A 72,089-nucleotide genomic window follows, 5' to 3' on the forward strand; every position below is an offset into this window, starting at 1 on the left:
AGTTGCACTCTGGTGGCTGGGAGGTGGTTAAACGAGACAAACCGAAATTAATTTCAGAAATGAGAGAATACCACTCCTGTGTGCACATATACTATACATACATACATACATATGCACACAAATATAAGAAATCAAGTGTAGAGAGTGTGAAGTATAGACATTTCATAGTCATTAGGCAAATGCGATGCTGCAAAATCCGACACAAGTAAAAGGCGTAGGATGTTGTTTTGCTTACTGTGGCTTAGATGTGAGTTTCACAAATATCTGCAGAACTTTCGTGTATTATGCCACACACCTTGTACATACATATGCAATATATACTAGCCCATGTACGAGCAGATGGAAACTGCATACGAACTTTTAACCCAAAATTATTTCTCATTAGTTGCTCTGCGTTTGCATGTAAGTGTGTATATACATATATACGTTACTGTATGTGTGTGTGAATTTACCATTTTTGGGTACTTTTCGAAACATTGTGTCAGTGGTAGTCCAGTTTTTTCTTGTTTTTAGCAATTTTTTAATTGCAAAATAGCACCCAAATGAACTCCACCCTACCAGTTCTAACTTGCAAAATAAATTAGGCGATGAGTTTTGAATGTAAATGGGTATTTAGACCCAGCAACGCATTTTAGTGTTCATTGAAATTCAAGCAAACACTGCATTTTTTCTACTAAAGGTTCCAAGGAAAGCTAGAAAATTTATTGACGCCCGATCGTCATTAACTCAGATCCCCTTTCATACAAAAAGTTGATATCACTTTATTTATTCCATGTTTTTTCTTCTTCTTCTTTTGCCTACCCTTATCCTATTTCATGTCGACTCTTCTTGTGCGATATTTCCAGGTCACACGGTCCTGAGCATGGCCGTTTTTTTAAGTATTTCGGTTTTTGTGGGCCTTATTCGTAGTCCGTTAGATATGAGTACGCACTGGTTCAGCTTTTCTTGGATAATGGCTTTATAGTATGCGGTAAGGGCTACATCGTCGGCGTACAGCATAGTCCAAAAGATATTGCCCTGGATTTAACGCGTAAGGAAGTCCATCACCAGATTAAATAGGAGATAGCTTAAAGCTGAACTTTAAAGTGTTACTAAATTCATATTGAAGCATCGAGTCAACCCGCACGCGCATTTTACCTGGGTGATAACTTGATAGTAGGTGCTGATGACATGTTTTTTGATGGTTTTCGGAATTAGATGGTTTCTTAATGCTAGCCAAACGAAATCTCTGGATACCCGATCGAACGCCTTTTCGAGGTCAATGAAAACTCTAAACAGATTCTCTTTGCTAAACCGGTGCTTTTCTATGACAGTACGGAGAATATGAACAGCAGGATAGTCGATTTGTAACTTACAAAGCTAAACTGGTTGTTGGAGATTTTTGCAATACTTCTAATCCGTGCGTCGAGAACTCGTTCCCAGATCTTCAAACAGTGTGCCATACGTTTTATTCCACGGTGATTTAAACACTTAACGTCTCTTTGGTTTTAGTAGAATGGAACTATATAGCCATTATGGCACACTTACAGAATAAATAACCGTCGGAGCAATCATGTTGAAAAGAGATGTGAGCCAGAGATGCAGGAAGTTTCCGAAGGTATTATACCTGGGCAGAGCGACTTATTTTTTCCCATTTTTGCAAGCGGAACACTCACTTCGTCGGTGGTTATTTCATTGAAGGGTCCTTCGGCTGGGTTGCAGTACTTTATTTCCACGTTCGCTGAGAGATTGTTTTTCACAGTCATGAAGGCTTCCAAGGGAAATTGAGTTTTGAAGAGTTTTACGAGAGCATTACAGTCCAAGTCTCTATGACTTACAGTTTTAAGCCGACTGTGAACGGTAAATATTTTTATGAGGAGTTTTTTATGGCAGAGATACACTCGGGGGTTTGCCATTGTCTATTGTTACGCTATTAGAAAAAAAAACTTTCTATCATTTTGATATTTCAAGCACGGAGTTTCGAACTCCCGAATGGTACTCACGCACCAACACATTCGACTACGGTAGTACTACGGACTACTGCGATCGTTTGATGGATATCAAATTAAGAAGAGTTCATAAAGCAGCATCCTAAGGGACACTACAAACTACAACAGAGTCTGACCTCGAGTATAGATGTTATGGAGAGTGAGATTGCAAAGCTGCAGAAAGGTTAAGGCATTCATAGTATACAACTAGAAATATAACTCTGCGGGCCTTTTGGATCCTCTTATCCATATCTGACTGGGATAAAGTATTTTGTATCGTAGCCTGGAATTTTCGCGAATAATTATCATCCAAGATGGGGTATGGGATTGAGGTAAATGAATTATCGGATTTCTAAGAAGTAAGAAGATTCTTCCACCTGAATGAAATTTTGATAGTCGGGTGGAAAGTTAAGAGTTTATTTATTTATTTTTCAAAAAGTTAAGAAAACATAATTTCAGACTGACTACTAAAACTAAGGACAAGGGTCGTGCCAGGGCAAGGATTGGAATAAGGGGAAAACCTTCACCAATGCTGCTACCTTTATCTTCACTGACGGCTCCAAGATAGAATCGGAAGTCGGAGCAGGGGTTTTCTCTAAATCAGCTAATTTATCTGTTTCATTAAAATGTCCGAATACTGCTAGTGTTTTTCAGGCAAAAGTTTTTGTGATCCTGCAGGCATGCAAAATGCTTAGGCAACGTGGGATCGTAAGAAATATTAAACTTTTTTCTGAAAGCCAAGCGACGATCAAGGCTCTTGTGATGCAGTGGTGCAGACCCAAACAAGTCAACTCCTATAAGGGGGAGATCAAATCTGTTGGGTGTAGGTAACATTTATCTGGTCTATCTAATTGAAGGATTTATTACTACAGTAGAAGAATTCTATTTACGCACTCGGCTTTGACTAACGCCAGACTAAAATTACACCTGCCGAAATACATTCATTCGTACACGTAAGTCACGTCTTAGTATTTACCTGAAGACAGGATTGCTGGGCGAAGAAGCAAAGTCACACATCACAAAGTCTACTCATTACAATTTAAAGTTTAGACAATCGCAATTTGTCTGAAAGTATATAAGTTTTGAATCAACTTTTTTCACTTTTCAAATAAAAAAATATGAATTTGAATAGAGCGAAAAGAAAGAGGGAAAGAGTCGATAAGGGTTGCACTCACAGGCAGTGCGTGATGCCTGAAGATGGTGGATGAAGCCCTGGTTGAGGTGAACAAATGGCAAAGCAGGGGGAAAAGCGTGCATGTGAAGAGGAGCTGCAGAAGCGCAGCAGAGTGCAAAAAAGTGATTTGTTTGCGAAGTTGGTATGACAAACCAGACGTACTGCCCCTACTACCGTCATCTCTATAGCACACACATCAATAGAATACTACAGGCATACATTCACATATGCATTCAAACACAGCGCAGGGCAATTAAGTATTTCATTCTAATGTTGCTGATTCTAGCGCTAGCGTTGCGGCTGACGCTGCCGCCGTCACCATCACCATCACCGTCACCGGTTTATCATCGGCAAGTGCAACTCGAATGGCTTCTTAGACACGTCATTGAATGGCTAACTGGTAGTAGTGGGGGAAAGAGTAGTGAAGCTACGCTGCTTAGAGGGTCTTGCAATGCGTTGCGCTATGGCAGTGCACTGAGGTGAAATGTTTAGTGTGCGGTGGGTAATCATATGCATACATGCATCTTGCACACACACACACACATGCATGTGTACACACACTGGTGGCAATTCCGGCAAAACCAGCCGTTTTTCCTTGTGTAACTTTGAATGACTCATTTGCAGTAAAGAGGTGGAATCAACCAAATTAATGTTACTAATATCAAAACATTAAAACATTCTGAAAGTTTATATATTAGTTTTTTTGTTTTGTTTATTAAAAACATAATTTACATAAACATAGTTATAAGACATTCAAATAGGCCTTTACTAAGAATATTTTTTCATCAAAACTACACACAAATATTTTTTAAATAAGGAAGTGCCTAAAGTGCCTACACTGAACATAACTTGATGCACATATTGAGCTATTGTTGAATCAAACGCAATTAAAGAAAGGCATTCAATAAGCGGCAGGCTAATCACCTACCCTGTCAGAAATCAAAATAGATTAACGAAACAAACGCAACACTGAGTCTTGTCGAAGCCCTATGCTCCCGAGTGGAGTGAACAAGAAAAAAAAATTCAATAAGCAACACCTTGGCACCAAGATGATTATCTCGACAAATAATACTCATTATGGAGGTTGAAGAAGTTGAGAGCAATACCAAAACAAACAAAGCTCACGGACATTACTAAAAAATGCTACACAGGCATTCCTAATATACAAGGCAAAGGTGTGTAATGTGATTATGGAAAAAGGAAAAATATAACACAATAATTTTTCCCATATTTAAGAAGGGTGATCCAAATTTGGCCAGTAACTACAGAGGAATCTCATTCACGAACTGTGCCTCTAAGGTGCTGATGGGAGTAATAAATAAAAGGGTAGCAAATTGCGTCGAAGAGCATAACATATTAACGGAGTTTCAAGCAAGTTTCAGAAAAAGACTTTTCAACTGTGGACAATATTTATAATTTGGCACCCATTGTACATGCAAAATTCAACGAAAACCGAATAGTAAATGCCTATTTTGTGATTTTAAAGTGATTTTTGACAGAGTCCCCACAAAACCGTTGCTGTATAAACTACGTCAAAGGGGTATATCCACCAAAGTCTTTAATTTTATTGAAAATATATACCAAAATATAGAAATAGCTATGGGGACACGAAAAGAAGTGTCTGATTATTTTGAAACTGGCGCAGGAGTGAAGCAGAGATGTTTGTTATCACAACTCTTATTTACGCTGTACCTGAATAACCTGCGTGATTATTTAGGAAATGGTCTAATGGTTGAAAACATTAATATCAGGCTACTGTTGTACGTAGACGATATTGTGCTACTAGCAGATAAGCCAAGGATCATGCAAGCTATGATTTACGAGTATAGACTAGAAGAATATTGCACCGAATGGAACATGAAACGTTTGATTTTCATTAAAATTATTTAAAATGAATAAGTCAATATATTTTTTCCAAAATTGGCATATAGTTCATTTATACATTGAAATAATATACAAATTTTTAGTTTTTTTATTTAATCATTTAAAATAGCGGATGTACACTCAATTCTTCAAGGAAGGTCGTTTCATCGGGGCTTCTCAATCGGCGCGCATTGTAGCATCGGCGTCAGTGACCTGAAGACAAATAATTTCTATACGAATTCAACAAAAATGAAAAAAAAAATTCGCGGAATAAAAACTTTAACAAAAAAAATAGTGTTGGGTCGAACTTTCCATATTTTTTTGCTTCGAAGAAAATATTTTTTCGAAAAATTTTCGAATTGTAAATTCACATGGGGAGATCGGTCACTAACCTTTCGAGTTATCGTGTACGCCAATTCGAAAAATATAGTTTTGAGAAAAACGTGTCTAAAGTTTAAATACAACGTAACTATACCTGTCCCAGCGTTCGATAGAAATACTACAAAAAAAAAAAATTCGAAATTTTACAGGTATCTGTCCCCTTAATCCAAGTAAACCCGAAATTATGATTTTTAGAAAGGCAGCCGGATGTCGCAGCTTGAAAAAAGGTGGTACAATGGCGAACATACAAGAGTTGTGGTGGAATATCGTGTTTGAATGTCATACTTACACGAAATATGACATTTGGAAGCCAGAAACAATACAGTCAAGGCAAGCATTAATTGCACCTGCAAGGACATTGTCACAGTATTTGGTATAAACATCTAAATGAAAAGGGCTCAAAATTCGTATTAACTTTCGACGAACTCATCAGTAGCTCGCAGTGGCGCAGTCTTTGCACATAACAGGTGGCGCTAAAGTAATCCTCCTATCAAAAAATGCTATAAATTTTGCGATTGGCCCCTAATGTCAGTTCTGTTTTGACATTTGTGTAGTAAACACATGCGAAATACACGTTAATAAACAATGCTACGCTACCCTGCTCCAGAACGCGGAATATTGCTGACTATTTGTTTGACCAATAATCGGTCGGTGACTTTGGCACAACGTGAGTTTCGTCGCAGTTCCTCGCCGTCCAACGCCTACTGGTGAAACACTGCGACGTTTAGCCGCTCGCCTCGAAGAGACTGGCACAACACGAGATGCTGCCAGGCGTGGCAGGCCCCCGGAGTAGCCGTTCTGCAGAGAATATTGCTGCTGTAGCCGAGGATGTCATGGAAGCGCCGTCGACATCGACCAGACGACGTGCCACGCAAATGGGTATCAGTCGACGGTCTTTACAGCGAATTTTGGTACACGATTTGAAGATGTTTCCGTACAAAGTCCAGACGGTGCATCAGCTGTTAGCTGCTGACCGCCAATATCGTCTAACATACGCTCAAGCCATCCTTAATCACCAAAAATAATCATGAGTGGTGAGGCCCATTTCCATCTTAGCGGGTACATAAATAAGCAAAATTTACGCTTCTGGGGCACTGAAAATCCGCGTGTAACCCACGAAGAGCCATTACACCCGCTCAAAGTCACTTAACGGTGTGCTGTTTTCGCTGGAGGAGTCATCGGACCTTTTTTCTTCGAAGACGTCGCGGGCCAAACGGTTACTGTGAATGGTGAGCGCTACAGAGCAATGATCAACGAGTTCTTTTTGCCGCAACTTGATGAATTGGGATTGGAAAACATGTGGTTCCAACAGGACGGTGCAACGGCACGCACTGCACGTGCCACAACCGATATGCTGAAGGATGCATTTCCCGGCGCCTAATCTCCCGTTTTGGCGATTCGCACTGGCCAGCAAGATGGCCTGACTTGACCGCTCCAGACTTCTTTTTGTGGGGCTTTTTGAAGTCGCGGGTTTATGTCAACAAGCCTCAGACTCTTGCAGCTCTTAAAGATAATATCCGTCAAGAATGTGAGGACCTATCGCCGGAAGTTTTGGCCAAAGTGATGGAAAAAGCCATAAAAAGGGCTCAAATGGCAATCAACTGTGGCCGATATATGCCATCTTTAAAACGAAAAATCATGGAAGACTTTTGTTAAGCTTTAACTCACAAGGTTTTGTTAGTAATCTTCCCATTTTTCTTTGCATCTCAAAACCATAGTAAATAATTTCGACATAGATAGTATTTTTTAAGGTTTTTAATAGTCTAGTAGAAAAATCCGCTTGATCGCAATTTTCGAATCATGGACTGAGATAAATTTTTGCCCATTAATATAAGAATGTTTAAGTCCGACCGACGATCAAACCAGTAGACAATTTTAATATTCCTTTGCTTAAAAAACTTTTGTAGTCCAGGAGCAATAAATTGCGTAATTATCCTGCTGGAAAATGAAGTCAAGTCAACACAACTCTTAACTTCAAAGGACTTACAGTTCAATTTTAGAGAATGTCCTGTAGATGGGAGTAGAATCCAGCGAGTATTAAGTGTATTAAAATAAATAAAAAACTACTTTTTCTTTTGGAAGATTATATTAAGTGACGTAGTTTTAAATCTAAGCAGAAGTGCTGCACGAGGCACTGATACATTAATTTCTATTGGTTTCTGTGCGTGAGCGTTGGTACAAAGCTCAGCCAGTGTGAGTGGTTGGTGCAATATTTTGGGTGGTGCTCATCACAGGTTCATACCTCACAATAAGATTTTGTTTCAGGTCCTTTTTTTTTGTTAATTCAACCGCCAATCCAATTTTTTCGTTTTCGTTTATTTTGCTGGTTGCTTCCTTAAACTAACCTCTTCCTAAAGCTGATAGTTGCTGTTAGCTCTTAGTTTTTTGTGCGTACGCTTGTCTCTTTCATAGCTCGTTGCAAGTTGGAGATGATACGGAAGGTTGTGAATACCTAAGTTGCTGAGCTGATGTAGTGGTAGAGCTTTGCATAATTTTTTTTAATTAAAAATAAATTTTTTCTGTCTTTTATCTACCTTGTTTACACTAATCCTAAGAAAGCTGACCTTCTTCTTGTATCTTTTTCAAACTGCGTAATATTACGTACTCTCATTCTCGGCTTCGTTGCGGTGTTCTTTAGTATATTTTACTCTCGATAGTAACAGTCTATGCTAACTTTTCCATTTAAAGAGTTATAAAATACAAGTGAAACGATCATTTAAAGTAATTCTATTGTCTCGCGGTGCATCGTGGCTTACCGTTGCAATTGAGTGACTCAAGCATGAACGATAAATTACAAGGCTTGGCCATTCGGCGCAAAATTGTGTGGGTAACTCAAGGCGAATTGAGTACTGAATGTGGCGTCTTGCCAAAACAGCTATTTTATTTTTGGATTTTGGTAAGTCTGACGTCAGGCTCCTTTTCAATACAAAACAAACAAAAGTAGAAGGCTTGACAATATTGTGATTTGTGAGATTGAAAATAAACAAACTAATGAAAACCAAGAGCCGTGTGTTAAATTTTGAAAACTGAAATTAATATAAAGCCCCGAAAGCCACGTCACCGCGTACTCGGCAGCAGAATTCTGTCCGCACATTTCGCACGTATTCATACATTCGTTGACGTTTCCTTGTATACCCAACACAAGCTTAGCTTTGAAGTAAATAAACTGCTGTCACATTCCCAGTTACGTCAGCAAATCAGCTGAATTCTTCAACCCCTTTTGCTGATGTTGGCAAGACCTTCCTCATTATTTTCACCGCAGGGACGAGTACATATCGTATGCGCTTTACACATAAGTCAACCAAGTTATGGCACAATTTCACTTTCTTTCAGTGATAAGTTTATAGAAATTGCTACTACTGTATGAATGTATGTATGCATGTTCTTATACAGATCGGTGGGTGTATATGGCGGCAAAAATTGGCTGAAATATGCGGATACACATGCCAAGGTGACAGAAGGTACTTGCCTTAGCATTCTCTATTGGAAAATGGGGTAACACAAAAAGTTTTTTTGGGAATAAATTCTATGTGTTTTTGTAAACCAAAACATACACCCTTTTTGGGTATTTAGCCGAGCTCCTCCATCTATTTGTAGTGTGCGCCTTGATGTTCAGGTCCACAAATGGAGGGACCTACAGCTTCAAGCCGGCTCCGAACAGCAGATATTTTTATGAGAAGCTTTTCATGGCAGAGGGGCGGCTGCTATTAGAAAAAACGTTTTCTTCATTTTGGTCTTTCACGGAGATTTGAGCCTCCGTTCTACCCGAATTCCGAATGGTAGTCACGCACCAACCCTACGCTAAGGCGGCCGCCATATAAACCAATAACTATGCACAAAGTTAATGTGTTTGTTGATACAACATTCGTATGCAACTAAAATAAAAAATTATAATTATTTTGATATTACGCGGTTTAGATACATTTTCTACTTATAGATAAGCGCATGCATTTTAATTTCGGGTCTGACAACCATTACCTGGGTTATACAAAATTTATTTCTTTTGTGTATTTATATATATCTATGAATATTGCCTTATTACAAGTACATGTTTATATTCATAGGTACATATTTACGTGCCCCTTGGGTAGCGAATATCTCACACACACATAGCACATATGAATATTTGTCCGTTCCTTTGCCGATTTGGTGTCACGTCAATTGCTCAACGCAACTTTTGTGCTATCTAAGCAGACTTAATTAGAAAGTGGAGCCCCCGGCAGGCAACTACACAAGCGCATACATACATACATAAGGCAGCTCAAATGCATACATTTAGAATTTATCTGCGAAAGGGTTAGCTTGTGGTCAGCGGCCTGCAAGTTTACCCCATTCATTCGTACGCACACACATACATACGCATATGGATATATGAAACCATTGTCTGTTCTACATATCCCTCAGCGCAGACCGTTGCCCATCGCTTGCAACAACTATGTACTTGTACACACATACATGAAAAGGCCTGAACAGGTTTATTTGGGGTTCGGCGGCGCTCATTTATAACCGTTGAGTTGGGTCAAATACTAGACCGCTGCCGCAGCTTCCGCAGCATTTACTGTCGCTATCCTTTCTAATGCCAAAGTCGCGGTACATTGTTGTTGGCGTTCATACACTTTTTGTCGAAAACCTTATCAAATCATGTTGCCCAGTAAGTTGTGAAATTTTTGCTCATTGTATTTTACGCTGTGCGTGGAGCTCACATAACTCGCCGCTGCGTAGCTGAATGTCAAATTAATCGCGCGCGTTTTTTGTACTTGCTTGTATTTATGTATGTATGTATGTATGTATGAAAGGGTATTTGCATACATATGCGTTTGTGGGCTTTGAGGCCCTTAATTATGCCATGGATCGATAGAGTAGCGTCCAGATCTGCGTTCACTGCCGCGACCGCTTCTAATGCAAACATAAACAGGTAATGAGTGTGTGTATACACGTACATACATACATACATAAATACATATATGCATATATACATTTGTGGAAGATTTGTGCTTAAATATATGTAAGTACGTACACATGACAGAATGTGCATAATTCAAATGGACGTGGCTAGTGGCGAGCGCTGTGATGTGAGTACTAAGGGGTGGGGTTGATGGTGGCACTGGAGGTAGCTGTTAGTGTTGATGGGTGAATTTATTTGAAGATTGGCGTCTATTGTTAGGAATTTAATGCGGAAGTTTAGCACCACGTGCGTTGATGACTGTGTATAGTCGCAACAGTGAATGAGAGGGTGCATGGGTGTTGATTAGTTGATGTTTACTTTTCAAGTCGTACAGTTAGCTTCATAAATGTCGAAATTTTAAATAAAAATTAGACCTTAATGAATATTTTCTACGTGCAACAAGAGCAAGATTCATCAGCATCATGCATAGCACTACAGCTGAGTGTGAGCCTTAGCTTCCTTCACAAAGAAACAATTTTAAAACCCACAAAAGTGGCACCGGGTACCCATTTGCTGCTTACTGTAAAATTTTTAAATATTTGTGAAGAGGAACTATAATTCTGCGTTAGACACTTCAAAAGGTGTGATGCTATCTCCTAAAATAAAGAGTAGATTGTAAGATATTTCAGCTGAAGAAACTTTAAACTAAAACCGTTTTGAATAGCGCAACTTTTTAAAGCAGCTCAAAAGATCTCCAAAATAAATGTCTGCATACTCGAATATTCTAAAGAGCTTCCTCGTGCCTCAATATTGCATTTGTATTTCGGTTCAGTAATCTGTTAAAGAGACTTCCTTCCTACCATTGGTAGACAACAACAAAGTTGTCAGTTTGCCATTCACAAAGTGTTATTTAGAAGTTTGACAGCCTTTGAAGTTGAAGTTGCAAATGCATTTTAATGCACTCCAATCGCTCTAAGCGGCTGGCAAGCGGCAAAGTAACAAATCTAAATATGTGTGTGTACACAGAGAAAAATTTATGTGAGCTCTATTGCAAGAAAAATGTATTTATTTCGAGAATTTTTAACTTTGTGGAATTAGCGATATCTGTTGGCAAAGCGTCCTGCAAAAGTGGTGCTTAGATGTCAGTAGTGGATAATTTCTAGACGGCACTTTTTTATGTCATCTTTGACATTTGTCACGTAGACAAAAGTACAATTTGACACGATCGAACAACAACGCGTTAAAATTATTGAAACTTATTCTGAAAATGGTCGATTTTCAAGAACAATATATCGCGAAATTTGTTAATTTTTTTAGCAGAAATAATAATAACAATTTAAAGGTTGATAGAAAATTTTCAAGAAACTGGTTCGGTAGAATATAGAAAAAACTGGCAGACCAAAAACTGAATGTTCTGTTGAGAATATTGCAACTGTAGTGAAAAGCGTTAATGAACGGCCTCCAACATCGATAACTCAACGCTCTCAACAATTAGGGATTCATAACATAAATGGACTGTTCAGCGGATTTGACCCGTAGACATGATGATGGTGGACATTTAATTCATGTTATTTTTCACCTATAATTGTTAAGAGCTTTATTTTGAATAAAAATAGTCAAACCGAAATAAATCTAAGTGCTCACTTGGTTTATGTAAGAACATGACAACCCAAAGTACGATACTCTTCTTAAATATTTTTTAAAGCAATTCAAGTATATTTTTTGTTTTACTAAAGATTACAGGAGGTCGCTCTTGCTTATCCAACAACACAACACCACACTTTGTTGGGTCCCCAGCCCCTCTGGAGTGGAGGGAAATTAAAGAGCGGATGAGTGTGCAAGGAAAGGTCCTAAACTGGGCATTCAGCGAGTGCTAGAGGACATAAGCATTCCGCTAAACGAACTGTACACTTCGATTGACTTGAGTGTAATCGCGAAAACCAATTGAAGGAGGTCTCTGACTACTAACTGCAAGGTCTCGAAAGCGCACTGGCCAAAACTAAATAATAAAAGCACAAAATGCCTAATTCTATTCCACAGATCAACTATCAGCGACCTCATAGGTGTTACAACGGGCGCTGCGTTAGAATAGGTGTACCTCACAATGACTTCTGCAGGAGCTGTGGAGATGAAAAAGAAATTGAATCGGTACAGTACCTCCTTTGTGAATATCTTCAAAGTAGCCATGCCAAATATATTGGCGATTATATCTGAATTATATTGGCGAAAACCTGAGAAATTTGGAAAGGGTCTCACTGGAGGGATTAGTTAGCTCCTTAAAAAGGTCTAAGTGATTTAAGGGACTTAGTTATTTAACAACATAGCAACCTGACTAACCGAACTTAATCTAGTTTTTTATTTATGTGCTGCAGGTGATTAGGACTCTGATGGTCAATATCGAATATTTGGCACTCTTACTGTATATAAAAGGACCCAAAGTCAAGTTGTCTTTTGATGCTCGTGAACAAAAAAAAATAAATTTCCAGCTTATCAAGTTCGTGAAAGTTCGTTTCCTTTGTTTAGAAACCAAGTAGAACTCCGATAATAGCATCAGCCGAAATTTTTTTTCTATTATATTTCATTCTATAACACAATTTTTAATTTTAATTTTCTTTTTGATAGAAATATAGCTTATTCAAGCAATAAATATTAAAATTTTGTACGAAAATAATAAAACTTCGACCAAATTTCGTAACTTTTAAGCTGCCAGCTGCTGGCCTTGAGCGAGTGCCGTTCTTTTTTTCTGCTAATTTCTGTACATATATTCATATGCTTAAAATGAAACATGATTTTGACTTAACCCGAACTTAAAATCTTAATCTGAAAAAACGCAAACTTAAAGTGGCTTTCCCGTGAAGGTATTGCACATTTTCTTCGTATAAAAAATGCACGACATTTTTTTATATGGAGAGAAAGCGAAATAGCCAAACATCCGACCATATAGAATGAACCATATTTTAGTAAAAAAAATAGTTAAAATTAAAAAATAAATAAGTAAGTAAACAAAAGTTTTTCCTGTAAGAACAAAAAAGGCGATCTGGTGAACGGCTTCCAGGGCATTCTTAAATTATGGAAAGAACACTTCTCGAACCTGTTAAACAGTGACAGCTGCGCATGTCACAGAGAATGTGAAGATCCCGATACCCCAATTGTTGACGAAGGAATTGTCGTTCCGCTACCTGATCATGACGAGGTGAGAATAGCGATAACGCGGCTAAAGAACAACAAAGCAGCGGGCGCCGACGGACTGCCGGCTGAGCTATTCAAACATGGCGGTGAGGAGCTGGTAAGGTGCATGCATCAGCTCCTATGCAAAATATGGCCGATTGGAATGTAAGTGTGCTCTGCCCAATCCATAAGAAGGGCGATCCTGCAAGTTGTGCCAATTACCGCGGGAATAGCCTTCTAAATATCGCCTATAAGGTTCTAGCGAGCGTATTGTGTGAAAGGCTGAAGTCCACCGTCAACCAACTGATTGGACCTTATCAGTGTGGTTTCAGACCTGGAAAGTCTACCATCGACCAAATAATCACAATTTTTTATAAGAGCGTACAATTGCTGGCGTATGTCGATGATATTGACATCATCGGCCTTAACAACCGTGATGTTAGTTCTGCCTTCTCCAAACTGGATAAAGAGGCAAAGCAAATGGGTCTGGTATTGAACGAAGACAAAATTAAGTACCTCCTGTTATCAAAGAAACAGTCGGGGCTCTCGCGTATCAGCACTCACGTCACTTTTGACAGTTATAATTTCGAGGTTGTAAAATACTTTGTTTATTTAGGAACCAGCATAAACACCGATAACAATGTCAGCCTGGAAATCCAATGTACAATCCCTCTTGCTAGCAACTGCTACTTTGGACTAAGTAGCCAACTGAGCCGCAAAGTCCTCTCTCGATGAACAAAACTAACACTCTACAAGGCTCTCATCATGTCCGTCCTAACGTATGGCGCAGAAGCGTGGACGCTGACAACGTCCGATGAAGCGACGCTTGGAGTGTTTGAGAGAAAGATTCTGAGTAAGACTTTTGGACCTTTGCACGTTGGCAATGGCGAATAACGCAGGCGATGGAACGATGAGCTGTATAAGTCTTACGACGACGTAGACATAGCGCAGCGAATAAAGATCCAACGGCTACGTTGGCTGGGTCATACCGTCCGAATTGATTCAAACGTTCCGGCTGTGAAAGTATTTGATGCGGTACCAGCTGGTGGTAGCAGAGGAAGAGGAAGGCCTCCTCTGCGTTTGAAAGATCAGGTGGAGAAGGACTTGGCTTCACTTGGTGTGTCCAACTGGCGCCGGTTAGCACGAGAAAAAAACGACAGGCACGTTTTGTTAAACTCAGCCAAAATCGCGTAAGCGGTTATCGCGCCAATTAAGAAGAAGAAGAAATTACCCATTCTTTTTAATGAAGAAAGTTTAATATTTCTTACAGTTTACAGATAAAAATATAAGATAATACTTAAAATCTGGTGAAACAATTCATTTAGTAACATTTTAAAGTTGTACTTCGTGAAGAAAAAATCTAAAGCAGTATATTTTTATTGTATTCATTAATAAACAAACAGGGAGCTTACATACAATGAGATAGACCTGTCAAGAGTCTTAAAAGTAAATTCTTAAAAGTATACTTGCAGTAAGAAAAATCGAAGTGTAAATAAGAAATAAGCACTAAATTAAGTTCGCGTCCTTCTAAAAGGAGCATTCATTCCATTTCAACAGTTTTAGCAATACCCACAAAAAAAAAATGATTACAACAGAAAATGCGTAAGGAAAGCTAGATGAATTCTATTGAGGGAATATAGACAATCTATTGAGACCGCAGAAATATCAAGTACAAAACACATTGACAGCAGAACACGCCAGGACTCTAAGTACATGAGATTTATAGTAAGCAACGATAGCGATAGGCCAGAGTGGGATCAATGACTTTCATCGAACGCAAAGCAAAGCGGCCAAAAGCTCTCTGAGCAGACACCTATCAATTAATAAAGACTGCTTGAAATGGTCTCCAGAAGAATACTCATTTTATTAATATGAGTACATAACTTCTTTCTGTGTAACAAAGAAACAACACACATACACATATAAATGCATAAGCGATAACAAACGATTGGAAGCAAGTCCTGGAAGTAACTTTAAAATTTCAGGCAGATGCAGATTTTCGTCAGTAATATTAAGCACAATGCATAAAAAAGAAATTATGGCAAATACAACCACAATTACGAGTAAAAGTGAAATAAAATAAGAGAAGAGAAGAAATCATTTTAATACTAAACTGAACCCGTCTTTGTGCAACTTGAATTTCAATTGTCAGTACTTATTTCGGTTTAATTTCTGTGCTTAGTGCTGTTGTTGTTATTGTCGTATTTCATGCACTGCTATGCGCTGGTGATCGCTCAGGGCTTGCAGCTGCAATTGCAGGCGGCTACATCCCCACCACTGCATGCAATGCAGCACTTTGCCACAACTCAAAGCGTTCTAACATGATTTTAATTATAACAAATGCGGTGTGGAAGCAACGAACGCCACAAAAGATGGCAGCGGACTTACTTTAGTGACAAATTTTTATTTTTCACTTGATTATGTGTGTGTGTGTGGGTGTGCGGAAGTGTGATCATACGAACGCCTCCAACTACGTTTCGCGCTGTTTTAGCTTTAGCCTCTGCTTTTAGAAACATAAATATTTCCTTTTTTCTTTTAATTTTTCCCTCACCACTGCAAGAAATGTACTTGCAGCCGCGCGAGCGTCCCTTGACACCAACACACAAGCATATCTTCAAATAAGAATTCACTTCACACTCGGGCATTCAGACGACATTTTTTGATGCGCGTCGACGAGTAGCGCTTTGTGTTGTATGTATTTGAAATGCATAAATATTTTACAAAATGCGACAGTTGATGCCTTGTAAAGTTGATTGCGCTCGTGCAAATAACTTTAGTGGAAACGGCAATTTTTTGTTATTAATTTTGCCTGGCCCCTTCAAACTGTCATTGCGGGAATTTGCGAAATTAACGGCATTGTGTGCATGATTGCGCTAATTTTTTTACCGCTTTGAGGTATTCCAGTCCCAATGGATTGCGGAAAATACTCGCAGCCTAGCCGCCTTTAGAATTTTAGTTGTCAGTTGAAAGTCCCACTTGCAAGTTTCATGTCAATTTTGCTGCAGCGCTAGATCGCTGACCTGTGACTAACCAAAAACGGCAAATAAGCCTAGCGAATAGCGAAATAAATGAGCAGGATTATTTGTTTAATGCACCTTTTGCCAAAAACTTAATGCGACGCTAAAAAAAACGAGCGAAAAAAGAGATTTCGTAATAAATTGACATAGCATGAATGTTAATGTGGCCAGCAATAGGCAATAACAGGCCCAGCTACACGGCTACCAACACTACAGTGAATACTAATACGAGTGCCTGCCTCGCCACCCCACACCGATTCACGCACACACACATGCATGTGAATGGTATGCTCGCAAGTGTCCGGTTGCATACGGCCGGCAGCCATAGATATACACACGAATACAACTGCAGCTGTACTTGATGTCAAAGTACCGTTGTGGAATGAATTATAAAATAACACGGCTATCAAAGCCGCCTTCAGAGCCCCTCCACCGCTTGGCCTGCCGTTCAGTGCGGTTGCTCATACGCCCAGGCGGCTTACGCGTACTCCTTTTTGGCAGTGAAGCTGTTGGTAGTGGAGGCTGTGAGACCATCGGCAATGTTGTAGTAGCAACATGAAATTTTTATTTTATTTAAATGTAATTATCTGCCTGTGTGCAAAAAGCGAAAAAATAAACCCTCGTCATGGTGAACGCAACTAAAAAAACGTGAAAGCCAAAAAAACAGAGTAGGAAATATAAAAAAAAACTGACGTTGGCGAACAGCATGCAACGGAGATGGCATTCCACAACAAAAATAACAAATACACAAGTGCAGTGCTATCCCGGGGGAATTAGCGCTCGCGCTGGTCCAGATAGCGCACGCCGGCAATGGTAGGGAGCGAGAAGGCATAAAAATAGCCAAAAAATTTCCAAAAAAACTCCGAAAACCTTACAAAAAGAACTGCGTTGCAGGCGTGGCTTTTTTGTACACATTATCAACGCATTGCGCTGACACAACCCAATGCAACATGCAGCTCACACATACGTATACATATGCACGGCGCAGTGCAGCGCTGCAGTTGCATGCAACAAAATTGGGCCCTCCAGAAGGCGAAATGCAATTTTGCTCGCACATTTCCCGGTATGTGGAGCGAGAGACGCACGTGCGGGTGGCTGGGAAGTGGGTGCTGTGTGAGCTAGGGGTGGCCGTCAGCGCCGGATAGGCCTGCATGTACATGAGGACGCCACCAATGATGAGTCGTTTTTGTTTGGCATCGTGCAATTTTTCGGCAGTTTTTTATCGTTTTATGGCGGTGCCACAAAGCAAAAAAAAAGCAAACAAAAAAATATATAACAAAATACAAAAGTGCAACGAGAAAGGAAAAAATAGCCGAAAACAATGCAGAGGCTGACGAAAAATGGTTAGAGGGAAGGGAGCTCAACTTGCATGCGCTCGCGTGTATTTATTTACACACGCATACACACGCACACACATACATATATGAGCATGTGTTTACTGAAAGCAAATGGACTCCATTTGAGCCTTATTTTTTCTTTGTGTATGCGTATTGAATTTCGTTTTTTTCGAAAGTTTTTTCTTGTCGTTTTTTCTGATACGATTGGGAAAGTGTGCGTTGTAATAACATCCTCACTTTTCTGGCGAGTGGACGGGTGGACGGGTTAACGAGGAGGAAGGAGAGATGCACCAAAGCTCATGAGTGGGAGCAAGTGAATTTTGTGGGTTAAAATATGTGTATGAATTGGTTAAATGTAACACGCTGCATTTGTATAATTTGGTGGCCATAATGACGCGAATGAGTATCGACTAAAACAAACACAACACCAATCTATTCGCCGACTATTGCAGCCATTATCGGGACATGAATCGAGCGTGGGCAGGAAAATTAAGTACGATGCCCTTTTTTTTTTGCCAACCTTAATGAGTGCACTTAATATTTAATCCTTCTACTATACCTATAAATATATTTAGTGAACAAACACATCTATTTAGGAGTCCCAGCTTCTTAAAAACTTCCTCAGATGAATTTACCTCACATATAAAGTAATCGCAATTTTCAATAAATATTTTTTAGGAAAACATTTAGTCTCGAAATCCTGATGCATCTCTTTGCGGTGGCGTAATTTTATGGCTACATCAACTATAACTACTTGAAGGTCAAATTATTATGAAAGAAAAACATACCGGAAAATATAGAAACGCTAATATAGAACTTAAGTATAGAGATGGCGTCAATGGCATAAAATCAGATCCAATACCTTTCACAACAGGCATTCGACAAGGCGACAGCCTAAGTCCGCTACAGTTCAACGATATTATGGATGCGATTATAGATAGGGCAATAAAAATATTAAAATAATATGGCCCGCTGATGATGCCGTGATATTATCCGAAACCGAAGTTCATGCGTTTTTTAAAGATGGTTTTAAAATTAATAAAAAAGATGTTGAAATTACTTATTAATCAATAATATATTTTCCTTCATTATTTACAATGTCTTCCCCACGTTTAGGCAAATTTTTAACCTCCTGCTCAAAAAATTTGTTGTCCTTGGATCCAAATTCGCTTCGATATCCCTTTTTATAGCTTATTTTGAGGAGTAGTTTTTGTTACTCATATGGGATTGAAGTCCAGGGAAACGGTGATAATCACAAGGTGCAATATCCGGAGAGTACGGTGGATACGGCATTAGCTTCCATCCGAGCTCGTTCAGCTTGCCTAATGTTTGCCTTGCGGTATGAGGTCTTGCGTTGTCGGGGTGAAACAAAACTTTGCGTCTATTCACTGAAGACGGTCGATTTTTGTTAAGTGCCTCATTCAGGTTTGATAGCTGATGGGAATAATAATCAGCAGTTATCGTGTGGTTTGGTTCCAGAAGTTCATAATAAACAATACCGGCCATGTCCCACAAATAGACAGGATAATATTCTTGGGGTGAAGGCCATCTCTAGGGGTCGGTTCTGGTGTTTCATCTTTATCTAACCATTGGCGTTCGTGAACAGGATTATTATAAAGGACCCATTTTTCATCATCAGTAACGATACGGTTCAAAAAACTTTCATTTTCAAGCCGTTGCAGTAGCTGAGAACACACATTCACTCTCTGCTGAAGGTTGGCGACGGAAAGTCTATGCGGAACCCTTTTTCCCAGCTTTGAAACCTTTCCCAACTGAACCAGGTGCCTGTGAACTATTCCATTTGACGAATTTAACCTCTGAGCTATCATATCGACTGTCAAATAATTTGTTGTATGCAAAAATCGTACAAAAGTGAAATTATGGGTAAAATACCCACGAACTTATGGACCTGACCTGATATAGGTGGAAAGAATCAAATCTATGCTAATATCCAGTGAACATATCCGATGTAAACTCGCAGTTTATAAGAAACCCAGCAAACCCTACAGCGCTGCATTCAAGGAGAAGGTGCATTGGAGTCTCCTGGTCTCTGGTCGCAGAAACGACAAAAATATGCCCGTGAGCATTCTCTGTTTATCCTTGGGGAGAGTTATGAGTTTTTAAACCTCTTTTGATTGTATTCCCGCGTAAGGATTTCGCCTGGCGTAGCTCCATAGTCTGGTGCCAGCTAACCTTCCTTAGCCTTAGCTCTTAACTCCTAAGCTTCTCCTCGATGCTGTGTTGTCCCATAGAGAGGGCTCGGGTCCTATTAATGACCAGCCCACAGCCTCTCTTTCCAATGCGTCCGCTATTTTGTTTCGAGTGATACACCTGTGTTCATGGGCCCCAATTAGCCGGATGTAATTGTGCATTTCTAACAGATTCAGTTTCTTGATACATTCAAAGACAATTGAGGACTTAATCTCACAGGAGGGAGGAGGACTTAATCTCTGAGGAGGACACTCGCTCAGAATAGCAATTCGCTCATTCCGGAAGTTCCAGTCTAAGTAAATCTGCTCATTGCTTGGTTCGGGAGCCACATATTCCAGCGCCTATGCCTTCTGGTGCCTTCGAGTCATCTATGTACCAGTGCAGGCTAGAGTGGTGATTCGTCGAGAATTCAACTAGCGCTTCCGCACCATTTTGTTACGCACTTGAAGTTTCCTTTTAATTGCTGGTGTACTCCAATTTACCTTATCGTCCAATTCAATTCTGAGCTTCTTTTCGAATAAGATGACTTTATTAATATCATTTCTGGAACCCAGTGGGAGCTGCATACAGCAAAAACTTAAAAAAGTAATCGAAAATCCAAGTAACTACAGCAACTACAATGTCTGGAGGCTTAAAAGTGTAATTTAGCGTAATAAGTAGAAGCGTATAAAAAGTAAAACACGTAACGATCAACTCTAACGCACCCTTCAGAAGCGAGGGAGACTCAACAGCAACACAACAACTGTTGAAATGCATACATTTAGAGCTTTCGCAGAGTTCCGTAGGGTTTGCGAAATCGAGGATATCACAAAGTTCACCATTAAACGAGGAAAGGAATGGCGAAATCACGTGAAAATGTTGCACTCTGACAGAATAGCCAAGATGGTGATGAAAGCTAAGCCAAACGCTGTATGACCTCAAGCACGGCCGCCTAGGGGATGGAACGAATGAGGGCATCGAGATCGCAAGATGATTTCACATACACACAGAAAAACTTCTTTTATAGGTACGTATGGTTGTTTACCCATTTTACTCAATTTCACAGTTTAAATATTAGCACAAACTCATATTTCGTATTAAAAATTCATGCATTTTGTGTTTTGTAAATAACAGGAAGAAAAACTCGTGATAAAAGAAGAAGAAATTTACTAAGCTCTATCCAGCGCGCCAAAAATGGTATACAGTGTACTCTCTCTTAACCGCATATCTCCCATAAGCGGACCCTTTTTTCAATACATACCGCAAATCCTTATGCATTTTGATTTTTGGTGATTTTTTTCTCTTGAGCGAACAACCCTCCCATAAAATATTATTTATTTATTTTAATACTTTTCTCATAAAAGAACATATTTTTCAGTCTCTTATGTCCGCTTAAGAGAAAGTATACTGTATTGGTTATTTTGTAAGAATTCGTTGCTTTTGAGTTTGGAAATTTCGTTAAGTTCGAGGTTAAGTTAGGTTAGTTTCAAGTGGCAGCCGTTGTAAAACCGCAGTTTGACTAAATACTCCACCTTGAACTATGAATCGCACTAGTCTCATCAAATCAATACTCTTCACCTGCCTCGAATGCACTTTGGTTAGGACATTGAATGAGTTCAACAAGATTTCAAGTTCTTTGGCTTTTGATTTTTCATCTTCCAAGCAAACTTTCAAATTGTCACTCAATAATTTTTTTAGATAGTGGCGAAATATGTACATATAATTGTTACAAGTACCGTTAGTTTTCTGTAGTCTGCAAGAAACGTTCTACTTATATATTTACTAAATAAGTTAACAAATAAATAAAAGCAGCGTCCTTATACACCAAAGCCTATTTCCGCGAAGAATTGGGCAGTTGAAGAGCAAATGATAAATTATTTCTTCCTCCTCCTTTCACTGCTTTTGCATTATCTTCGAGATGTTCCGCTAAGCTCTTTTTCACTCTTGCCTATTAAGGCCCTTTGGAATTGCAGTGATCCCTCGAGGAACCATAGGAATTTATATGAATGTATTATCCGTTCTGCTTAGCTGTTTTCTGCAAAGATCAGAGTAACGCGAGCGTAAGTTTCGAATGGAAAGGGGCAGAAACTTCAGCCTAAATGCCGCGTGACTGTCATTAAATTTGAAGATAACTCTTCCAAAAGGTTCTCTTATGATTTAATCCATTTTCTACTATGTAGTTTCCGAAATATCGCCCAGTAATTATTTTGGATAAAATAGAAAAGATAGACCATAATAATTCCTTATATCTCGAGGATCCATTCTGGAGTGATATTCTTGTGAACAAAAATATCGAGAAATTAGGTAGGTTGCCCAAAATCCAAGCCAAGGTTAAGTTAAGGCCTATTGAGTTTCCTGTATTTGATTTCCATCCACTAACTAAGCTGCCTCAGCCACTTAGATCTTTTTAAGAAGGTAACCAATCCCTCCAGTGAGACATTTTGCAAATTTAACAGTGGAAATTCAAAAGTGCAAGACATTCACGAAGGAGGTGTTGCTACGACTCGTCTTCATTGGCTAGTGTGCCAATAACGCAGCGACCCTTAATAATACCTATGAGGACGCTGGTAGTTGATGTGTGAAATCCAAGTAGACATTTTGTCCTTTTAAGATTGAGTTTTGGCCAGAGCGCTTTCGAGACCTTGCAGTTAGTAGACCACCTTCTGTCGGTTTCGGCAAATACGCTCAAGTCAATCGTAGTCTAGAGTTCGTTTAGAGAAATGCTTATGTGCTCTGCCACTCCTTTCTGTCGGGAGTTCGTATTTTATAGTCTTTGTTTAAATCTGTCTTGGGAATCAGATAGTCCATTTTCGATGCGTCTTGCATGTTTTCCACAGATGGTAGAACTCATGCATGATCGTGCGTATTTTCTTTTACCATGCCGGTTGCTTTAATCCGGAAAGCAGATTGGGCCGCTATATATAACCGTATATAATTGGCACGTACACTCTTTTTGGGTGTTTGGACGAGCTCTTCCTCCTATTTGTGGTGTGCGCCTTGATGTTGTTCCACAAACGGGGGCACCTACAGCCTTAAGGCGTCTCCGAACGGTAGATATTTTTTATGAGGAACTTTTTGATGATAGAAATACACTCTGAGGTTTTCCATTGCCTACCGAGGGGCGACTGCTGTTAAAAGCAACTTTTTCATTTTCAACTTACGCACTTCCTAATGGTAGTCACGAACCAACCCATTCGGTTACGGCGACCACTATCCCTTTAACATATACCCTATGATCATAAAGTGCCGGGAATGTTTAATTTAAACGAACCGCGCACGTGGAAACCGGTCCATAGTTTTTTCTTATGTTGGTATGATTGTAAGGCACACATCTGTCACTTTTAAGCGCCATCGGATCATTAGTGTCGTGCCGGAAATGTGGGCAAACAATTCTTGAATTTTGCATGACGATAACGCGCTATCGCGCCGAGCTTAAATTGTGCTGGATTATTTGAGCAAACACCAAGTAAATAAAATCGTGCCAGCACCGTATGCACCTGATATGGCCCCGTGCAACTTCTTTTTGTTTCCCAAGTTGAAGTTACCACTTCGTGGAAGGAGATTTCAGACGATTGAGGAGATCATAGAGAATGCGACGAAGGAGCTGAAGACCATCCCTTCGTCGGCCTGCCAGAGATACATGGAGGACTGGGTTAATCGTTGGCACATGTATGTTGCTTCAGACTGGGATGCTTTGAGGGAGATTAAATAAATGTGCCTGAAATTTAACTCTGTTTTGTTTTATTTAAACATTTTCGGTACTTTAATATCAATGGGTGTATCAATAGGTTGAATATATTCACTTCCTGCGCTGCCTGAGGCGTAGATCGGAGAGCACCAAAAGCTTGAGAAACCGCAATGGGAGTACTGGATGGAACGCTTCCAGTTTTTTTAAAGGCTCCTTTGCAAGTACAGACGGCTGCTAGGCTTTTCTTTGCTACTTTCTCTAACTTAGTGTGAGAACCTAGAAAGAGAGGTTCAGAGATATATATAGCTTAATTAAAAAAAAAATAGAGGCTCTTGTGTTTCTTCTGAACAAATATCGAGATCAGGGTAAAAGTTTTACTGACTGAATACTTTGTAAAAGGCAGGAGTCCAAAAGATTTAATCTGTGCCACAAGTATGAATGTGCAAATTTTATATTTTATTATACATTTGTTATTCCAGAACCTGAAATATCATGTGTACATGGAAACCAAACCATCTAATTGTTATAGAGCAATAAACTATCAAACTTACTTTCTCAAAGTTTTCACTTCTGCACCTTCATGTTTCTCGCAAAAGAACTACGATTTCATGCGCAACAAAACAAAACCAAAAAGAAAAAATCAAATCAAAAAATCTCCTGTGTATTTGCGCAACAACCGAAATCACCTTTTCTATAGTGCCACCAATACAAATCACATTGACCACCACTACTGCTATTCGATTTCCAAAGATAACCAATACCAGGGCAACTCTGTACCGAGAACTTCTACATGTTTTTCGCACTTAGTTCACATTAGCTTTCCTTTGGTGAAGGCTTTTATTCTTAAAAAGGGTTCTAGAAACTTGATGATATGACTCACCAAGAACTTGCTTACTTTTCGCAGTGCGTATATGTGTATAAGTATGTACATATGTATTTACTTGTATGTCTAGAGCAGGAAAATTCCTGTGTCCTTTTGAGTGAGTTGCGTTGCCTTCAATTTTCTTTAGATGTTTGGTTGTGAATTTCATGAGGACAAGAAAATACTATAAGAATGCAACAGGTTAAGAAATACAAATAAAGACAACACATGAACGCACATGCCTTCATTTTTATGAAACGATTGAAGGAAGTGTAAATTTCCTGCAGCCGAGCAAGAAACCATTTTTGCTTTCGTAATTCGTTATCATCACTGCAAGGCCATTCGCTGTTGAGAAAATCATTGAGGTAAATTAAATGTGGAATTGCTTTAAATGCTTACACATACATACATACATATATATATATTCGTATAGGCACATATAGTAAATAAATTTCTTCGAGTATTAAAGTTTATATAGGCAATATGTGTGTGCTAACCTTCTGAGAGCCACCTTTAATTAATAAAGTATAAGCAAAGGCCGCAAAAGAGACACGAAGTAGTGTTAAATTTCACTGAATGGATACCTAATGGACAATGTCCGATTAGAACACCCCGAATGAAATTTAGTTAATCGTACCTCGATCGCATGGCCAGGTTAGGTTGGTATGGTTGCCCAGGGATGAGCACACTCGGACGAAGATAAACGTATTCGTTCTTTATGATACCATTAGGAAGGAGGTGAGGTGAAACAGAAAGACCTATGGGATGCAGTGAGAGGGCGGGGAGAGGTGGTGTTGGGATGGCTAGGAGGGTGGGTTTAGAGTGTGTGGGCTTCAAACGATGACTGTGCTGCGTTTGCGTCAACCGCTTTGTGCATGGCCAGAGTTTTCTTGGAATCTTATATATCAGAATCGCTGAGTTGCCACAGATATCAGCTTTGTCGGCTTTCCAAAAACATACCACAGATAATGGAATCCTGGAACCCAACCTGATACCCCTATTAAATTGAGATATGGCTCCTAGGGAAGCCAGGCATTTCTGCACTACGTGGGTGGTTTGAAAAGTCAGAAAGATGGCACTGCTGGCACATATTGAAGTTATGATTACTTAGTAGTCTCTTGGAAAGGTCAAACCCAGTTTCAGCCAGATCGGTATTTCTTATGTGTGGCATTCGTTCGAATTGAGGAAGGCGAGTGATTTGCCTTTTCCGTTGCTACAACGCACCAGCTCAAGTTTCAGCAGTTTTGGACACAAAATTAATGGAAATAGGATTTCAACTCGTTTCACGTCCCCTCTATTCTCCAGACTTTTCTACCTCGGATCACTCAGACTAGTATTTGTTCCTTTCCTCAATTTGAAAAAATGACTGGTGGGAAAAAGATATTATTCATACGAGGAGGTGATTGCAGAAACGAATGGGTGTTTCTCAGATTTGGACAAATCCTATTCTTCGGAAGGAGGCAACATACTAAAACATCATTGGATGGAGTTTATAAGCGTAAAAGGAGACTAAGTCGAAAATGAAAAGGGTTTACGTAGTTTGAATTTTTGCATGGACCTTTCAAACGAGCCTCGTATACCGGCTCGAAAACCAGATAAGAATATAAAAACAATGAAAAAAATGTCTTGTCTATTCCCATTGCTAATATGAAAGAAGAGGTTGGCCGTAAACGAGCAATACAATATGAATAATTCCAGCAAATATTTCTTTACATTTTTCTCACTGTTATGCTTTCTCTACTGTTTTTTTGGAGGCTGAGATGGTTTCATCTGTGGCTGGCTTCCGCGAAATTATGGTTGAGGCTTCCTAACCCGCACTGCTGAACTAATTTGTGTAATATCCAGTAGCGCTTTATTTACCCGTAACTCTTGAGCATCAACTGAAACTGAAGGAGTAACTATAAGCACATTTGCTGATGATACTGTTTTACTAGCAGGTGACACTTTTCCGCAAGCAGCTTCTTCTAAATTTAACAAGGGGCTCGACAAAATCAACCTATGGCTCAAAAATTGAAGAATAAAGTCCAATGAAACTAATCCGTACAAGCCACATTCACTCTTAAGCGAGACACTTGCCCCCCGTCAAACTCAACGATACGGAAATACCTCAAAGCAATAAAACCAAATATCTAGGAATGCATCTAGACCGAAAATTAACGCGGAAAACACTTATATTCTCAAAAAGAAAATTACTTGGTATTAAAATCAGAGACCTTCACTGGCTTTTAAATCGTCAATTCCAAGTTTGTTCTCGAAGGCAAAGTGCTCTTATACTAAGAAGTAAAATCCATGTGGACATATGTTATTTAACTTTGGGGCACTGCGGTAAACTCCAATATCGAAATTTTACACCCTACTACATTACAAACTCGAAAATACACCGTGGCCTCCAAATATCCACTGTTGTGCAAAAAAATAGAGGAATATGCAAGATCCTACAATCTCAGGCTCCAGCTCACTCTAACTCCTAAATAACGGAAATGATAGGAAATCCCATTGCTTTTACTCGACTCAAAAAAAAATCCACCACAGGTCTCTTGAAAAACGGGCTGTACCACTGGGGGCATCCCATAAACGACTGAAACTCTCTAGCTGTTAGTTGTGGGTAACAAAATATCACCTAGCCTTTTTCCTACCACTTCCTCTTTATTTACAAATCGGTATTAGTGTACGTTGACTGCTGCTGTAAATTGCTGAGTAGTTCACTTCTTTTACTTGGCGTGCCATTTGCTATAATATGGCTTATGTATTTTATAAGTTTTTGTTCCCAATATCATTAAAATTATTTTGGTGAACGTAAGAAGGAATTGGAAGTCAGCTTTATGGGCACGTAATTTGTTTTTTTAATTTTGAATTGATATTTGAACTTACTTTAATACAGCTCTTTGTAAACATTGAGCCGAAGGCTTCAGTAGCCAGTTAAATTTAAAATGAAATTTAATGAAATAATTATTCATAACTTCTTGTCGAATAGAGACTGTATCCTTTGGTACACCCTTAGCCACCTTGAGGGACAACTGAAGACGTGATGAACAGTAATGAAGATAATGGAAACAAATATTGAGGTAAAAAACAAAACGTTAAGAAATAGAACAAAGAAATAAATTCTGTCAAAAAAGTACCAGGAACTGTTCAATAAAACGCAAAACAATTATTTCATCATTCTATTCGGATCAATACACAAATGCCAATGATTAGTCCAGTCATCAAAGCACCTCCTCAACGCGTTTGAAGAGATCTTCTTCAGCTCCTTCAGCGAATTCTCCTTAATAGCCTCTATCGACTCAAAGCGGCGTCCACGGAGTGGCAATCCTGTGAGTACGGTGGCTTTTCGCTGATATTTGTCGGGGTTTTGTTCAAAACAGTGTTCACAATAAGAGCCTTGTGAGACGGTATATTATCAGGGGACAAGAGCCATGAGTTTTCTTTCCATAAATTCAGCCGTTTCTTACGCACTTTCTTTCTTCTCTCTCAATCGTCGCATTACTTCCAAATAATATTTTTTGATGATGCATGATAATCAAAGAAAACGAGTAGCATGACTTTAACTTTTGACCGACTTTGACGTGGTTTTTTAGGTTTCGGCTCATGTGGATAACGCCATTCAGCCGCTTGTTGACTGGTTTGGATGTCAACCTCATATACCCATGTCTTATCATCTGTTATGAAGCGCTAGATAAACGTTAGGCCCGAATTCACTTTCTCAAGCATGCCTTCAGCCACCTTCTTCCGATGAAGTTTTTGAAAGAAATTCAACTCTCTTGGAACGAGTCGAGCAGCCACGCGTCTTATGCTCAATTGATGGTGTAAAATGTTGCAAATTGATTCGAGCTTAGATCACCATATTTTTACGATATTTTTAACCATAGTGAAAATCGCAGAGCGCGAATGCGATTGATTGATACAATTAAATGCAAAAAACAAGCTAATTGACAGATGACGCTAAAACGCTGCGACACCAGCTGTTGTACCAGCATTTCAGCAAAAAAATTTAAACAACGCGCGCTTTTTAAATGAGCAATTCCCGATATGTTTTTAACAGAATGTAAATAAAAGTAGCAAGATCCACTTTAGAATCAAACATTTGAAGATTAAACATCTCAAGAAACAATATTTTGTATATTAGTAAACAAAAAAAATACTTGATCATCTGGTTTACTGGCCTGAGTATGGCGCTTTTAGTTGGCCTCTATGCGTTTCGACGCCGTAGCCGAATGGGTTGGTGCGTGACTACCATTCCGAATTCACGGAGAGAACGTCGGTTCGAATCTCGGGGAAACACCAAAATTAAGAAAAACATTTTTCTAATAGCGGTCGCCCCTCGGCAGGCAATTGAAAACCTCCGAGTGTATTCCTGCCATGAAAAAGCTCCTCATAAAAAAGAAAATATCTGCCGTTCGGTGTCGGCTTGAAACTGTAGGTCCCTCTATTTTGTGGAACAACATCAAGACGCACACCACAAATAGGAGGAGGAGCTCGGCCAAACACCCAAAAAGGGTGTACGCGCCAATTATATATATATAAAAATAACCATATAAAAGTTCAATTACTATATTAAAATTGCAAATAATTAATTGAAGAACAATTATTGAAAAAAAATACAAAATTTTTTGATCTCTCCCAAGGAACCTCCATCGTGCTACCTAATCGACTATTAGCGTAACTCTGCTACTGTTTGATTTCTAAATTCTTAAGTTTCATGTAGGACCAGAACTACCGAGAATAGGTTTCATAGCATATCAGATCTAATCCGTCGCATTTATGTAGTACTCGTTCCGACCCATTAGAAACAGGATGCCATGTGGAATAATTGACACTTCCTTTGTCATCACAGTTGCTTATATGAAGAAAAAAGGAGCGCAAACTACTCAGGTGCTGAATTCACTAAAAGCCAATCTGTTCGTTACTAATAAATTTCTCGGCAGTAGAGAACGCCTTCTGTATGCATTTATAGATATTCACAGACTTTTGCTCATACAAAGGTCGTGGGCAGAGTATTTTTGTCTACGCATAATTTCCACTACTTATCTAAATATAGCTAGGCGCCGTTAATTCTATGCTCAAACAAAGATACTTGCACACGTGTGTTTATATGTGGCGTTGAAGTGAGAATATGAATTCGTACCAACAAACAGTGACCTTCATTAAAAATCCTTGACGTGGGTGTGTGAATGTCCACCCCAACTCATTTCATGGGATATTCTAAGTAATTTTGAAGTATAATTTCTCTCACCTACGGATGGATTGCGATGCGGCTTCATGCGACAACAACTCAGTTGTCTTTCATATCTGCCCCACTCCGTCGATGACAACGTCTTAAAAGCACAGCCCACTCACGCAAATGTTCATATGTTGTTGAGGCCGTTATTTGCCCCTCACTGCCAAAGCGCCACTTGCTGCGTGTGGCGTCCATTCAGGTGTGAATTTCGTCGAACTTCCGTCGGAAACATTTTTGGCACTCTTTGTATTGCAATTACTTACTTATACGCATACCACGAAACGCCTTTGTTGGAGGTTGCCTTGCCGGCCGGTGTGTGTGTGGGAGAGTGAGTGAGTTGTTACAAGACATTTGTTTGTTGTGGCGGCAGTCGAAGTTGGAAGCGAAGACGGCAGCCGGCATCGTGGGAAAGGGAACTGCCTTCCCTGCAGAAGAGCATGGAGCAGGAGGGGTAACGACACTTCTACATGTATTGTGTGCAATGTCGTCTTCAGTTTGGGCTAGACAGGAAGAGGGAAGTGTGGGGTTAAGGGGGTAAATTGAATTACGTCCCACTGGAAACGAAGTAACGTCCTTGGACTTGAACTTGACCTTGAGTTTTGTTTATCTTGTGGAGAACACGTTGCTGTGCTGTTGTTGTCTTCGCATAAATTGAGACTTTCGGTAAAATCGATGGCAACCTGATTGTTATGTTTCTTGTTGCGTTGGCCCTGTTTACGTGTTGCTGTTGTGAAACTCATTGGAAGTTGGCAGGGAAACTCATTGGAAGGAACAAAATAAGTATATTAAATGTGGCCGCACAAACCAGGCATTTGCACCTGACTAATCAATGGGGAGGGTAACTGCAACTCCCGACAGCTTCACAGAACTCTCTTTACTTTTTTTGTTTTTTTTTTGTTTGCTAATCCTCAATTAAGTATTCTTCATTATTTCCACTTAAAATCTTTAGCAAGCAATTCTTTATATATTTGAAACTCTTAATTGTGGAAATAATTGCCATATATTCTCATTTGTTTCATTTGAATAGACATTACCGCGCATTTCCGGTTCTCTGATTAAATTTCGTAATAGCAGAGGTAGCAGGAGTTTCTGCATATTCATTATATTTCAATTGTCCAGATACGAGGGTTGGTAGATAGGTTAGTCAAAATGAAAAAAAGGAACACTCAGTTGAGAAAATGTTTTAATATTTGCGCGAAGTCTCCATTTAGCGAGCCACATTTCATCCAACGTCTACAAAATAATTATCTGGTACCTACTTCATGCAGTATTCCCATTACGACTAGTGATTCCTCGATACTTTTTCCGAAACATGGGAAGAAAGTAGTAGTAAAATTTTTACACCTGATTTTCAATCAGATTTTTGTTTTTGTGCATATACAGGGTGGGCCATATAGCGTTTGCTTTTTGAACCACCTATTTTTTTGAGAATGGTAACACAAATGACATGTCAAATGTGTTCATAATTTACTTAAAGGTTTGACATTTACGAAATGGGACGCTATACGCTTGAACAAAATTGGGAAATATTGAAAACCTATTTCCAAAGTAGTGATTCTTCTTCTTCTTCTTTTCTGATTTTCACATCGGAGGCTACGTCAATAAGCGAAATTGTCGGATTTGGGGCTCAGAAAATCCACACGTTACTGTAGAGAAGCAAATGCATCCACAACGAGTCACTGTTTGGTGCGGTTTTTGGTGTGGCGGCATCATCGGGCCATTTTTTTTCGAAAATGAGGGAGGAGTCGCGGTTACAGTAAATTGCGAGCGTTACCGTGACATGCTCAACGAGTTGTTTCCAAAAATTGAAGAGGATGACATGGACGACATTTGGTTTCAAAAGGACGGTGCAACTTGTCACACTGCCAAAGTTACACTCGAACTTTTGGATACCGTTTTTGAAAACCGAATAATCAGCCGAAATTCCGATATCAATTGGCCGCCTCGGAGCTGTGATTTAAGCCCGTTGGACTATTTGGACTAGTTGGGGAGCCGTTAAGGACAAATGCTATGCGAACCATCCAGAGACGATTGATGCTTTAAAACACGAAATCGAAGTTGCCATTTATGAAATTGGAGCCCAAACAATCGAAAATGTGCTTGATAATTGGGTTACTGTAAAGCCAGTCGTGGCAGTCATTTGAACGATATTATTTTTCATTCATAAATGACAATGTTCAATCTTCAAAATAAAAAAAAATTTTAAAAAATATTGATTAGTTTTGTTTTTATAGCCGATTCGAAAAGCAAATTTTACATGGCCCACTCTATATTTACCTAAATGTTTATTAGTTGACAGTGTGGTTCCACTGACATTATCTTCAGGGAACACTTTTATACCTGGCAGAACGAGATTAAACGAAAATCTTTCTAAATAAAAGTCAGACTTTGTTGCTTTTGTGCTTCTTTTAAGAAAAGCTAATAGCGAATAAAAAGAATAACTAACTTAATTGTTTTAAAGAAAAAATATTCGCAATTTCTTACATAATGCATTGAGTCTAGTGGTTAGGTATTGATATTGTAACTACGGAATAGCGCGGGAAAGCTCTGAAAAACTGAAAAAGCGTAGACATAGCGAAGCAGTAGAGAACAATGGGGGTCTGTCTGACAGGCAGCATGATTTTGGAACTGGCAGATCTACCTTAGGAGCCATCACGTAATAGCGTAGAGAATTTTTAGGCAGGTAATCTATACTCCAAACTTTTAGAATTACTAGCCACTCTGGACATTATAAATGCTTTCAACAATTTGAGACGAGGAGAAGTAATTGAAGCCTTGAAGACAAAATTCAAGTTCCCGAATAATACAAAACACATAACAGCAGGTGCGGCCCAAGGATCAAGACTCGGACCTGAACGTTGGAATATAAACTACGATGAAATTCTTGGAATAGAGTTTTCTGAGGATACGCAGACGACATTGCACGTGAAATGACTGCTCGAAACACTGACCAAGCCAAGAGGAAGTTAAATGAAGTGATAATCCGAGTACAGGACCACTGGTCACTGAGAACACAGAGCTAATCCTATTAACAAAGGCGTATGCAAGTACTCGGTGTCACTTTATCGACAGAAATAGTGGTGAAATGCCTAAGAGTGCAATTAGACGCAAGATTAACTTACTAGGCGCACATAAATCATGTTGCCACAAGAGCTGCTAAAGTAAGCGACATGTTAAGTAAGCTCATGGCAAATATTGGAGGTTCAGCTCAGAGCAAGCGAAAATTTTTAATGGGCCCGACGAACTCGATTCTTCTATATAAAGGGGTTTCCCATAAGAGGTGTTATTTTCATATTCGAAGAAAAATGTTATTTTTTAATATAAAGGAGCGGATGTTTATTTCATTATGAAGAGGAGGGTATGCCGTTAATAGTGGAAAATAACATCAGGCAAATGACCACCACGACCACGCTTACAGGACAATATCCTTTTCATGAAATTTTCCATAACCGAATTGCAAAGTGGCTGCCCTATGCCCTCGATAGCCTCACGAATTCTATCTTTGGCGTAGACCTTCTCTTTCACGTGGCCTCAAAGAAAAAGTCACAAGGTGTTAAATCACAAGATCTCGGTGGCCAATTGTGATCACCTCTTCGAGAGATAACACGGTCCGGGAACTTTTCGCGTAAAAGACCAATGGTTTCGTTGCACGTGTGGCACGTAACGTCGTCTTTGTGGCGCAAGTATTTGTGGCGAATGGAAAGCGTGATCTACTAAATTGCATTTAAGAAGATACTGAACTCGATGATGCGGAGCACACCTTCTTTAAATGCGAGAGGTGGAATAACGAGAGAACAGCTCTGCAACGAGCTATTGTATTGTATTGTAATTGAGGAAATGATGATAGGCGAAGAAAAATGGAATGCCGTCGCAAATTTCGTTGAGGATTTTATCCAAAAAAAGGTGTGAAGTGCATACTCTTGTTGTTTGCATGTTTTTCAAAGCACGTGGCCCTGGACGCAGGGTGAGTAAGTGAATGTGGCCTTCTTAGGACGCTGTCTTGGACCTCGACCGCGGAAGCAGACCCGGGGTTGAGGAAAAAATCCAAGAGAAGAGTAGGGATGTTTTTAGTGGGACCAACACACACGAAGTAACAACGGTTACTATATGATACGAAGGCATTTTTAACAAAACCTCGGCGTCACAAAAAAAGGGCAATATAAATGACTTGGACGCATTTAGGGTAAGACAGTTACCGTACATTTTAAAACACAAATCATTTACTAGCAAATCTACTGGACAAATACAATTGGTACCATCAGCATAATCAGGGATATTGACAAACTAACACACAGAGAATATATCATTCACTAAAAGACTAAACAAAAGGGTACCAAAAACAGAACCTTTTGTCACACCAGAGCCAACAAAACAAGACTCGGAAGAGACATTACCTTTTTAGTTCTTCCTAAAAGGTAGCTGACCATAAGCTTGACAGAATGGGCAGAAAATCTATAAAAGTACTTAAGCTTTTTTGCAACAAAGGCCATGTTCTACCGAATCAAATGCCTTGGAGAAATTCAGAGGGCAAAGAAGAAAAAGGTCACCGTTGTCAATCTGTATCCTTATGTCATCAAGTATTTTTAGTCTATTAGGTGTAAACCCGGACTGCAGTGGAGACAATAAATTATTTTAGTGAACAAGTGATGAAATTTACCTTACCAGCGACTCGTACGCCTTTGAGAAGGCTGGTCAAATGCTTACAGTTCTACAATCACTAGGGCTAGAAACGGTGCTCCTTTAGACTGCAGGAATGATGATAGTATTTTTCCACTCTGTTGGAAAACATGAAGTTTTGAAGCGGTGATTAATAATATGTGCTAGAGTGCCTAGAATAAATATGAAAAAATCAACTTAAACTCAATAATAAAAATTGTACGATTATTGAGTCTCTTTTTTTCGTTACCAGAAACAAGGAAAGTGTCCATGTTATTAGGTAGTACAATATTGGATCACGAACCCATCTTCGTCTCTTTCGACATCAACTCACGCCGAAGAAGCCACTATGCCGGCTGCTTCTTGGGCTCTGGTGGCATGATGGACCAATTTTTTATCCCCGATTGCTTCTTTGAAATGTTTAAATGCAATTGCAGCACCCGTCCGGTGGATAGATTTTCCATATCAAGCAAGTCGGTGACTCTTGTGCTGGTACAAATCCACTGAAATTGAGTAAACCAGTGTTGAATGAATTCAATCGTTGGCAAAGAGGTCCCATAATAGGTTTTTGCTCGAAAAATACTTTTTGAAGAGCGCACGAAATTTACTTTTTCCCATTTTTACAAAAAATCCGAGTTGGCTCCTTTTTATATTCTTTTATAATTTAATTTACAAAAAAAGAACTTATTGACGCACCCTCGTATGCACTCACTTAACGGGAGTTCTTATTCAGTTATTCAAACGGCTTGCACCAATTATGCAAAAACATGCTCAGCTCATTGTCTGATTCACTCGAACGGATGAGAGGGAATATTCTTTATTGTTTAAAATTATAGCTCAAATTATAATAATTGCAGTTGTGCAAAGTTTTAAACTATTGCATTTCGAGAATAGTAGCAGGAGTAGTATGAAATAAAGCGTTTTGTTAGAGTCCTACTGTGAATCGCGTCCTATTGTTTCCCTATTCTTTGTTCCTTGCCACTGATTTTTTTTCCAATAAACTCTCCAGAACTCTTGAGCCCTACCTATACTTTTAATATAAAGTGGGTTTGCTTAACTTGGCTGATCAACGGTGGTTTCACAGAAGCATGAAGAAACAAGTTAGCTGCTCTGATCCACAATATTTTTCAATAAAGGGAAGAAGACAGAACCAAGGCAGCTAAGTTAGGATATGTAAATTGTTGCAAAGTGGGACAAAACTAGTAGAGATTCCATGCTTTATTACATGTTCAGATATTAACATGCTTCGCAATTTTCAGTATCTATCTTTGGACTATAGAAGGTATATTGTTGTTTGTCTTTCCGTTGAATCTTCAAAGCTTGGTTTTGGCTATCCTACAAGGTGTTGATCCATCCTAAAAGTATTCGCTTTGGAGGACCATTGCTAGGTTTAGATGATCCATTGTAGTATATTAGTTTTTCTCAGCACTCAATGGATAGTAACGCGTCTGTTACTGGGAAGTTGATCTAGCTTGGCTTTGCCATACAAAACGCGTATTGATCGCCACAGTTGTTTCTACCTCAGTAGCTGCTGGTCGTCGTAGCCGAGTAGGTTGGTTCGTGACTACTTTTCGGAATTCAGAGAGAACGTAGGCTCGAGTCTCGGCGAAACACCAAAATTAAGAAAAAAAAGTTTTTTTCTAATAGCGATTGCCCCTCGGCAGGCAATGGCAAACCTCCTAGTGAATTTCTGCCATGAAAAAGCTCTTAATAAAAAATATCTGCCATTCGGAGTCGGCTTGAAACTGTTAACCCAAAAATGGTGTATGCGCCAGCTCCTCTTCCTATTTGCAACGTATGTACGTCTTGATGTTCTTTCACAATTGGAGGGACCTACAGTATATATGTATATGTATATTTATATAGTTCTCTGGCTACCAATTCAAAGTTCATAAGAAAGTTAATTAATAAGGTGGTTATTTCAGCCTGCCATTAATTCTCTCACCGAACGTAGTGTGAAAATATTGATCTATTCTGTTGTTAAGGAACTCGAGCCTAAGATTAATCAGAGTTATACCGTGTCTCGTTAGCGGTGGGACTCTGAGCAATACACTGCGCGATAAAAATTTATTCGCTCCGTGTCAGCACACTTTCGAGTCACTTGTTTCAAAATTTTATGAAGGATGAGGAACTGGAATGGTCTGAACAGCTGGTCATAAGATGTTCTGTTTTCGCAAATCTTAGGATTAAGCATTTTGGATCTCACTTTTTAGTTTCTACCTAATGTTATCACAACACCACAGTTTGGAAACACTGTCTAAGTGTACCCTAGAGAGTCATTAGAATTAAATAAAATGCTGCTCGGTTCACACTGCCAGATTTCACGAAATAAGTCCGAGAGTTAAAAATCTAATTAAGTGTTGCAAATTAACAGGACAAAGTATTAAATAAACTTGAAGAAGAAGACTTTAAACAAACTGTTCAACAGAGTAAATCCTATTGGGTGGTATCCTTAACTTTGGAGAAGAAAGATGAATTATTCAGCTATTATCTTGGGGTACCATTAACGGTCATAAGAATCGAGCCATAAAATTGAACTCCTTTATAGTGGAGTACAAAGGAAAACTGGTAGGATTAGTGAGGATCGATGATAAAATGAAATCATTAAACCAGTTACAAATTCAAGATCGTTGGGCATTTCGTTAGCCTGAGAGACAGCACGAACTCAGACTTAAAATCCAAAAGAAAATTCGTGAAATCTCTATGAAAATCTGGACAGAAAATACAATTGAATGAGAAATTCCCCGCTTGGCGAGCAAAGCTCATATTGCCATAGGCGGTTCTCTTAATCACCAAGTGTCTGTTGAACACTGGCTAACCTTTATGGAGTTAACTAAAGAATGGACACAAAAAACCTAGTCGAATGTGTTTACTCATCACTTGCTTAAAACTAACAGTAATTAAAAAATTAGTACAAATATTCATAGCGCTTCTTGTTATTATTAATTTGGCGCATTCACTTTTTGTAACTTCTGCTTATTCTCCAAAATGTATTCGGTTAAGTGTAAGCTTGCGGAGAAAATTGTGCGCAAAAAGCAAAAAATTGTCATTTGTCGCAAAATCTTTAATTTGTCCCAATGGTACGGTAACTTATGTGTTACAAAAGTTTAATGAAACCTTGTCGGTGGAACGAAGGCTAGGCTGTGGAAAAAAGTATTTGCGTCGGAAACAAAAGCCAAAGAATTGTGTCATTATTTCGAAAAAAGCAGACCTCTCACTTTGAGTTGCGGTAAAATAAGCCCGTGTGTCGGAAAAAATGGCCAAAACGTGTGTAAAAGTGAAGGTTTACGATCGTGTACAAGGATTGTACGACGCAATTGAAGTGATCAACTAAATAAGAGTGATAAACCACGTGCCCAAAAATTATACAGTCATGATGTTCATAAATATATATGACTGGGTAGTTATGGACGATGAAACATACGTCAAAACAGACTTCGAACAGGTTCGGGACGCTGAGTTGTATACTGCAACGAAGAGTAGGAACCGCACGTACCTTTAAGCTAAATATTGAAATAAATATTGAAGAAGTGCCCTAAAAAATATTTGGTTTGCCAAGCCATCAGTGTGATATGAAAAGCCAAACGTTCATTACCATTGACATTACTGGCATTATAGATCAAGAAATTCATATGAAGTAGAGTTTGCAAAACTTTGTGAGCTGCATGAACCATGTGTAGGAGAATCGTCCTGACCACTCCCAAGTGAATGGCGATCAGTAACTTTCCCCACGTGAGTGAACTTCTACACATGGACAAAATCCCGTAAGCGGTTATCACGCCAATTAAGAAGAAAGAAGAAGAAGTAAGACAACATATAGACTCAGTTCTATTCTGGTCCGATCTAGCATCGTATTATTATAGCCATCTTGCTTTAGGTTAGGATAGGTTAACCTGCTTGGCAATAAGCCACGCATAGACCTTTTGGTCCCTAGCGATACCAGATGGAGACCGACCTCTATGAATACCTAAAGTAGACATCATGTAGGATGTCAGCGCTTTTGGCGAATCTAGCCCTCTGGCTGGGAGCTCCGCTTTTGAGACGTCTTCGAGACCCTCAAACAGTGGGGCTCCCAGGCATCTTAATCGCGTTTTTAATAATGCCGGACAAACGCACAGAAGGTGTTCTAAAGTCTCCTCAACATCCTCTCTGAATTTCCTGCACTTATCCGTGTTAGCAATCCCTATCTTGTACGCATGTGCAGCCAATAGGTTATGAGCTGTTAGCATACCTATAGTTTTGCAGTCCCTTCGCTAGAGCATAAGTACGAATTGAGTCAGTTTTTTGTCGTTAGTTCTACATATGACTTTTTTAGTTCACCTAGCTTCCACAAGTTTTGCATGAAGTCGTCCATTTCGTTGTATATCGTATTTAGCGATTTTGGTATGTCCTCCTCTTGTTCAAATGGTAGTCTAATAGCACTTTTTGCAATCTCATCTCTTATTTTGTTCCCCATAATGCCTTTGTGACCAGGTACCCAGTAGATATGCAGCCTACTGTTTGCGGCTAGCCTTTCTATGGCCTCCCTGCTCCCTTGTACATTTTTGGACTTAATACAATATGAGCTTATTGCTTTTATTGCTGCCTGCACGTATATATGGAAAGGCTTCATGGCTTTGTGCCATCCCTCCTCTTCAATTGTAGTACGAAACCTTCTCTCTCAATTAAAGTACGGAGTCATGTAGTCTATACAACCTGAACTCCGCTTTCCTGTTGAGCTCTACAGGTGAATACTCCAGCAGCCAATAACCACCTCGCGGATGTCGCTGCCAGGTTTTCCGCCATAAGGTCAAGTATCATTTTCAGTGCCACCGTTGGAGTGGTTTTCATCGCTCCTGTTATGCACAGAGCAGCGAGTCGCTGAATCCTTTCCAGTGGCATTAAGTATGTCAGTTTTCTTGTCGCAGTCCACCATACTAAGGCCCCATACAGCAATATCGGTCTATCCATCTTGCTTTGACCTGGTATGCAAATCATGGGGTAAATATTGTTCAAAAGGACCACAACCCACGAAACTGTCCACAATTGCGGCCCAATGGAAAATATTGCAGTATAAATTAATTGGCGGGGAGCAGCAGATACCGTAACAATAACTGATGCCCATCGCCTCATGAGAGGACTCAAATCTAAATTGCACCATTTTGCTTATAACAATGAAAATGGATATGTATTTGTTTCTTAACATAGTTCGCTGAGTAAAAATTTAAAGAAAAATGGACTTTTCTCGGGGTGTAGGGCAGATCGCCTCCGCGTGGTGCACCCTGGGTAGCGCTAAATGATCTGCGGCCTCAACGGCCTCCTGAACGATGACGACCCCCCTCGCTTTTTCGGATTTGGACAAATTCTTTTCACTACTTTTTCGACTTTTTCTGACCCCTGTGCTGGTAGTCGCGGCATTCTGTCACCTGAGTATGCTGAGGTGAAACTCAGCAGAAATGGCTGATGGGCTAATGACGTGACTGCCCCCGTCCCGTTAAAACCCTGGCAGGCCTCGGAGTACGTTCCAAATCCGTAGCCATTGGGTTGGCGGTGTAGGTGCGGTTGAGACGACTCCCGTCTTTGTGTCCGGTCTGGCTCTGAACGCATGCCCCATAAGGACATGCGTCAACCCTCGCATGGCCTCCCTGCTATGGCACAGACAACCATGGGACCATTTAAGGACGACTACACACTACGGGTTTGTATAGCGGCTTCGAGTGGGGACCCAACAACAACAAAAACAATGAACAATAACAATAACAAAAACAGAAACACAACAACAACAAACAATAACAACACAATAACCCTGCAGAAAGCTTCAGGGGGTAGCGGGAGTTCGGAACCGAACCCCAAAACCACCTCTCTCAGGACTGGAGGAGGGAAATCACCTCCCAAGAAACCCACGCCCCGGGGGGTAGTCTCTAGTGGGGGTAAGTCGTCGGAATCGACGAGTAGGGCAGTGACCAAGGGGGACACCGGGGGAAAGTCGGAACCGACTTTCTCCATAAATTCGGGGGTTAAAGGTGGGAACCCACCTTTAATAGGTAGCGGATCACAGACGGAACCGTCTGCGACTCCTGGAGCAGTGGCGCTGGATGGGGTAGCCAGCACCAGCAAAGGACTTTCACCTAGCTTTCCGGGGACTTCGGGGGTATCTCTTCGAGGACCCTCCGTTAAGCCTAAACGGCAGCCTGGACAGAGTAAGCGGTCCTTCTCTGACCTTCGTATGGCTACCAGGATCCTAGAGCGCTACGGTGGCCAGAATGACCCTCAGTTATCTGAGAGGCATTCTCAGATGCTCGAGTGGGCCAGGAAGGTGGTCAGAGGAGCAGAGGAGGGCAGCGGAAAGGGAGTGGAAGCGAGCGCTCCACACCCGGGCTCGGGAGTAAAAAGGCAACGCTCCCAGGAGGAGGACATCTCCCAAGAGAAGAGACCCAAGATTGGTGGTGGCCCACCAAAATCGTTTAGCGAAGTCGCTAAGCAGGCGGGCTCCATCATTCTCGGGGTGATGGACAGCGGTAGAGAAGACGGCGCTATCTCTAGGGAGGAGTGGAAGAGGGTAGCGTCCGCCATCTCTGCCGTATTCATGAAGGTGGTGAGGGAAAACCCTGGACCACCTCCAAGCTGTGAAAGTGCCGGATGGCACTACGGTTCCTACAAGAGAATCGTCTGCGCTGACGAACGGTCAGCCTCGATGTATAGGGCGGCAGTAGCCTTGGTGGGAGAGGTATGGGAGGGAGCCAAGCTGAAGGTAGTGGACAGAAGGGATCTACCTGTGCGTCCGCGAGCACGTGTCTGGCTCCCCTCCGAACCCTCTACTTCGAAGGAGATGGAGGAAATCCTCCGCTACTGTAACCCCAAACTTCCCACGCACAACTGGAGGGTGGTTAAGATGGAGAAGACTGAGGGATCCTATCGGCAAGCGCTGATTCTGCTGAACGCAGAGTCTCTCAGTCCTCTTGCTGAAGCAAAGGGGGTCATCAACTATGGCTTCGAGAAGGTAGTCCTTAAGAGGAGATGCCCCCGCACATCCGGAAGTGCTGGGAGAAGCAAGGCCCACAGTAGAGGAAGCTCCTGTGGACATGGAGGTAGATTCCGTCACGTCGGAGGGTGACAATGCTGATGACGTCCGCTCTTTACCGGGGTCCGTCATAAGCATCGGGTCGTTCTTCGACAGGGCGGAGGAGGAGAGGCTTCTGGCCTCGGAGAGCGAGGACGCCGTCCTGGAGGTGATGGAGAGGATCCTGGAGGATGAATATTCTTCAGATAAATCTTCAGCACTCTAAGGCGGCGTCCGCCAACCTACTTATCCACCTTGAGCAAGGTGGAGCTGATATAGTCCTGATTCAGGAGCCGTGGTTGAGCAGCAACGGCATTTCTGGGCTCAGGACGAAAAGCTACAAACTGGTGGCGTATAGCAGGACAGGTAAACTAAGATCCTGTATACTCATCAGGAGGGAACTTAACGCATTTATTTTGCCTAATTTCAGCAATGAAAACTTTGTGACGGTGAGTCTGGAGGGCCCGGCTGGAAAGCTATGGCTGATGTCCGTATATATGGCACACCATGACGAGGTGGAACCACCTCCGGCGCTGCTAAGGGAAACCCTGGCTGAAGCAAAACGCAGGAAAATCGGCGTTATCATAGGCACTGACGCGAACTCCCATCACACCTGCTGGGGAAGTTCTAACATCAATGCACGAGGTGAGTCACTTTTTGATTATATTTTAAACGAGGACTTGTTTATATGTAACAGGGGTAAGGACCCCACTTTTATTACCGCAGCCAGAGAAGAGGTGCTTGACCTTACTCTGGCCTCTTCCTCACTGATAAACCGAATCTCCGATTGGAGGGTGCTAAACACTCATTCCTTCTCGGACCATAGGTACATTCAGTTCTCTCTCACTCAAACTCGTCCAATAAGATCCCCCTACAGGAACCTGAGGAGGACGGACTGGGATGCATATTATAGAAATTTGCTGAGCTTACTCCCCAAGGCACCGGGAGGAAATCTAGATCTATCGGAAGAAACGATCGACGAACTGGTGGAAACTTTCACCTCAGCTTGCAACACGGCCTTGGAAACTTCTTGTCCAATAACAGTTTTTCCCAGGAAGGAAAAACCGCCCTGGTGGACAACGGAGCTATCTGAGCTTAGGGCCTCATGCAGACGCCTTTTTAACAGGGCTAAAAGAATTCGGTCTCCCTCGGGATGGGCACTGTATAAAGCAGGGCTAGGAATATACAAGTCCGAAATTAGGAAGGCTAAGAAGGACTCCTGGAGAAGCTTCTGCGAAAGCGTAGAGGGCTGCCATGAGTCCTCCAGGTTTAGACGAGTACTCACGAGGAGTTCCGCTCCCTTGGGGTATCTAAGAGACGAATCGGGGCGTTGGGCGATGAGCGACGAGGAGTCACTGAAGTTACTTCTCGACGCCCATTTTCCGACGAGCCCAGCACCTAGCAGCATCGGCCTGGATAGCATTTCAACTTGCATTCCGGACCGGGGCTGGTTGCTGGATAAGCGTCGCCTGGCTTGGGCCATTGACTCCTTTAGGCCCTTCAAGTCTCCTGGTCCTGACGGCATCATTCCTGCCCAACTACAGAAATCTGTGGAGGTATCATGCCGTTGGTTGAGCCCCATCTATGCGAGCTGCGTAGCCAGGGGCTACATACCAAGATCATGGAGGGCCGTGAGGGTTGTCTTTATACCCAAGGCAGGTAAGAGCTCGCACGTCTCCCCTAAGGACTTCAGACCAATTAGTCTCTCTTTCTTACTGAAAACCCTTGAGAGACTGATTGACCTGCACATAAGAAGCGAAATTCCTCGGGGTCGACTGTCGCATACTCAACATGCTTATTGCAAGGGTAGATCGGTGGAATCTGCCCTACATACAATCGTGGAAGAAATCGAAGAGTCTCTTCTTCAAAAGGAGTTTGCGGTAGGCGCCTTCCTCGACATTGAGGGGGCTTTTAACAACGTCCTTCCGGAGGCAATTACCAGGTCTCTAGGTAAACTAGGGGTCGAAACCGACCTTATAAGACTTATCCACAAAATGCTTAGCGACAGAACTGTCACGGCAGAGTGGGGCGGTATCTCCATCCACCGGCAGGTGAGTAGAGGCACTCCGCAAGGTGGGGTTCTCTCACCATTCCTCTGGGTTGTTGTTCTAAATGATCTGTTGGAGGAGCTGGTGAAGGGAGGCTGCAGGGAGGCTGCAGGGTAATTGCCTACGCGGATGACGTGGCACTAATTGTTAGAGGAAAATTTTTGGATACTCTGTACAACTTGATGCAGGGATATCTGAATGCAGTTGTTAGATGGGCAACGGATTGTGGCCTGTCGGTGAATCCTCTTAAGACGGAACTCGTCCTATTTACGAGGAAATATAAAATACCCAAAGCTCAACTTCCCTTACTAGGGGGCGCTCCTCTGATGCTTTCTGACAAGGTGAAGTACCTTGGTATTATTCTTGACAGCAAGCTTACATGGAAGCCCAACATTGAGGAAAGGGTGAGGAAGGCAACAATCGCCTTGTATGGGTGCAAGGGCGCAATTGGCAAAAGATGGGGCCTCTCGCCTCGAGTTGTTTTCTGGCTGTATAATACCATTGTAAAGCCTATCTTGTTATATGGAGTCATAGTCTGGTGGAACTCACTAGAGAAGACGACATTGGTGAAGAAGCTGGAAAGAGTTCAGAGGTCGGCACTCATTGGAATCAGTGGGGCGCTTCGAACGACTCCTACTCTGGCGCTCAACGCAATGTTAAATGCCGCTACACGTACCGCAATCAGACTGAGGGGCTGGAGCTATAAGCTCAATCTCCCTTATGGGCACTCAAGCATCCTTAGAAACTTTGAGTTCATCCCTCTGTCAACAGACCAGTGGGAAGAGTGGACGGGGGGCTACACTTGGGGGCAGGGCCTGGTGAACTTGTTCACGGATGGATCGAAGTTGGAAGGAAAGGTTGGCGGAGGAGTCTTTTGCGAAGGGCTCCCCGTCAGACTAAAATTCAGGCTACCGGACCACTGCAGTGTGTTCCAGGCAGAGGTAGCCGCAATCAAGGAGGCAGCTGATTGGCTGCTCAAATGTGTACTAACAGTCAAGAAGGTAAATATTTACTCCGATAGCCAAGCGGCAATAAGGGCCCTCGGGTCTATGACAGTGCATTCGGAATTGGTCAAGGAATGCTTGACCTCACTTTCGACTGCGTCCGAATTCTTTGACATCAGCCTCATCTGGGTTCCCGGTCACAGCGACATTGCGGGAAACTGTGAGGCGGATGAGCTGGCTAGACAAGGGACATGTGAGGTGATTTCCCCGCGGAGGGAGAAAATTGGAATCCCCCTGACTACCTGCGGTCTGCTCCTGGGAAGATGGGCATCGCGCCAACTCAGCGAGCGCTGGGCAAATACACAAACGTGTAAGGTCGTCATCGTCATAGTCATCGTTCGTAATCAGCACGCTCCTAACCATCCCATCACCACCTCTCCCCGCCCTCTCCCTGCATCCCATCGGTCTTTCCCTTTCACCTCACCTCCTTCACAATGGTATCACAAAGGACGAATCTTTCTTCGTCCAAGTGTGCTCACTCCGTGGGCATCCATACCAACCTTACCAAACCCTTGTTAGTTTTGCTGTTCGCTTTAGCCTCTTAGTTTTCTGACTGGTAACGATCAGCGCGCAAGGAGAGTCCCGTTGCCCTTTTGGCTGCCAGGTAGGGTTGTATTTAGAGTGGTGAGTAGAGAATATTTAATTGATTGATTCCTCGACAGGAGTTTTATGTAGTTTGTAGACTGACGTGTAACGAAATGACTGAAATACAATACATAAATGAAGTATGCACTTTGGAAAAAATACTTCATATTTTTTTTTAATGATATATCCATTTCTTTTATTTAAATAGGAAATAATATTCAATTAATTCAAAAATTAAAAGGTTCTAAAACTCTGTAGCTACCCTCCACTTGAGCGTACACCTCTCTTCGGCGGACAAAAGTTAACTGGCGATGAGTGTCCGCGCGTGATGTCGTCCGAATATAGGTATATTCACTGCTGCAAGAAGCGATTTTAGTGTTTTGGAAATACCAACAGAAGGAACACTTGACATATCTGGGCAATCGATTTAACTCAGTGTACTTCCGGAAAAATACAGACTGGTGGCAAAATTTTTTGAGGAAGTTGAAGAGGGATTTCCGAAGAAGAAGCACTATTACAGAATTGGGTTATCAGTTACTGATTCGTTTTCTCCATTTAAATCTTAGAGGAAGTTGTTTATTTCGCAAATTTGTCTTATCTTTTCAAGACAAGGTTATTATGTATATACTTCCATGCGCCCGGAGAACCTTATTAATGGAATAACATAATTCAATTTTGAGTTTTACGAATGAAAGCAATTAAAAATTCGTAACAACTTTTCTTAAAATAAACAAAACAAAAACAAAAAAAAAATTCAACGCAACTCAAGAAATCCCTTTCCCTCTTTTCCTTAATTTCGGTTAAAACAGTAGTCCAACTATGGCGCAAAGAATATGCGCACCAATGGATATGAATTTGGAATTTCGTTAAGAGACACCAAAAATAGCAGTACACACACGCACAAATACATACGCAAGCCTATTTGCATATGGGTACGTTTGTTAGAGCGCGAGTGAGCAAGATGATAGTACAGAAATTAATTTTTGTTTTGCCAGCGCAAGTTGGCTCCTTCGCTAATACTTCTATGGTGGCATAAGAGTTTCATAACGCCACCCCGCAGCATGCGTGAGTGGCACCACTTTATGTTTAGTTGCGTTCAAGTTTGGCAAACGCGTGCGCACAGCAACAACGAAAATAAATGAAGTATTGTTTTTTTACTCACCGCCAAATTTATTTTACTTAATTTTTTTATGGGCCTCCAACCTCTTAGTAGGCAAACGCACATATGTACGTATTCACATAGAGACACGTGAATACAACCATTCTATGTACATTAGGGTGGCCGTAATTGGTATGAGAAACAGTTTTTTTTTTTAATTTCTGTCCTTACATATAGAATTTAAGCCGCTTGGAGTAGCCGCTAGGGTGCCAAGTTTGAAAAATGCTTTTTGAAAAACAAAACAAAAAAAATGGTATTGATCATGTTTGAAAAGCACCCCCTAAACATCTTTGGTAATACCTTAGACTCAGCTCACTAATCCCCACAAGTTTCTTAATGGGATTCCCATACCTCTTCAAGTTATATTTTAGTAAGTATAGCAAATAAGTGAAAAGTACCACCCTGACGAAGTACAAGGGTTGCCTTTTATGATTGGCGAATTTACAATACAATGTGTAATGAGCTGTAAATCGATACTTTTACCTAACATTTTAGTATTTTATAGCATAAACTTACATATAACGTTCCCTCATAAGAGCTTCTTTCAGTGAGTTGAAAAATTCTTCTCGTCCAAAAAAATGGAATTAACTCGTGAAAGTTCTCATACGATGGTTTATTGCGATTTTTGATGTGGATTATCGATACAGGAGTGCATTGGTCAACTTACTTCGACTTTTGGTGTTCCGACGTGGCCGTCAATCCTTGCAAAATAAATCTCGTGAAGGCCGTCCAAAAGCAGTTGTTGTGCTAGAAATAATCGATGATGTGAGTCAATTGATGACCTAATGATCTTGATATAAAGGGTGATATTTTAAGAGCTATAGGAAAGTTTTTCAAAAAAACACACGTACATAGTTATAATATTCTGAGAATACTATGGCCATGAGCCCGCGGCACGAATATCCAATTTTCGATAGCAGTGGGTGTTCTAACCCGACATTGTCGATTAGTTGTCCATGCAGTTAGATTTAACATTACTTCGTGTCTCTTTTACATCATTCCCTTATCCTTTATTAACTACAAGTTGAAATGAAAATTTGAAAAAAAGCTAGCCAAGAAGCACCATTCTCTCGTTAACTCCTAAACACTCAGGCTAAAAAGCTCATTGAATTAAAATCTTTGGAAAGTAAAAGGGTAGATAGTCAAGGTGGAAAGGAGAGAAGTGACAGAGAGAAAGATATATAGAATAAAGAAAGAGACAGAGATAACTATTCCTGTGAGAATTTTCTAGCTTCTTTGGCAAATCTGAAAATATCCTCCAGATTGAGAGAACAAATATTACTAGTTCTCATGATATCGGGACACACAATTCGTAGCCTTGGTTTGACCTGCTCTAAGCAGGACAGGCTTTTTTATGATACTTTTTCTTTACTATGCTTAAATACATTTTATAAATCCATTTCAAGACTTTAATTAATAATGATATAGTAAAATGATGTATGATTTGCCTGGTTTTATTATAAAAGCGTAATAGTTAATATTATTAATTTTATAAATTTTCAAATTTCCATTTGAATCCAGTACTGTATCAACTTCGTAAATAACTTTTTCAACATTTCTTGAATCACTCATGCTTTCCAATGATATTTTAAACACACAAATGTTTTTCAGACACAAATTAACAAAGCATTAGAGAATTTAGCAGATTTATCGAATCATAATAAAAAAACCAGTATTTCAGGAGATTGAAACTAACTTCCGTTGATCTCAAATTTCAGTAGAGTTGGTATTACTGGTTTAATTATAGTTCATCTAAAAATTTTAAGTCCGCAGCTGGCCTCTTGTGCACCTCTCAGAATGAAATTTAGGATCCGCCCCTGATGGAGTTAGCGACTTTCTAGCGACTTTTGATATTGGCCCCAGATTTATTGGCATTGGCAACACTGGTTTTCTGTTCGGGTTTGTCACAAAACACTTTGCAGTTCTGCTGCGTTCCAGACCGGACCATCGCTCTGTATGTAATTTGCATACATAATCGCTGATCCAATCCATGACTCCTGCGGAAATTATTCCGATTATTGGCAATGGCGCGTGTGGGGTATCCGCTGATCGGCGATTGGCTAATTCATCGGTAATTTCATTTCCTCGAACACCGTGGTTTCCTGGAACCCATATAAGTGTAAGCTTATTCTGTCTTTCAACAGAATTAAGGATCTTCTTATATTCTTGAACAATCTCTGAGATTTGATTTGCGTTCTTCAGTACAGCCGTACTCCAATTTGTTTCCCGTGCCATCTCCTCTCAATTATCAATTCTGCTACTTTGAAAATGGCTTAAACTTTCCATTACCTTATGCTCTTACTTTCGAAAATTGCAAAGTGATCAATCTTTTGGCTCAAGTTGGAAACTTTAAAACCTATCCGATTGGCTGAATATTTTATATTTATATTATTTTTAGTAATGGTATGGGTTAACTTATATTTCTGGAGGGTATCCTGAACATTTGTTGACAGCAATTCCAGAAATAGCGGCCACCCTAATGTACACACATACCCACGCACCGGATTCACACATAAATTTCTTAGTGCATATGTTGTTGTAAATTTTTCTTTTTAAGGTAATGAGTAACTACCCCACTACTGCTATGCCGCCTTAACTGATATTGCCTCTTTCCAACAACTCGAAGGAGGTGAAGCCCATGTATTTTAGGCGAATGTGAGCGTTACTTTTGTGCCACAGAAGAATAACAAAGTTTGCCGCATTTACTCAACTGCAGGAGGCGGCAGCCAAGGAACAGCGCCAGGAAGCAGCAAATTCTATTTAAATTGTGTACAACATTATTAGAAAGTTTTCACAAAAAGCGGCTACAACAAAGCCGTTTCCAATAACAACAAACATAACATAAGAATTCATGAAGAGAAGAACGCATAAGAAAAATTTTAATTTGCCTCTCGGCAAGCTCCACATGTGCCGCATGACAGAGAAAGAACTCAGTAAAGGTGGAGACAACGCCGAGAGTGGTGGGGATAGAGGCGGAGAGTAATGAGAAAAGAAAAATTGAAGCGTTTGAGGAAAGCGCGACTGGCAGCGACTAGGCAAACGACATGGCACCACCCTTTGGCAGGGGACGGCGCGACGAAACGGAATGGCAAGTTTAACCGAATTTGCGTGTTTCAAAGAAGAACCGCAGAATTGTTTGCTGTCTTCGTACTTCTTAGTATATATTTCAGCATTTGGTGTGTTATTTTTTCATTTTTCCGTTTTTTCTGGTTAATATTTGAACATCTGAGTATTTTACTCACCGGTGTGTGGTGGCACTTTGACATTTTTGGTTGTAGGATGGCCATGGGCAAACGCACGAAAGTTTTTAGGAGCATTAGCACATGTCAACCGATGCCTCGAACTTTTATTAATGCATACAGATATGGATTTTAGTCAAGTTTGGGTTAAGTGGGTAAACTCACACATTGAGAAAACCCTCTTTGGGAGTTAGACGATGGATGGATTCCTGGCATTTATGGTGGTGCTACGATGAGGTTGATAATATCACCAGTCTCAGTTATAACTTTGGACATCGACATGGGATTTTTTAATTTTTATTTTTTATGGTATGCGGGCCTGGAGGTTAAATTTTGTAAAGATATTTATAGCCCGTACTACAAACCCGCCATACAAACCCCCCATACATATATTGGGATTCCTGCTGAAGTGACAGTCCTTGGCCTGATATAAATCCGTGTCATTCCAGTAAAGTAGAACCGACTATCGTGGGAACCGACTATGTGGACCTTGAGGTTACATTCTCCTTGTTCGCAAGTCTGGAATTATGGAGTGTGTCCACCTTCAGCTCTGTGATGTGCCATTGCCATTGCCATACGTCCATGTGTGTTTCTGTCAGTCTATTTCTATCCTGACCAACCTGTTCGCGGCAAAACCACGTTGCTTCCGCTGCTTTAACTTCGAGGTCAATAGGTACAGGAAGTACAGCTTCGGCGGAAACTCTACGCTAAGCCCTACACACTCTGAGATTGGCTAACCTGAAGGCCCCTTTTAGCTCTGTGGTGTTCGATCTACATGGAAAATGGTAAATGGTAAAATGGTTTCTTCTTTCGGGAAACTCTGTAGAGAAATTTTGAAAGTAAGCATGTTTTATGAACTTCGGAATGAGCTCGTTCGAGGGTTTACTTATTTGAGCTCGTAAGGTCTGTTAACGCAGACCAATATTGTTCGTCTAACTTCCTTTTATATATTTTACTAGCAAACCCGGCCCGCTTCGCTGGGCACACTAAAATAGAATAGATATGGTTTAGAACAGAAAAGACATGGTTTTCATATTATTTATTTCTTTATTCTTTATTCAAGCGCTTTGGCATAAACAAAATTTTTTGTTTTTCTATTTGTTTTTGAGTAAATATAAAATATAAATTGAAAATCAGGAAAAAAGAAGATTGTTTTTAAATTTCAAATCAACGCAAATGAATAACTAAGAAACAATCGTCTTTTTTCCCTGATCATCCATGAATTTTTCGTTTCAATTTATATGTTTTATTAGGCATTGGAGCTTTTTTAACCATTATCCCTTTATATTTTTCAAAAAAAAAAAACGAAACATTTTTTTTTTCCACGAACACATAATTTCATTTGATCATTCGGATTTCACATTAAATTCTCAAATTTCGTAAGAAATTATTCACTGTTCCAAAATCCACTCCAAAAAAATTCTCAAAAAATTTTTACACTTTGCACTTACGTCTTCTCCTTATGGCATCCAAATCAGAAAGAAATATTGACACATTGTAACTCACACTGTCAATTTGACAGTTCAGTTCCGCCCCAAGCGTTAAAAAAGTAAGCGACATTATGGCTGGTTCAAAAGAACGCTGTACCCGTTGCCAGTGCTCCGAATTACAACCAAACTTTACGAAACCCATTTTCAATACTTACTTAACAATGTGTGTAAGTTTGGTTTAATTCGGTGCAAAATGAAAAATACTCTGAACTAAAGCATTCACCAACAGCTTCCATTTGATACCCATATTGTACATACACATCCGAAGGTTACCCGGGACCACGTTTTGACCCCTATCTCGAACCCTATCCACCAATAGGTATCCAAACTATACGGAAACCATCTTCAATACCTTCTTAACAATGTGTGTAAGTTTGGTTGAATTCGGTGCAAAGACACGGCCGGTTAGCGAACACACACAAAAAGTTGACTTTATTTTAGATATAAGATTGATCCTTATGGCTCAGGGTACCCTCGCTCTTACTGAGAGTGACTTGTTAATATAATGCACGTAGTGCACATTTACAGTTTCATAAGCCATTTGAGAGATGCAGCGGTTTGCTTGGCTAATGATAAAGGAAAAATAGAACTTGCTGCATACTTATAGGCGAGACGTAAATTTAAAGCAACTTTCTTCACAGTTGTTAATTATTCTTCATAGGTTATTTGCTATCGAAGCTGACAGATTGACCAGGTCTGGCCATTAGCTATGGTGAAAAAGAAAATTGTAGGGGAAACTTCGACTTCCACGTCAGAGGGCCCTAGGCAGCTGCCCACACTCGCATTTCACACGCATTCACACACTCGATCAATCAGTCATTGTTCAGATGGTATGGGGTAACTTGAGCGAATGTTGTATTGATTTTTTCGTATATCACTAACACGATCTCAGTTTTTTTGTAAACTCATCTCCTCTTACGTCAGTCCATCAGCTGATTCTGTCAAATTCGCAGAGACCCGGTTAGATTTGCTATTGGTCACACCTGTAAAAATCTTTTCACCATGATTTGCTCTTAGTATACCACAAAAAAGTTGGTTCTCCCATACCTGGCGTGCCCTTCAATATTGCTATATCCAGGACTTGTGCAGAGAATGACGTGGGCATAGTCTAGTAATAACAGCTAAGCGCGATATTCCTTCACAATTTTTTATTTCAATGTCTTTTATGCTATTGCCTAAGTGTCAACCCCACAGTCAGCGAAGAGCGTGAAGTATCCAGTCAGACCTTTGATTCCTTGTAGCTAAAATACACGCTGCCCTCTGTTATAGAAAAGCTTTCCCTCGGAAGATGCTTATTATCTGGCAAACGAATGAAAGATACGACTCCCACCGCTGTCAAAAAACATTAAATAACATAAAAAGTTGTATAGTCGCCCTTCGACAGAAAAAAAAATCTTCGTACGTTTCACATTTGTAGTTCAGCATCAAGTTGCACACCAAAAATTCTAGAAACAGCTTGGCCAAACACCTGATAAACACACGTAAGTATAATCAGACTCGCTAGTGAGACTAGGCATTTTACCACAGGGAATTTTTATATAGCTTTTTAGCAGGAATCATAATAATTTTGAGTTTCATCAAAAATTTGATACTTGGTCAATATTTTGAGATCTTAAAATGTTCGATAAATAATAATAATACATTTTTGAGTTTTATTGTTTTGCTCAGAAAATGTAGTCAAATATCCAGTTATATTTTTTGATTGCAAATAAATCTCATTTTTTGCTGGCAAAGTCAAAATCATCACCCATCACCCATCATTAACAATGCAGACCATTGCTTCCACAACTGCAGTTCTCCACTCCGATCTACTACGCCTGTCTAATTTGTGATCTCCCAGCAATTTTTGGGCCTTCTTCGACCTCGCCGTCCAATTGGTTATCTATGGAACGCTACACTGGCAGCTTTCCATTTTTGCGTTCTGTGCATGTGTCATCTGATTCGTTGACTTTGTATAAAGCGTACACCGTTTCCATTTTGTATCAATGCGTTGAGCTCGTGACTGTATCTTATACGATGTGTTCCGTCATCTCGCCGGAAGGGACCATTTATTATTCGCGCGCAGTATCTGTTTTTCAAGCCTCGATGTCTATTGTTTTAAGCACCCATGGCAAAGTCGATATAGAAATATGAAGCCAATTTCAAAAGGAAATGGTAGCTGATATTTCAAAGTTTTAGCCCCAGATTCATGCAACAGGACCGGCTACGGTCACGGTCAACTCCTAGCTGATATTTTGGAGCTTCCCAGACTGTTGACTATGCACTCTCGTCTACAATAGCCATTACAACATCCAAGAGCCTGCTACCCCCAAAGTAAGAGTGGAAACGGGACGATGTCAGACAGAGCGAGCCCACGTACATATGTATACACAGATGACTCAAAGCTCGAGTGAAGGGTGCGCGGAGGTGTATTTTCTTGGCGATCTCCTTAGTTTTCGGCTTCCCAGCTCTTTTAAGGCTGATCTGCTTGTACAGTACCTAGATGAGGTCGAGGAAGAGACAATCTTGCACTTCCATAGTTTCCACGCCGCATGACAATGGGCCTGCGTGTGACCCATAGTAAACGACCGCCTCACCCTAACCCAACCTATGACCCACCTAAATGTATGATACTAACACACGGATAGCTTTTGAGGTTAGTTTTATCGTTGCTTATAAAAAAATGTATTCCACCAAGCATTTGTGTTACATTGGAAAGTAGTTTTAATTATTCTTAAAAAAATTAGCTTTTATGCAGCATAAGAAAATATAATCTCGCAACTAACCAGCATCATCTTCACCATCTAAATACATCAGAGAAGCTTTCTTCGAAATAAAATAAATATAATCAGACACATTCGCCTCAAATGTCCTTCAGCGTATATCTATGTATGTATATGTGCGTACTAATTGTAAAAAATTATATGTATTCGGTACCCAAAAGTGTATGCTTGAAAGTCTTAAATGTAAGTGCACACAACTGAATACCCACACCCTTCCGCGCAGACATCGCATCTCAAATTTAAGAATCTCAAAAAGTTGTTTCTCATTTTATCGCCACCCGAAACTCATATTTGCACGCGTCTTCTCGCATAACCAAATTTTTTGATAGGTCAGGAGGTAGGAATTAAAACCACAAATGTTGCTCTCATCATGTAAAATTAGTACAAAACCGCTTGTGCCACACATGTGCACGCACACTCCTACTCCCACACACACACATACACATCCACTATGTAGTCATTGCCTTGACTACAAAAAGAATTCTTGCAAAAACTTTTCTTTGCTCTAAAAATGTGAAGCTTCTCATTCACTTGATTTTCGACGAAATTTGAAAAGTGCATAGGGGATCGGGGATCGGGGACCGGGGTTCTTGAAGGAAGTTTGTTCCAAAGTTGTTACACATGCGTGTACACACATGCGAGCTCGTATTTTATTTCAACTTCCATTATCCATATGCACAAACAACAATGTGGGCAAATCTCCATACAAACATAAACATGTGTAAGTATGTGTGCTCGTATGTATGTGAGTGCCCTTGTCTCTATATGTTTGCCAATGTGGGTCGTAAATTGCAAGGCTGCCGTGGGGTAGGCGCAAAGTGCCCACTGCGAGAGCTGGATAAATAAAGTAATTCCGAAGAAATGGCTCAAGTGACAGCAGTGGCACTTGAAGACGAATCCTTAAATAGCTAAATCCACCTTCAAAGTAGTAGTCAATAATAAAGCTGATTTCTTTTAATTGAATGCAAATACTTTTATGTGAATTATGTAAGTGACAGTCACAAGGCCTTTGGTTTCTATTCACCTAAATATTCGAGCTGAGTTTAATTAAACACAAAAATAATCTATCGCTAATATTAATTAAATAAATCTTTAATTAGCTCTATTCGATATTCTGGCTGACGGGAAGCTTTTCAACCACTTAGGTGATTTAACCCTTTATACTTAAGAAATAGAGACAGTATTAAAGGGATAGGGAGGCGAATTCATTCCTTGTTTGAAAACTTCCCAGACTCTCTTACAAATCTTAACAGTTTTCCAATGGAAGAAGAATTTAGATTGTCTCAAAAGCAGCAACAAAGTATGACAAAAACCGGACAGGGGCAGAGGATATGTTTTGTACTAACCTCACCCTCCAAAAAAAGATATATCATACTTATATACAGTTAATCGTTAATGATGCCTATGGTGACCTCAAAGATATTGTGTTGATCACGTTAATACCCTTAAGATCATCGTCGCGCAGTCTGCAAAAATTGGAGAGGCAATACAAAACTCATGCACATGGAGACAACGGTGGCAGAACCTCTAACCTTCCGTTTGGGTGCCGAAATTATATCAATTGATAGTGTTGAACGGCTCACTTATTTGGGCAGGGTGGCGGTGCAGATGCTGACATAGACGCATGCATTATCAAAGCTGGGAATCTCGATATATTCTGAAACACCATGTCTTCCCCACAAGCATTAAATCAGTCCTTCTCTACGGCTCAGAGACATAGAAAGTCACTGACGCGATGTGCAATACATTTCATTTTTATTAACAAATGCCTACGCATAATCTGCCGAGTTTTCTGAGCAAACACCATTTCCAAAAGGTGCTGGGTTGGGTATACATACGCTTGGAAAAGATAACACCAATATTGCGAAAATGGCGTTAGAGTGGAGTTCACAAGAGAAAAGAGCGCGTGGTCGACCAAAAATGAGGCGACAGCGAAAGTTTTGGTTCCTGTCAAATAAGGAGTTATGAGTGTTGGAATTGTGAACTACACATTGTCTTTAATTATTGAATGTTTTGCTTTGAATTGCTTCATGGAATAAATAAAGAGTGAACATATGACGCCCGCATGGATTACGGGGCACAATTAGTTCTATCAGGGCTCGTAGCTCACTGCTCGTTTTGCCTCCATCATGTAAGGCTTTGCCTTTACCATTCTGGAAACACATGGTTGGGTTACAGGTATCAGCAATGCACCAGCGATTACCATGACATTTATTAGTGAGAGACAGATGAATTTTCCTGTACTGCTTGGCCCTAAAATTGGCTCAATTACAAGCGGACGCTCCAAAAACCGCAGGGCGGTCAGCCAGTTCGTTGCCTTGAATACCCAGTACTCCAGCATATACATAAGTTCAATCTGATTCCACCTTGCACTGGGGCTTAGCCGGAACATACATTCCAAGCGCTTTCCAAAGTAGAGCAGCTTGGCGGTCTCTGAAGATTCTGATTTTATGTCCCCGTCACCTTTCGTAAGCTATAGTCTGCTTTCCAATTGAAAGGCCGTTGCCAATATATCTCAAGAAGTAAAAGGGAAGATCTATATCCTCTTTGCAAGATCGTTTCAGCTTAATTCGGGAAAATGTTTACCCTTTATGTGATATCACCTACTTTTATTTTTCGACCGATCCGCCAGGTGCCCAAACTGTAATGTTTTGAATGTAAATAATGCGTATTACTCGAAAGGGGTACTAACAGGGCATTTTCTAATCGGAGGTCATGCATACAGTCAGGACTAGGGTGGAACACCTGCTGTGTATACGCATTGCTCTACAAAGGGCTTTCCATACTCGGAATCGCTTTTCTTAACAGCCCTGAAGGGCTGCCAAACTTATCAAAATTCCTTAAATCCACAGATTGGCTCAGAGAAGACTCAGGAGTGTAAAGGACGACCTTCAGTGGTATCACAGAGGGACTATTTTAGAATAAGTGTGTCGAATGACAGCCACTCAACCTACTCTACTCATGCTTCGGCTTAAATTAAATCGTGAATTCAGAAACGGCCATTTTACACGCGAATAGACGCCCAGTTTTATATATTTTTATACCCCTGCGCACTGTTAAGCAAGATTGTTATGCCTTCGCTCATTTGATGAATGCGTACAAAAACCTGAGGAAACGAGTTAGGCGCAGATAAAATGATAGTATTGTCAAGAGGAATCGAACCATGCCTATCAACCCCGTCCCTCGTTCGACCGTCCGTGCGCGTGCGCTCAAATTTTATGTCGGTCCATAGGGACAATTTTGGGGAAAATACAGCAATACTTATTTAGTATTGAAACTTAGACATAGAACGTTAGGCGATTTGGACATAGAATCTTATGCGTAAACGTAATAAAATTAATTATCGGAAACAGTGCTAAGTTCGCTAAACGTTCCGTGCCCTGGTTTGGGAAAAATGTCCTTCAGTGGTGGAGATAAATTGAACTCCAGTGGAAACTCCTCCTATCGGTCCAAATACTCAATTCGGACTAAAGCAACACAAATTTTATTTATTCGGTTATTTAATTAGTCTAATGAAAAAGTTAGCGTCAGACCGCACACATATTTAAAGACGCGTCAGAAGCTCTGTATGCTTAGACAAGAGGTTCTGTCACACCCGCCGTAGAGTCTAGACTTGGCAGCAAGTGACTATCAAATTTTCAAGCAATTCAAAAAGTCTTTTGATGATACCGAGATTGATTTGAGATAAATTTCTCAAAATCAGCTGCTCAAATTTTTTGCTAATAAAGACAAGAGCTTCTTCGATCGTGAATACTGCTTTCAAAAATAGGCTAAAGAAAAAGTGGCGCGCATTTGATATAAGTCGAATAATCGTAACTGTTTTAATTTCATTATCGAAATGATGGAAAATATTTGGTTTCAGAAAAGAATGCGGTATTTATTAAGCGAAATCTACAGTTGGGTTAGGTTGAAGCAGTTGTCCACTGTAGAGTACACTCAGGCTCATAGCCCATTGTGATGCCGCGTAGGTAGCTTGTGCTTATCTCTCCTAAAGCCAGTGTGAGCTTTTCCAAAATTTTAGAAGATCCTTGATTTCTACAGTACTGAGATCTTCCAATTCATTGAAACACTTTTTATTTTAAATGGTAACTCCACGTCTGGAGAGAGTAGGACTACGGCACAGGTTTTCCTCTTCGTTTGGGCAGCTTCTGCATAAGTCATGTGTTTGTATGCTCAACCTCAGGGCCGGTATATCTACTAGGCAGTGCCCTGTCATAACGGAATTCAGCGTGCTAAAGCTATGCTTCCATGCGTTTAGCATTGAGAGCCGGCCACAATTGTCGGGCGATTCTGCATGTAATTTCTCTACGACATCTTTCGCGGCTTTTAAAATTTCCTCAAAGACAAGTAGCTTACATGTCTAAAAGGGTATGCCACTGTCATTGTATATGTACTTATCGGTGAATTTGGTGCTGAGTCTCGCTAGTTCTTCGACTCTGTAGCTACTCTCAATGTCACAATGGTCAGGAATCCTTTACCTTTAAGTGAAACGACTCAGCCATCTCGTTAAGAGATGTGCGGAATTTCATGGCTACATTTTAGCTTGTCTTGACTTTGTAAGGGAATTTATCGCCGCTTGGCTATCAGTAAAAATGTAAGTAGTTATCATCGTTAGGTATCCCATCACACTGTACTAGTGTCACGGTGTTCATTACTGCCATTAGTTTAGCCTGAAAGACACTACAGTAGTCGGGAAGCCGAAAATAAAGGGTAGTTAAGTTCCAAGAGCCGGTGTTGATTTTGAATAAAATACAATTTTTTTAGGAAATTATTGTCCTTTCTCTTTATTATGATAATATTGGTATGGCTCAATGACGTATGGAACAAAATATTGGCCAAATGGCCGCAGCGACCTCGGCGGCACACCTCCAACCGATGGTCCAAATCTTCGATGACGCTGAGGCATAATTGAGGTTCTATGCCGTTAATGTGCCGAATTATCGCATCCTTTAGCTCTTGAATTGTTGCTGGCTTATCGACGTATACCTTTTCTTCCAAATAACCCCAAAGAAAGAAGTCCAACGGTGTCGTTGACGTTTAGGTGTGGGAATACACACCAGTTACATAACTGTAAAGTTCAAACTTTTAGAGAGAAATATTAAATTTAGGTGATTGAATTAAAAGTCGTCGTTGGTGCAAGTCTATTATCAGTTTTGAAGGAGTTTTCTTCAGAGGGGACACAGTAAATTTGAGTGAATCATAAATATTTTCTGCTTTATTGACCGACTCCCGGAACTTTTACCATATAATATAAAATATACTAACACAGCATTAGGCACCAACCGAATAATAGGTCGGCACTACAAATCTTTCGGACTTTCGGCATTTAAAAGAACCTCGTGCATTTACTAGGTTATACGAGGACGAGAAGGTTTCAAAGTTTATAAAGGTAAATGTTGGTCGGCTCTTTTGTAAGAGTATTCAATATCAAAGAGCTCGCAACTATTAACTGGGAGGGCTCAACTAAGGTGTTTAAATACGCACATAAATATTTAGAAGCGCTGAAACGATCCATTTTTCGATTTGTCCTTGAGAAAATTCTTTAGTTTACATGGAAAAGCAGTAAACACAGTTGAAGTTGAAAGCAAATCTTAACCTCAATTTAAGTTTGTCAAGAATTTTAGCGTCACACACAGAAATACTGTTCTTCCTGGAAAGCTTATGCGAGGATATCTTTGGAGGTATATTGTATTTGTTCTTTATAGGAAGCATTATCACGGTTGTAGAGATATCCCTCAATCTGTCAATAGATGATCGACTACTTATTTTACACAAAGACGCGGCGGGCAACTTGAACCTTACTTTACTAAAAAACTGGAAATTATTTACAGCCAACTAGTTTCTCGCTTATTTGAATTCCAATAGAAGCCAGAAGCCAGAAGAAGGTGTCCTTGTATGACTATTATGACTATTAACTGCATGCCCATAATCTAATACATAGAATGGAGGCTTCCACTCACGACACTCTTGCATAATCATAATATCAACTACTAAATCTCTTACTGTTAATGCAAGGTCACACATTACGAGCGAGAATATTTTGTTCAACTGTATTTAAAAAATGCAAGCCTGCTATTGGCTGTTGGACACAAACCACAGGCAACAACAAAATATTCAAAGTATAGCCACGTGTGCAAAGCGAAAGCCAATCACACTATCGCAAAAGCTTAAAACAAATCTAGGACATCCCCTTTTGCATGTCCCGCACACTAAAAACCCCCTCAACAGGCAGCAAAGCCATAAAATCGACACAATTCATGCCAATGGAGGGCGGGTGCACACAACGTGTCCCTCTGGCCGAGCCGAGCGACCGCGCCATCGACCCAAGAACCGAGAGAGGCGAACACTAACAACAAAGTCGTATGCACCTCCACGTTTGCACGAAACGACATACCCATTGGGATTGGGTGTGGATAGATAAATGTGGCAATGCAAGAATGTAGGTGTGTACGCGTGTGTGTGACTTGCTTGTGGGGCTCACTGTGAGCGTTGTTGCTGTTGTTGTTTGCTAAAAAAGGATTCATTTCCGTCGGCAAAGCTCGCAAACGATGTACTCGTTCTCGTACGGTTTCTATTGCTCGTCGTTGCTGTTGGCGGTTGGCAGCATTCGTTAACGAACACAAAACTGATTAGACCTAAATGTATGCAGAACTTTTCAAAACACACGAAGAACGCCCCTCAACCCCCAAGTTTGTGGTTTGTGGTATGCTCGCGAGTGAATGTGCGTGTGCACGGTTGTTGCACACTATTTGTGCACGAATGCCACCGAATGGCATACAGATGCACGCATTCATATGGACGATGTAGGTTGCATGCAGGATTTTCGGTTTCTAAGCATGTCATTGGTAGCGTACGGCGCATTCAAATGCGAATAGTTTTACATATGCCAGCAGGGTTGCCAGCTCACCCAGAAGAGGCTGTCGTATATACTCGTGTGCATTAGAATGATTCGCGAACTTGATAGAGCAAGAAAGAATCATAGTTAAGTCCTTAGCAAGTCTTTGCAAACTCATCTGCGTAAGATTAAATACAAAAACTACAGGAAGCTATTCTCCATATGAAGCAGTGGCTAAGACCGAACTAAGGATTTTAGTTTTGTATTGAGTGCTTCAATAAGGAATATAAGCAGTTTTATAGATAAATATTCAGACTTTTTTTACCTTTCTTTCTATTTTTTACTCTTTGATGTTCTTCAACAAATCATTCGACTTTATTCAAGAATAGTTTTCCACAACTCCTCAACTTCATACCATACCCGAATCAAATAACCGTTTAACAAAAGGTTTTTATGAAACTTATGAAACCCGATATGCTTGGGTTTTAGGCCACAAAATTAATGCAAAAAAGCATTTTCGTAAGAAGTGGCGGTCGTCCCTCGACAGACCGTGTCGCGAATTCCAGCTTAACCGAGCTTCTAAAAAAGGTATACGTTTATGGATCGCATTTGTAGGACTATTTCAGAACATAGTCCCTAAGTTGGAGGAAGAGCTCGCTAAAACACCTAATAAAGAAACACCAATAATACTTTTGCAACCAGCTGAATAACAATGTCGTCTTTTCATGCGGTGCCGTCTTTTCACGGATGGCATAGCCTTGGTAGTAGTAGCTAAATTAGTGTCCGAGATTGAAGCATTGTAATTTCAATAGTAAGTAATTGGCTGGAGTATATAGTTTAGTTAGCAAATGTAGCAAATGGGTAACTACCACCCACAAGCGAGCTTGGCAGGTTGAGAGAGGCTGCAGATGGACAAAACTGATGTTACCTGTCATGTCCGATCGACTGTCGCAAACCCTTCTGTCATTAGGCAGAGGGGAGTGTAGACGGCTGGTTGGACTGATGACGGGCCACTTTCTCTGGGCAAAGCACATGGAAAGGTTGGGCATCTCGGACAGTGTACTCTGCCCAGCTTGTGAAGAGGAGGATGAGATGGCGGACCACTTTCTATGTGTCTACCTTCCCGTCTTCGCTGGAATCAGGCTTCAGGTCTTTGGCACTGATGTGTTAAGAAGCGACCATCTTGGCTCCTTGGCACCACAAGATCTACTCAGATTTCTTCGGAGTTCGGGTAGATTTAAAGAAAATTAAAAGGGAATCCAAGTGTAGTACAATGGACTCAATTAATGTCTGAGTGCTGCACTTGCTAATTGTCCCGACAAAAAAAAAATAAAAAATAGTTTTCCATTACTGCGAGGAAAACTGAGGCACTTTTTATAAGTTCCCTTAAGAAACCTGAGATAGCCTTCTTCGCGATAGGCAATCATAAATTTAAATTCTTGTACCATCTTAGATATCTGGGAGCAATAATAAACGACCGACTCTACTTCGGGTCACATCCCGCATGTAGCTCAAAATGTATGGCGATTCGAACTTGCACATTTCCGCCCACAAACAACATTATTTGAAGTAAAGTTATTCAGAATGCAATGCGCAGCTTTGGATAGACTTTGTGAACTGGCGATATGTACTTTGTGATATGGCACGCGTAACACCCATCGACATCTTGGTTGAAGAAAGAACGGTGGAGTCTATCATCAAAGAAACAAGCACAGCGCTAATTTAGCTGTAAGTACCAACAAGAGAAGGCTGCATCTCTGCAAAAATGGCAGGAGCGTCGAGGCAACTCAATAAAAAAGGAGGGCATATAATTCAATCTCAAACCTTGCTAGATGGCAAAAATTAAGATATGATGAGATAAACTCCGTGCCAATGCAGTTCGTGACAAATCACGTATTATACCTACACCACTATGAACTCTCCACTTTGCCCAGTATGCCACCAAAACGAAGTCGCGAAGTCTAAATGTTTCTCTCTCCACGATTCTTTGCTAAAAGATGCAGAATAGCTATAGTCTGAGGAGATCTCTTGTCACCAGAAAATTTAATAGGCGCCATAACTAAGCATGAACTGAGAGGCAAGCAGAAGTGAGCAGAAGAAATGCGGCTACTTAATATACGAGACTATGTGTGCATAGAAACGGATGTTAAAGGTAAAAAGACATAAAAATAATGGGTGGAGTAGATAGGCCCAACTGGGGCGCTTTTTAATATAACAAAGACGGATTTTATGCGCACAAAAACAAATGTTGAGCCCGATACTCAAACCACTTTCCGACGATTTACTTAACGAGAGTACCGGGGACATGATACTTGGACGACAGGAGGTTCAGTTCTGGTTACATTCTCATACTAATGGGGCAGCGGCTATTACTGCTCCTCAGAAACACTAACGGACTTGTAGCCACGTTCAAAGAAATTCCACTATGCCGGCCGAAATTTAATATAAAGATCTCTAGAGAAAATGTAAAGTATTCAAAGAGATCATAGTTTGCACACCACTGCTTATTAAACAGTTCTTGGTTCTTTTGGACCAAACTATTATTATATTCTATGCACCTTCTTAAATATTCTAAATTCTTCCAGAGTGTTAGGGTTTCAAAATGGCGGCCGCAGTAGCCGAATATGTTGGTGCGTGGCTATCATGGGGAGGTGCACAGGTTCCCATCCCCGGGTATAAGACACCAATTGATTGAAAAAGTTTTCCTAATAGCAGTGGCCCCTTGGCAGGCAATGGCAAACCTTCGAATGTTTTTCAGCCATGGAAAAGCTCCTCATAAAAAATGTCTGCCGTTCGGATTTGGAGTAAAACTGTAGGTCTTGTGGAACAATTGTGGAACAACTTCAAGATGCGCACCACAAACCGAAGAAGGAGTTTGACCAACGTAGGCTCATTTAACGGTAGGCCCACAACACGTGGTTTTCAACATGTTGGGTTCAGAGGGAGAGGAGTGTTAGGTGAGTAGGTTTGATGGGGCATGTGAAAGGGGGTTAGTGTCGTGCGGTGTGACTTTATATGCTGGACCGCTGGACATATATTGGGTATTTTGGGGTCAGTTCTGGACAATCACAGTATTGTCCATGAGATAGCACACCATCGTCAAAATGTTATTGTAAGCCGGATGAGTAGTAGTTGAAGACCAGAGGTTCGGTTAGTGTCTTTCTCTATGTCACAGTGAACGGGGTGGGAGGAACCTTTGTTCCGCCTGTTTGATTGTGAGATTTTATGTTGGCAGCAAAATCGGTCAATCTAAATGCCCGAAAGTACTATTTTTGGAATAGCTATTTATATTCTACGCTAGAAGAAGAAGAAGTGAGAAAAAGTGGCGGGGGCAACAGTATTGGAATTTATAGTGACAGTCAAGCTGCACTGAAAGCACTTGCTAACGCACAATGCTCTTCGTAGTTGGTCGGTGAGTGTAAGACAAAACTGAACAGTGTTGCAAAACACAACAAATTTAGTCTTATTTGGGTGCCTGGACATTGTGGTATTGCAGGGAACGATTTGGCTGATAAATTGGCAAATGAAGGCTCTGCAAGTATGCCACTAGGCTCTGAACCCTTTCTAGGTGTCAATTCCGCAACGATTCAACTATGGATTGACGACTTCATGAGGTCTACTCACAGAGGTCGTTGGTCTGAGTTGAACTCGTGCCGAGTAGCCAAGTGCTTTGTGAAAGAACCAAACAGGAAAACAGCGACCTTCCCCCTAAAACTCAGCGGGAAGGACCTGAGAGTACTGGTGGGTGTAATCACAGGGCACAACGTCTGTGGTTACGGCTACCATGGGGGTCGTGGACAGTCCGATATGCCTATCCTGTCTTGAGAATGACGACATTTTCTCTGTAGCTGTCCTGCATTTGCCAGAATCAGACTTAGGATATTGGGTTGCGATACACTGAGTATGGACAAAGTTCATACTCTTCCGGATCTCTTAAAATTCATCAATGAATCCAGGAGATTTGTGGAAGAATGACCTCAAACCAAACCATCCGTTTTTGCCATCCACCTTCTATCTTTCCTATCTCTATTCTTTCTACTGATTTCTATCCGGGTGTAGTATAAGGGTCTACTGACTGAGTGCTTGGACTTGGTCGAAAATCCTTACGAATTTGGCATATCAACATCAATCAAAACCAAAATTTCCCATCACCTGTGACGACATCCAATTATCGAATATTGCTTTCGGAACAACTTAATTGTTTTTATTATTATTTATTTTGGGAAGTATAGAAAACCCACTTCGAATGATATTTTTTGCGCCAACTTTGAATCTCATAATACACTCGTCGTATCATAAAAAAATCAAAAGCGAGCTATGCTACAGTGGCACATAATTGAATGATGTTATTTCTCAAACGCTCCATACAAACACTTGATATCATTATGGATAAATTTCTGGTCTATATGCGATCTACAGGCTCAACCAAGACCAACCCATTCCAAGTAGAAGCGAGCATTCAAAAGCCATTACTGAGATTGCTTGCGGACGTATACTCTCGCAAAAGTTTTTCTCCAGTTAGTTCGATTTACTGCAAGGTATGTGAATCAGTAAATACTTCATGCATACATATGTACACTTCTATTCAAATACCTTAAAACTCATAGGGCTTACATGTGTGACATAATGTAATCATAAAAGCAGATAAATATTATATTTATATATTTTTTGTTTAGCTCCGAAATGACATAAAAACAAAATGTTTCATTCTATTAAACATTTTTATTGCAAATTTGTAATTTACAATTTGCATTTTGTTTTACGAGAATACCCGCCAACCCCCACAACCGCCCTTCGGGCAACTTTGCGTATTCGCATTCATAAAATTGTGATAGAATGTAATTTTGAAATCATAAAAATGTAACATTTCGCCGATTATGCCAACGTAACGAGATCTCGGCAAGTGAGTAACGGCGCGGGGCACATGTAATTTCTTTCTAATATGCGAAATATGACTTACCAAAAATGGGCTACAAAATGCAGAGTTGGCGGAAAGGGGGAGAAACCAGGCAGCAGCCATTAAATTGAACCGAAGATATGAAGTCACAGGAGTTGTCAACATTTTTGCGGCTGATGGATTTGATAGCGCTGGTATTTGTTGTTGCTTGTATTCTTCGTGCACCGCTGCAATGCATAAGTGAGGCATGGCTTGTTGTCACCGCCAACTTTGGCCCAGTCGCTACCGCTCCAATCGCCAATTGATTACTTCGTATGATACTCATACGCCACGGTGATTCAGTACAGAAACAAGCAACAAAAAGCGAAACGAAACAGGAAAATTGGGTAGGCCATGGCAATTTTAATAACATAACATCAAATTTGCTCGTGCATTCGCCTATAAAAATGCCATTATATTCCGTTGGCATCCGGAGGCAAGTCGCTTTGGGATATTACCCCTTCCCTTCGGCCGTCCTCATTGTTACAACCACTTTTCTGTCACTCTTTGGGGTGCACGGGTACGTTTAGCTGGTAGACGACTTGCGCCAACGACACCAAGACATTCTTTGTAGGCTCTATTGCGGTGCCATATCAGGGAAATATAATAATGCTTTCGTCCCCGGAGATGTTCGAAATAATGAAAGTACACTTTTTTATCACGCAAAATGCAGGCGACCCAGGAATTGAACTTCAACCAGCGACCAGTGGCCAGCTGCTATTGACCGTCTTCTATCTCCAATCAAGCAATCAAACATATCCAACGTATGCTGCCAACTCGTACACACTCACATTGTTCGGAACTTCCGCTAACTGATGCTCTTATTTATACATCTTTTTTGGTTATTTGTTTGTGATGGAAGATAGGTGCCTTGGTTGACAACAATGGATTTTTAGCTATTATTGCGGAAAGTGTATTTTATTGGGCTTCTTTGTTCGAACACTTGTGTTACTTCCGCTCTTAGCCTATTATGAAAGTAATAATGAAAGAAGCAAATTGAAGCTTAAATATTGGCAAACACCGGAGGAAGGGCTTGCACGTGCAAGGTGAATGGGGAGATTTTAAATGCCGTAAAAAGTTTTGCTAAGAAACTCCAACATCTAATTATAACAAGTTTCTACATCATTTGTGGATATGATTAGGTGTTCAAATCCCACACCGATTTCCGGAATCTGTTGAAGAACTTGCCTGCAAGAAGAACTTGCTTGCCAGAGTTAGGTTGGACAGTTGCATAGTACGAGAGCTTGATAATGATAGTTGCACCTTTCGATTTTTATTTCAAATTATTAGCAGTAGTCCGAAAGTTAGAAGTATTTTGAAATAGCATTTGTTAGCGTAATAGATTATTCAGTTATATTGGCGTTGACTAAATCCTCTGCGAGGCCGTGGGACGTAATGCTACCCTAAGTTCAGAGTTGATAAACACTTCGCAACTGAGAATAAACAGTTATCTAAAAGAGTTAAATAAAGGTTAACTAAACCTTACAAAATCAACCGGAACTCGATAGTATGGAGTACAGATGGATCTCTTACCGGGAGGGTCAGGATCAGGTGTCTGCGTAGAGGGGAAAAGATACTCGAAAGCATTAGACAAGATAGGAAAACACATAATAATAATAAAAATAACAGCGTTAGACTCCGCTGCTGTTTGATAACCGGAGCATTTGTACTTTTTCCCACCAGCCCCTTCCGATTTACGTCGTTAGTGTTATTATCTCGTTAGAGAAGGTAGTTCGGAAAACTCCGGTTTTGAAACTGATGGAAATTAACTGTGTAACTCTGCAGCGCTAACTCGTCTTGGGCTTTGAATATGGCGACCGCCGTAGCCAAATGGATCGGTGCATGATTACCTTTCGGAAGTGCACAGACTCGAAACCTCGAGCACGAAACCAATTGATAGAAAAAATTCCTTCTAATGGCGGTCGGTCCTCGGCAGAGAATGGCAAACCTCTCAGTACATTTCTGCCATGAAAAAGCTCCTCATAAGAAACCGCGCTGCCATTCGAAGGCGGCATAAAACTGTAGGTACCTCCATTTCTGGAAAAATATCAAGACGCCCACCACATATAGGATGAAGACGCGGGCCAAATACCCAAATAGGACGTAATTGAGATTGTGATTGCTGGATACCTTTTTTTGTAGATTGGATTATCACGAGAAATGCTTCTTGAAGCATTGACATTCTCAACATTACTAATGTAAGTAGCAGGTCAACTTATACCTACCGGAGGAGGTGATTGAGGCTAGTCATAGACATTACACTGGCAAATGATTCCCTTGCTAGAAAGATCAAATGGGAAGTGACTGATAGCTACACCCTCAGCGATCATCAAGCTATCATAAATGATGTTACCGAAAGCAGGCGCAAAGTCGCATCCAACGTAACAGGTACAAAGTGGAAGGATAAGCAGCTTAATAGCGAAGTCCTTCAATACGTGATTGAGCAATTTCAACCCAAAGCTGGCACCGTCAAGAAAAGAACGAAACTCCTACGAGAAGCTCGCGACGCTTGTATGCCCAGACGACTAATGCGTAAACACATATCTTCGTGCGACTGTTGGAACGAAAATATCCCGCTACTGAGACCTAATTACCTTCGCCCAGGACATTAGATGCAGCGCAGTAGAGGCAGACCCGATTTTGCTGAGAGTATTCATAATCCGAAATTATGAAGGATCAGTAAGGCAGTAATTAAAAATAGTTATAAAACCTAGCAAACAAGAAAGTTTTAAGAAATTTTGCGACGAATCTGATATCGACCCTGGGACACTATTTACCAGGTCGTATTGTCGAATACAAAAAGCGCACAAACTCCTCAAATTACTTGCCCACGACGTTGTTCCCTCTGAAAACATATTGCCACACTGCATTCAACCCGAAGTTGGTGACATCCCTTGTGTTACTGAACGAGCATTCCAAACGGCATATAATAAAATTGAGTCTCATAGAGCTCCAGGCGCGGATGGCATACCAAATAGAGCCCTAAAAGTCGCGATTGCTAAATGTCCAGACATATTTTGAGCGGTATTCCAAACCTATCTTAACGAAGACGCAAACACTTGTTATTTTACAAAAGTGAAACCAAAGGCCTGACGAGCCCTAGTCTGTGGAGTTGGACAAGTCAGAGCGCTCAGTCAGGAAGACCATTGTATTACACCTAAATATATTACAGTAGAAAGAATATAGAGACAGGATATACTCTATACAATATGGATGCTAAAACGAAAATCTTTTGGATTCATTCATGAATCTTCCGGAAGAGGAAGAGTATGCACTTCATCAGTACTCAGAACCCAGTACTCTCAACCTAGCAACTTAAGTCTAATTCTCGAAAATAGCTACAAAGAAAATGCTCTGCACTACCTTCATTATCAACCAGTTTCAATCCGAGTCTTACCGACCGATATGGGAAAAATTCTTTAGAAAGAGAGGCAGGCTATTCCCGAAGTGAACTGGACGGTTACGGCACTAAAAGTTATTCAAGTTAAAATTACACAAACAAGTCTCAGGACCACAGAAACGGAACAATAAAAACAGTGGAGAGTCATTGAAGCTTAAATAGTGCCACTCACGGTTGGCTTCGATTAGCTTAATAGAAATGCAAGGCATTATTAGTGGCAAATAATCCGATCTGTGGTTTGTCATGTCCTTGTATATAGTATTAAGATTATCCTCGTATTTAGCACTCATACAAGTACCGAAAATGGCGCAAGTTTCAGAGCTAGCGTATTAAACATTTTATGGTCCAGCGCAGAATATTGCGGTTCTTGCTATTTAGGAACTAAAAAGTAAATAATTTTTTTATTAAAATAAAGAAGGAGATACCTGGAGCAAAAATCTACTTTTAACTACAGTTTTCGAAATGGGACAATAAACGGGAATATGGGGAATATGAGTAGATGAAGGTAGAGACATAAAAATGCAAACACCAAGTCGAGATGCATTATTAACTGGCCGTTGTATCACCTCACCTCGCCGCTCGGGATGGCATTAAGGTCGCTCGCTTATCAAATTAAAATACACAATTTTTATGGTGCAACATATTACGTTGTTGTTGTTGTTGTTGTTGATAATAAATACTGACTCGAGCAGGTCGGGCGGAGTGGCTACTTTTTTGTTTCAATCTTTCGCTAACAACAGCATCTTCTGCAGCAACAATAATAACAAATTTTGTAACTATAACGTCGCAATAAGAAAAACAACAACAGTAGCAGCAGCAGTAGAAAGCATCAGCCGAAGAAGGGCAAACATTATTGCTTTTATACAACTTTTTCTTTATGGTTATTATTTTTAAGTTAAATATGTAATGTACAGCAATAAAAATATCTCATTTGCTGCGTGCGACCAGCGGCTGTGGCAAGATCAGGCGTTGGCATAGAAAAGCGTTCTTCAAGTACATTTGAATGTTAGTGTATGTGTGTGGCTGTGTGTTTGTATGCGCATATGCGCGCTTGTTGCTAGGCCGGCAGGGGATTTGGTGTGGAATTGGCTGCAAGGGAAGATGTAAAAACAAGATATAAAATGTGGTAAAGTCAGGCGGCAATGCCCACCTCTTTGGCGGACACATAACAGGAATTGACGATGCGCCTTCATATGCTGCGGTTCAGGCGCATGTAGCAAAAGGAGGTAGTAAATAAATATAACATTTTTAAATATGCCTGTATCCTAGTTTCGTGTGTACTTTTGTGCATTTATTTAATAAAAGTGGTGATAATGGATTCAACTAAGCAAACTCTTGCAGCAGGGTGCATTATTTGTTCTGCGAAAAACTAGAGATAAGTATTCAATTCGTGCACGGCTCATTGGGGTAAACATAACACATGGGCTGAAAAGTCCCAGGCCTAAAATATCGATGGCACTTGTTTTATTGCATTCGCCTTTTTTCAGTTACTAACTTTAAAAAGGCAGCTGTTAAAATTTCATGATATTCTATTCATTATTTCGTGAGTTATTGTGCTAAGAGTGATGCTACTTTTGTTCGTTCCAAAACAATTTAGCAAAAAGAATTTCATGTTTTCATTTTACACTGCTTCTTGATGGCAAAAAATAATGTTGAAGCGAGGCAATATCTTGAAAAACGTGGTCGTGGAGACACCGATGATGCACAACGCAGTGGACGTCCAAACTAGGCGGTAACACCAGAAAACATCAAAGCACTGAGCACGCAGCAAAGAGATGAGAGCCAAGATACTTAAATCTTAGCAGGACAGCCAAGGAGAAGGTGCTGAGATGATTCCACCTCATCCCCCTGATATGTTAAGTAATGCTGAGTCTCACAGTATTTATACCTCGCAGGCAATGCCATGTAAAGGCACACACGAAATTCGAGAGCAGATATTTAGTCAACCTCAGAAGATCCCTCGAGCGCCTCCCAGTCACTCGTGGCCAGAAAATTTTTTCGAGAAGTTGGTGTACTTGCGCAGGGCCCAGAACAGGTAAGATACATTTTTAAATACACTTTTAGCAACACAATTTTTAACAAATACATTTTTTCTTATGTCATTTGTGAAAAATACCCGCACCCAGATTTTTTCTCATTATTTTTTTAATATCTGAGATTATTCGCAGTAATCCCTGAAAGTCTGACTGTGGGATTCCCGTACATGACACATTTTTACCCGTTACATCCCACTGTTGAGAGTATTTTTAGGTCGTAAAAGATGTTTTAGGTGGGAGTGTCGGTACCGCTACTAAATTATTTACGTTAAGGGGGCAGATACCTGTAAAATTTCGAAAAAACAAATTTTTTTTCACAAAATGTTAATATAATCTTTTAGGAATATGTCAAAAAAATTTTAGAACGTAAATTTAAGTAATTTTTATATTATAGATCGTCAACCGTGACGACTCTATTCTTTGCGTTCGAGCGCTGGGAGAGGTATAGTTACGTTGTATTCAAACTTTAGATGCGTCTTTCTCAAAACTATATTTTTCGATTTGGCATACACGATAACTCGAAAAATTATGGAGAGATCTCCCTGAAATTTTGCACACATCTTTTTTATGATATTACTTTCTATGTGAATTTACAATTCAAAAATTTTTCGAAAAAAATAATTTTTTCGAAGCTAAAATAGTAGGAAAATTCGCCCAAATTCAATTTTTTTTTTAAGCATTTTATTCCCCGAATTTTTATAGAATTTGATAAACAAAACTCAAAATTCAGACGTAAGGTTTCAAAACGCTGATAAAAAAAAATTATCGAATAAAACACTTCTATTAGGTGTCTGGACGAGCTCCTCCTCCTATTTGTGGTGTGCGTCTTCATGTTGTTCCATAAATGGAGGGACCTACAGCTTTAAGCCGACTCCGAATGGCAAATGATTTTTAGGAAAGCCTCCTTCATGGCAGAAATACACTCGGAGGTTTGCCATTGCCTGCCGGGGGGCGATCGTTATTAGAAACAACTTTTTCATTTTGCTGTTTGATGCACGGAGATTGGAACACACGAGCTCCCGAATGGTAGTCACGCACCAACCCTACGGCGGCCGCTCAAAACGCGACACACAAATCTTTTTTGGTCTCTTCCACCAGAATGCCTTGGCGGAGTCTTTTGTCGAATTTATTTTTTTTTTCGATGGGAACA

This window comes from Anastrepha ludens, chromosome 3, assembly GCF_028408465.1.
Source record: "Anastrepha ludens isolate Willacy chromosome 3, idAnaLude1.1, whole genome shotgun sequence".
NCBI lineage: Eukaryota > Metazoa > Arthropoda > Insecta > Diptera > Tephritidae > Anastrepha > Anastrepha ludens.